This window comes from Lolium perenne, chromosome 3 (assembly GCF_019359855.2).
Source record: "Lolium perenne isolate Kyuss_39 chromosome 3, Kyuss_2.0, whole genome shotgun sequence".
NCBI classification, from domain to species: Eukaryota; Viridiplantae; Streptophyta; class Magnoliopsida; order Poales; family Poaceae; genus Lolium; species Lolium perenne.
The window spans coordinates 315,136,807-315,208,690 of record NC_067246.2 but is presented as its reverse complement, the minus strand read 5'-3'; the positions used below and the strand labels follow the sequence as shown (position 1 = coordinate 315,208,690).

Genomic DNA, 71,884 nt, shown 5'->3' with positions numbered 1-71,884 from the left:
GGACAGAGACGAGGGCAGTTGCTCTCATAGCGAGGACAAGGAGGGAGCCGTTCCACGCGATCGGTCCCGACGCTTCCAAAAAATCCTGGTTACGATCAAGATGAAGGCCGATTCCAGCAATCAGCCCGTATTATCTGTGCCACACGCTCTCCCTGCATTTGGCGTCGACCTCACGGGTGACGGGAAGTTAGGATATGGGTTTACATCGGCTGATGAGCTGGAGGAAGTCGACATCGGTCCTGGGGTAAGCCGCGACCAACTTTTATCAGCAAGAAGTTAGATCCACAGCTCAGGGGTCAGATGATAGCTCTGTTAAAAGAATATCTAGATTGCTTTGCATGGGATTACACAGAGATGCCTGGGTTAGACAGGAGCATCATTGAACATCGGCTCCCCCTTAAGAAAGGATTTCGGCCGTTCCAACAACGAGCACGTCAGATGAGGGCCGAAATTCTGGAAGAAGTCAAGAAAGAGATCGAGAAGATGTTGGCCGCCGGGTTCATCAGGCCATGCAGGTATGCTGAGTGGATCTCCAGTATCGTTCCTGTAGAGAAGAAGGACGGCCGATGGCGTGTGGCCATCGATTTCCGGGATCTCAACAGAGCCACTCCAAAAGATGAGTATCCGATGCCTGTGGCAGAAACATTGATTAATGCAGCTGCTGGCCACAAGGTGTTGAGCTTCATGGATGGCAACGCCGGCTATAACCAAATCTTCATGGCTCCAGAAGATATACACAAGACCGCATTCAGAGTACCAGGGGCAGTAGGCTTGTTTGAATATGTAGTCATGACCTTTGGGTTGAAGAATGCTGGTGCAACGTACCAACGAGCCATGAACTATATATTTCACGATCTGATCGGCAAGTTGGTGGAAATTTACATCGACGACGTGGTAGTCAAATCTGTCTCCATGGAGGGACACTTAGATGATTTACGGCGCGTCCTAGACCGAACTCGGAAGTTCGGACTGAGAATGAATCCGAAGAAGTGTGCTTTTGGTGTGACGGCTGGTCAGTTCCTAGGTTTTCTGGTTCATGAACGGGGAATTGAGATCGGCCTGAAAAGTCAAGAGGCGGTGCGTACCATGCAGCCGCCCACCACGAAGAAGGAACTCCAACGTCTCATCGGCAAGATCAATTTTGTCCGACGATTCATCTCTAATCTGTCAGGACGAATCGAGCCGTTCATGGCGCTGGTGAAAACTAAGTCTGACGACGAGTTTCACTGGGGGGCAGAACAGCAGCAGGCGTTTGATGAGATTAAGCGGTATCTGACGACGCCGCCTGTGCTAGTTCCGCCCCAACAAGATAGGCCGTTCTACATCTACTTGTCAGTAGCTGACACGTCCATCGCTTCGGTGGTGGTGCAACTCTACGAGGGTGTTGAAAAGGATGTTGGACGCAGAGACAAGGTATCCTGAGGTCGAGAAGCTTTGCCTCTGCCTGTTCTTCACCTGCACCAAGCTTCATCACATCCTTTTGACGGCAGAAATCATCGTCATATGCAAGTCAGACGTTGTCAAGCACATGCTGTCGGCCCCTGTTTTGAAAGGCCTACTTGGTAAGTGGATGTTTGCGTTGTCAGAGTTCGATCTTCGGTATCAGCCTGCGAAAGCTGTCAAGGGGCAAGCGTTGGCCGATCTTATAGCTGAACGGATCAGTACCAATATAGCAGCACTGTCTATACGTGCATGGGCTATGTTCTTCGATGGATCGGCTTGCGACGATGGTTGTGGCATCGGCATTCTGCTCGTGTCGCCTCGGGGGGCAGCGTACTCCTTTTCCATCAGACTATCTACCCCTTGCACCAACAATGTCGCGGAATACGAGGCAGTGCGTAAGGGAATGGAGTTGTTACTGGAAGCCGGAAGCGAGAAGCGGTAGAGCTTTTGGAGACTCCAAGTTGGTGATTAACCAGCTCACGGATGAATATAAGTGCGAGAGTGAATCGCTTTTCCCATATTGGATGGAATGCCGTGAGTTGATGACACAGTTTCGGTACATCAACTTTAATTGGGTCCCAAGATCCCAAAACACCGAGGCCAACAATCTCGCACAAATGGCGTCAGGCTATATAGACATATCTGACGGGTCAGAAGTTCAGGTGCAGTTCCTGGAACAGGATGATTGGAGAGCCGAAATCTTCAATTACTTAAAAGATTTGGCTCGGGGGGCACCTAAACGGATAAGATACAAAGCCATGAAGTATGTCCTCATAGGAGACGACATGTTCTACAGGACGTTGGAAGGGTTACTACTCAAGTGCACAGGACCAACCGAGTCTAATCGGCTCTTACATGAGGTGCATGAAGGCGCCTGTGGAACTCATCAGTCGGCTCATAAGATGAAGTGGCTAATTAGGCGATCAGGGTTTTATTGGCCCACCATGCTTGAAGATTGCTTCAAGTACTACAAGGGGTGCCAAGCGTGCCAGATGTTCGGGAAGATTCAGATGGTACCCACGTCAGCAATGAACCCTATCATCAAGCCTTGGCCGTTTCGAGGGTGGGGCATGGATATGATCGGCAAAATCCATCCGGCGTCGAGTAAAAAACATGAATGGATTTTGGTTATCACAGATTACTTTACCAAGTGGGTGGAGGCCGTCCCTATGAAGAAGGTGAAATCAGAAGATGTGATCAAGTTTGTGAAAGAACACGTCATTCATAGGTTTGGGATTCCCCAAACTATCACGACCGATGGAGGTTCGGTCTTTATTTCTAAAGAATTCAGAAAGTTCTGCGATGACATGGGGATTAAGCTGATCCGATCATCTCCATACTATGCTCAAGCCAATGGGCAAGGCAGCGTCCAATCGAGCCTGATCAAGCTGATCAAGAGAAAAATTGACGAGAACCCTAGGGATTGGCATGAAAAGTTATCAGAAGCTTTGTGGGCCTACCGCATGTCGTGCCATGGAGCTATAAAAACTTCGCCGTACCAGCTCGTCTATGGACAGGAAGCCGTTTTACCTTGGGAAATTACGGCTGGATCAAGACGTGTCACGTTTCAGAATGATCTAACAGCTGAAGAATATGCAGCTTTGATGAGTGACACTATTGAGGACGCAACAGAACTTAGGCTTTGGTCGTTGGAGAAGATTAAAGAGAACAAAGCCAGGGTAGCTCGTGCCTACAATAAGAAGGTTAGACCAAAGGAGTTTCAAGTTGGTGATCTAGTATGGGAAGCTGTGTTGCCGTTAGGAACTAGGGACAAGGCATATGGCAAATGGTCTCCTAATTGGCACGGTCCGTACAAAGTCGTCCAGGCCTCGAAGGGTAATGCATACATGCTGGAGCAGTTGGACGGCGTTAAGTTCCCAGTAGCCGTCAATGGTCAACACCTCAAGAAGTATTTCCCAAGCATGTGGGATGATGGGCAGTAAGGTATGGAGGCCGATTTTGAATCGGCCAGTAAAAAAAAATCATCACAGCCGATGCGCAGACATCGACTTGAGAAAACATACGGAGACAACAGTATGCGAGTACAGCCGATGCACGGGCATTGACTTCAGAATAATAAAGCCGATACATTGCTATCGACTCTAGAGGAATGAGCTCAATTAAGCAGGTTAACGGAATCGGTTCAGACCAGAAATCATGATATTTGGGATGAATCTCCTAGTGGGTTGCTGAGGAGTTCAATCTGCGCGTTTAAGGTTGGAGGATGGTTTGGACGTGAGTTAGACCTGTTGGACCACGTGATTAGGCAACGGCTTGGCCTCAAATCGCGTTTATAATGCAAGCCGATGCCCTTCCATCGGCTCTCTGTACAGCGACTTCGTTCGACGATCGGCAAAGTTGACAAGGAAGCAAAATTAATTGAGGAATATTTTCTTCATTAATAGAGGGATTTCTTACAAAAGAAAGAGCCGATTGCTCAGAGGAGAGAAAACAAAAGCCGACTACTACTACTAGTCCCTAATCTAAGGGCCGTTGCTGCCCTCATCATCGTCGCTGCCGCCGGCGCAGCTGCTGGGAGGCTCCTCATCGGAGCTCCCGTAGCCTTCTACGGGAGCCTCATCCTCCTCATCGTCGTCATCGCTGTCGTCGTCCCACCAGGTGCGGAGGCGCTTCACCGGTGGGTAACCTTCGAGGGAGTCGTCGTCGTCCTCCTCCGCCTCTTCTTCGGAGGAGGTGAAATCGTCCCAGGAGAAGCGGTCGTCCTCGCTCGCCGCCTCCTCTTCCCCTTCGACGAGGAATCGAAGGTCGCCCTCTCCGTCGGTCAAGTATTTGTCATCCTCGGACCAGATGGAGGAATCATGTTCCTCCTTGTCCCACGTCGTTGGGGCGAGAATGTCGTGCGCCGCCAACGAGCCCCACTCCGGCGTCGGCTCGCGAGATGAGGAAGAGTCGGAGAAGACCGACGAGGCGGAGGAGGAAGAAGAAGAGGACATGGCTACGGGAGATTGGGGATTTTTGGGTGCCGATGGCCAGAACAGAGCAAGGGGATGAAGTGGCAAACTGCTCAGAGCGGTTAAATAAAGGGGATATAGTAGAGATTCAATGCCACAGCAGTTTCCGAGGAGGCGGTGCCCAAAAAACAACGGTCAAATCACGCGGAAAAGTTGAGGAGGCAGGGCGTCATGATGAAGGATGTTGCGATGGTTTTGCTCTGCCGCGACATGACCCGACGAAGAGAAGCAGAGTGATTTTGGAATTATCAATTCCAAAACCAGGGGGGCATGTGTTATCACCAGAATTTGACCGAGTCAGAGGTGGGTCGCGATCAAGATGGGCTTGAAGATTATATACGGAAGAATATATGTGAATCGGCCTTATATGCAAAGTTTGGGCTAGTTGGCCCGTGTATCTGTAATATAGTAGGATACGTATCGATTAGTTAGAGTTTGTCTCGTGCACGGTTGGGATTATTCCCACGTTAGAAAGTCTACGGACTATAAATATGTATCTAGGGTTTATGGAATAAACAACAATCACGTTCACCACAAATCAATCTAGGCGCATCGCCAACTCCCTTGTCTCGAGGGTTTCTTCCGGTGACAAGGTATTAACTTGTCAATGCCTATGGATTGTAGGCTAGGGTTTAGTTGGAAGTAGAGGGCAAGTAGATCTCGAAGGTTTCAGCCGAAAAGTACTCGACGATTATGAAAATTAGGGTTTGTAGACAATGATTCGATGATCTCTGTGTCCCTCGACTCCCCCTTATATAGGAGGCGGAGCCGAGGGATTCGTGTAGTACAAGTTACATAGTCCGGGAAGGTTTCTAACTCATCCCGCAAGATTACAAATAACACTTCCTATTACAATTCTATCTTTCCTTAAATACATCTTGGGCTCCCGAATCTTCTTATTCTTCGGGTAGTGGGCCTTCAGTAAACCCCGGGTACTATCTTCGGCAGGCCCATTTGGGATGCCTATGTCATCCGGGTAAGCATCATGCTGCCTAGATCGCATCTTGCGATCTAGGCAGCGCAAGTTTATTCGTTGTTCATGCGTTGCTCGTACTGAAGCCTTTTTTATGGCGAGCAACGTAGTTATCTTAGATGTGTTAGGGTTAGCATTGTTCTTCGTATCATATGATGTCGTAGTGCAACCCTTAGACATCTAGCCGCCCTTACACCTATCTTAGGTGTAGGGCAGCACCCCGCTTGATCATTATTTAGTAGATCCGATCCGTTATGGTTGCTCCTTGTTCTTCAAGGATTAGTTTAATATCTGCATAGTTAGGCCTTACAAAGGGTTGGAGGATCCAGCGACGCGTAGGGTGTAGTTTGCTAGCCCTAGACAGGATGTTCCGGGGATCAACCTCGTGTTGGTTTTTAGGCCTTGTCTAGGATCGGCTTACGATCACCGTGCGTGACAGCGAGGCCCAATCACGAGTAGGATGATCCGATTATGCGGTGAAAACCCTAAATCGTCGTAGATCGTTTTAGCTTTATCTTGATCAAGCAGGACCACCATATATTCGTACACCTCGTGCGAATCATGGGTGGATCGGCTCCTTGAGCCGATTCACAGGACAACCTGAGAGCCGATCGAGGCTCGTATTTAATGTTTACGTGTATGCCATGCAGGAAACTAAGCGAGGCATCTCCATCACCTTTCTGACCAGGTATAGGTCAGGTGGCACGCCCTTGCACCAGCATCGGACGTGTGTGCCGGAGTCTTTGCGGGCCGTCGCTCGGAGGGACCAGGGCCAGCCGCAGCCCTAAGTTGCTCCCGGCTCTCCTGTGTTGCCCGTCGCTGCTCGCCGGTGGGTTTCTGACCGCAACAATTCCATCATCATGGTTCGAGCGGCTTCGATCAAGGTTCGATTCTTCCTTTCGGCGACCCCATTTTGTTGGGGAGTATATGGCGTGGAGTATTGGTGTTCGATTCCTTCCTCGCCGAGAAAGTCATCCAACGTGTAGTTCTTGAACTCTGTTCCATTGTCGCTCCTTATTGCGAGAATCTTGTTGTCGTACTTGCGTTGAACTTGGTTGGCAAACTCCATCATGGTCCGTTGAGTCTCACTCTTGTACTTGAAGAAGAATACCCAACAATAGCGTGAATAGTCATCAACGATGACGAGGCAATACTTCTTTCCTCCAAGACTTTCATGAGAAGGTGGACCAAAGAGATCAACATGTAGGAGCTCCAAGCATCTTGTAGTAGAGATGATGGTCTTGGCCTTGTGAGGAGCTCCATGCATTTTTCCTTGTACGCAAGCCCTACAAACACGATCCTTGCAAAAAGAGACATCTTCTTTTAGTCCGAGAATGTGGCCACCCTTGTGGAGACTTTGCAAAGTCCTCATGTTGACATGGGCTAGTCGGCGATGCCATAACCAACCCTTGTCACCTTTGGCGAATAAGCAAAGAGCGGAAGATGTTGTCTTTCCGGAGAAATCGACAACATACAAACCGTTCTCTACATATCCAACAAAAGCTACATTGAGTGTCTTGCTCCACAAGAGGACCACCATATGTTCATCAAAGAATGTGCATAATCCCATACGAGCAATTTGATGAACGGAGAGTAAGTTGTAACCAAGGGTCTCGACAAGGAGGACATTCACAAGTGAGATGTCGGGTGTTACCACCACCTTGCCAAGACCCAATACCTTAGAGCACGTGTTGTCGCCATATGAAACGGTAGAGAGAGAAAGCACGAGGTAGACAACAATATCCTTGCTTCCGGTCATATAACTTGTGGCTCCACTACTACAAGAAATCTGCCATAAGTTGACGAAATAAAGGTGTCACTGAAACGTCACTAATGGCTACTTGTGACGTTATTGTGACAACTTTCAAAACATCGAAAGCTGGGAGTCAGTAGTGAGTGCTTAAGACGTTCCACTTGAAAACGTCGTAGAGCTTTGTGACGTTTTAAAATGTCACTGACTGCATGACGTTCCCAAAACGTCATGGGCACCTGCCCCCGAGTCCAGCGTGGCAATCCGACGTGGCAAAATTGTGACGAATTAGAAACGTCGTTATTTGAATTCAGCCCGGTCCATTCAGCTCCTTATGTGGGCTGAGCCCATTAGTTCTGATTATTTTTTTCGGCTTTGTTGGGCCTTGGCCCGTAACTGGCCCAATTACCTCGGCCTTTTTAGCTTATTTTTTTTTCAACGGCCTTTTTAGCTGCTGTACTTACTGGGCCTGGGCCAATTTCCATTGGGCCGTGGCCTTTTTAGGACCCATTACAGTTTTGGGCCGTGGCCTTTTTAGGACCCATTACAGTTTTGGGCCGTGGCCTTTTTAAGACCCATTACAGTTTTGGGCCTTGGCCTTTTTAGGGTCCAATATGGTTTTGGGCCTTGGCCTTTTAGGGTCCATTAAGATTTTGGGCCTAGGCCTTTATAGGGTCCACAAAGGTTTTGGGCCACAGCCTTTTTGGGGTCCATAAAGATATTGGGCCTTGGCCTTTTTGGGTCCATAAAAGTTATGGGCTTTGGCCTTTTTACGGTCCTGCAAGTTTTTTGGGCTTCGGCCTTTTTTGGCCTTTTCAACTCCCATTTTTCGAAAATGCAATTAATTATTTGTTGGGCTCTAGCCTTTTAAGAGCCCATATATTTCTAGGCTACTTTGGGCCTTGGCCTTTTAAGAGCCCACAATAGCCCAACAAAGGCATATATTAAATTAGGAAATTCAACAAAGAAATATAAAAGACAACATTTCAAATCTGCAAATTTCACAGAGAGTGACAAAGACAAAATGACCAGGTTCACAGATTCACCAACATGTCAAGAAAGTTCACGAGATTCACGGTAAGAAGTTCACAGATATGACCAAGTTATTGTCACGCTGCCGGGATATGACCAAGTTCCATGGCGGGACACAAAAAAGGGATACGACCAGCAGCGAGAGCTAATTCGCGGATGCTCGAAGATGGACATCATGTGAGCAAGCCTCCTATCACTTTCCTCGATCCGCTTGAGGAGCTCCATGTAGTCCTTGTCACGCCGAGCTTGTGCGGCTTCATTTGCCGCTTGCTTCTCCTTCGGGCAGCAGCTTCTTCCATGATGGCAGCAAGCTGCTGCTTCATCTGTTCAGCTTCCTCCTGGGACCTCTTCAGTGTGCTTCCGTGTCATGAACATGCGCCGATACAGCTGCGGTGGGCTTGTTGAGCTTGACGGTGGGCCGGGCTGAAGTCCAAAGCATTCTTCGTGAAAGTGCTGTGCTTGGCTTCCTTGCTAAGAACCTTTGCAACAACAGCGATCGCAGACCTTGGCGGTGCACCTTCTGGCACAGAATAGCCATCTCAGCTTCCATATCAGCCTGGAGATCCATTTCCAAAAGATTCATCAATTCAGAAACGCGCAGTCCAAGAATGGTTCACAAAAGTGAAATGAACAAGTCACTTACTATTGCAGCTAGAGCTTCCTCGGAGAAACCATCCTTCTTGCTGTGATGGGTCGCCTTAAAGATGTCGATCGCATCTAGCTCTTCACCTCTGCGCTCCTCCCTCTGGAAATGATGTTCACCAAGAATCGTAACATAAGCTTGTGGAGACAAGAGTAAGATGCAAAGGAAATTCTGTAAGAGTGTTCTTACGATTGCATACGAATGAGCAGCATAGCTACGAGAGCCGATCTTTTGGCCAAATTTGACCGCAGACGACCGTCCTTGTTCTTGGTACATGTGTTCTGCAGAAGGGCACAATCATGATATTCAGCAATGTGCACACTATAACGATGAGCATCATGTCTACCATGCAAGCACTAATGACTGCAATCGAAGCAAAGAACATACCCCGTGTCTTGGGGTTACCCACAGAGCGATTAGAGCTTCCCATTCTTCATCCGAGACATCCTTAACAGGGGACTTGATGCTGACTTCATTTGCTGGTACTTTGTCGAAGTAGTCCCTTTTCGGGATGTAGCGCCTGTTCTTCGACACTTTCCGCAAGACATCATAGCAAGCCTTACGGATGTCTTCCGACTCTGTGTCCATGTTGAAATTTGCCTACAAAGCAAACAAGGGCAAGGACGAGGTTAGTTATCATGAACTATGAACAATCAAGCAAGCACTCCTATCATCTAACAAATGAACTGGTGATGAAGAAGATTACCCCCATCTTTCCAACGAAGTCGGCCAACAAATTCTCATCCCTCTTGTACAACTTGAAATGCGGAAGGAGCGGCATCGGCCTCTTGCAAGCATTCCACCCTCCGATGCAAACTTGGCAGCAGGCAAAGGCTTCTCAGACGTTTCAGCCCTGGAGGAATCTCTATGGTAAGCTTGACTCCCATCCCCTTGCAAATCCGCTCCAGCCCGGTGCCCTTCCTTTTACGGCCACCTGCAGCAGTGGTTCCACCTGAATAGCATACATACAAAGATCATGTCAGAAAGCAGCACCCACAACCAAAAGAGTTTATAAAGATAAACAAAAAAGGCAGTAGATAGTGTGGACAGCTGTCCAACAAAAACTTGCCTTCATCATCCTCGGATCAAGAAAACCATCGTAATCAAAGTGCCGATGGACCATGACATCGATGCGGTAGGACCTGTGTCCCCTGCGAACGATGCTTGCTTCATCGATCCTTTCATCAATCTGCGGTGAGCTACTGCGATTGTTGCGGGGCGGAGTATCTTCATTGTTGGTTGCGTACGCTTCACTTGATGTCCTCCTGGTGACTCTTTTGGAAGGAACTTCAGCAACAGGTTCCAGATGCCTCTTTCTCCCTCCTGGAGCATCAGCAAACACTCTAACAGGAGGCATTGAACTTTGTTCCTTTTGCAACCTCTTACTCCTCCTCCCTGGGCTTGTCTTTCTAACAGAAGCCTTTTTCTTTCTACTCTTGGGATCCTTCAATGCCTCGCAAAAATAGCAAAACAAAATGGCATTTACATCACAGGTTATAGCAAAACAGAAAAAAGAAAACAGATACAAATAATGCCAGCGCTCCAAAGATGATAAGCAGAATGCACCTTCTCAATGTGTTCCCCTATACTCCCTTCAACCTCCCCATCCTCCTGGTCAACCAATTGGTCATTGCTCGGATGATAATCTGAGCTCTCGCCTTGTGTTATGGCAGATGACTCATCATTTGAAAGTGTGGAACGACCTCCACCTCGACCACCATGTGACTTCCTAAAAATTGACACTACAGCGGGGATACCCAGGGATTGTAAGACACGGTTGTTCCGCATCATTGTCCTAGCCCTGTCCTTCTCTATCTCGGTGAGGGGCGCTTCTTTACATGTATGTGAAAAATATGTAACCATTAGATTGATGGTTGAAATGCATAGAAGCAAGCCAACTCGAACAACTAAGGTAAATTGTTTAATCATAGCAATTTTCAACTTTTAGTTTCATTTAATCCTAGGGTACAGAAATATTCAGACAGAGCCAAAAAACCCCAGCACCCGATTAAAAGCATCAATTAGACACAATGATGTTAGGATGAAGCCGCATACCAGCCAGCTGCTTCTTCCCAGTCTTTGCCATGCCTGATGTTGATGGGTTGGATATGTTCTTGCACGAAAAGAATAACTATTAGTGACAACAGATACAACATATGGATGCAATTAAAGAACCAAGCAACATAGGTTCATGTGGATCAACAATCACCTGGTTCACCTTGCTCCTTGAAGTAGGTCAGACCTTGATAGTATTACCTAAGAAGATAACAGGTTATAATCATTACACATATCCCTTCATACAACAATAGACATGTACACAGAAAAGCTGTAGGCATGTACAGATAAACAGGGCTCCCAAACTTTGTTTGGGAGAAGTTTCATCAACACAGGATAAAAGGGCAATATAAATGTTCATCGACGAAATATAAAAGGGCATGCCTTGGTAAAGATCTGTACCAAGCAAGATCCGCAGCAGGTAATCATATTATGTACTAGTTGCAGCAAGAAAGATCTGTAGCAGCTAATCATATATGGACTGCAGTAAACTAGATGTACAATCTACAGAGCCCAAGCCAAGTAAAATCCCCCAACAATCATGGACTGGTTGCAGCGAGACCCACGCGAGGCAAGATCCGCATCACTAATTGATTGGTTGGATACAGCAAGCAAGATCGGCAGGTAATTATATAGGGACTGCAGAAACCAGATCTAAATTCTACGAGCCTGAGCCAAGCAAGATCCGCAGCAATCATCGATCAGGTTGCAGCAAGACACATGCCAATCAAGATCCGAAGCAAACATGGACTGCTTGCATATAGCAAGCAAGATCGGCAGCAGTAATCATATAGGTACTTGCAGAAAACCAAATCTAAAATCTACAGAGCCTGAGCCGTGCAAGATCCACAAGAATCATCGGTAGGTTGCCGCAAGAACATGCCAAGCAAGATCCGAAGCAACCATGGACTGGTTGCGGCAAGAACCATGACAAAGCCGAGCAACCCTAACCCTGGACAAGCCAAGGAAAGAAGCCATGCCACAAAATCCCTAACCCTAACCATGCCATGCCAAGCAAACCGTAACCCTAGCCATGGCCGACGAAACCCTAAGCAGGCCAAGAAAAGGCCATAGAAGTGGGGGCGAGGGGTCGGGTTGAGGAGGGAACTCGCCTGAAGATCTTGTGGCGAGCGTCTACGCACGCGCGGCCGTCGTCGGCGGGTAGCTCTCCGCTCGTCCGCTCGTCGGAGCGCCGCTCGTCGGTGGCCGTCGGCGGGTGGGGATGAGCGGAGTGGGAGGGGAATTGGGGTTCGTATCGCACCGGAGTGGGAGGGGAATTGGGGAATTGAGGGAGCTCGTACGGGATTTGATCGAAATGTCCCCCTTTCCAGCTTAGGTTAGTGGCGTTTCGGACATTTGCCCTCCTTTCCGGCTTAGGTTAGTGGCGGGCGGATTCAAAACATTTCGCCGGAGAGCGGTGGGAGAAGCTGGGCGGGAGAGTTTTGGGGTTTTGGAGGGTTTTGGGGTTTTGGGGTTTTGGAGGGAATTTTTGGGGCTTTTTTGTGCAAAACAATAATAATTAAATGCGCAATAATGCATATAATTTGGTGTAGGTTAAAATATTTTTAAAAACAGAATATCATGTAATTAAACGTGTGTCACCTTCATTCCTTTAATGATAATAATATAGGGATATATGAAACTCCTAGAATCCTTAATAATTAAATTATATAAAAAAAATCAGAAAATGTTTGGTTAATTAGGTCAAATAATATATGTCTCTTGCACACACTAATTATATGCTTATCATAAGGCATATGCAAGCTTTATCCCATTCTATATACATCAAGATTCCGAACGTGGCAGTTCGATCGTGAAGGATTCTCCTAGCTAGAATGTCGTCTCCGCTCGATTTTTTGGCTCCGTTTAATTTGCCAACTGCGCAAAACGGGGCCGCCGGGACATGCGGTATGGCCGTACCGGGCGCGCGCATGCACCCGTCCGCCAACGCGCGAAACAGAAAACATTTAGCACATAAAATGACGCGTCCTAGACCTAAAAACATGTTTCCCTCCATTTATTGAGCCAAGGAAAGTGTGGCCCCAGTTCAAATCCTCCCGGTCAGTTTCCAGCCGATTCGGCGGGACACCGCAGGAAGCGGGAGGGATTCCCAGATGGCTACCGCGCGCATACGGCATGTGATAGGTGGTGCGTAGGAGGTATCCTACCGCTGCGCGGAGGTCTCGCGCAATACTAAAATGCGCACCATGTAGCCCCTTCACAAAAAAAAGCCCTTCCGGCACCCCGAAAATGGAAAAACCATCGCCCGTGGTTCGGATTGGAAATCCGCGACACGGGACTTGCTTCCCATCCTAAGGTCCACGCACGTGCCAAATATGGCCTCGTTCCGACAAACTATGTGGTGAAACGGGCCGTTTCCTACTCATTTCCCCTAAAAGCCATAGAACTCCGGACGTGATAGCCCTATTCGTGAAGGGTTTTTCAAGATAATTGCCGTATCCCAATTCCGTCTTTTGAAGTGGTTACCAGGACACATAAAATGACGCCACGCGGCTCCGCTCGATTTTTTGGCTCCGTTTAATTTGCCAACTAGCAAAACGGGGCCGTCGGGACATGCGGTATGGCCGTACCGGGAGCGCGCGTGCACCCGTCCGCCAACGCGCGAAACGGAAAACATTTAGCACATAAAATGACACGTCCTAGACCTAAAAACATTTTTCCCTCCATTTATTGAGCAAAGGAAAGTGTGGCCCCAGTTCAGATCCGGTCAGTTTCAATGGATTCGGCGGGACACCGCAGAAGCGGAGAGGATTCCCAGATGGCTACCGCGCGCATACGGCATGTGATAGGTGGTGTGTAGGAGGTATCCTACCGCTGCGCGGAGGTCTCACGCAATACTAAAATGCGCACCATGTAGCCCCTTCACAAAAAAAGCCCTTAGGCACCCGAAAATGGAAAAACCGTCGCCCGTGGTTCGGATTGGAAATCCGCGACACGGGCCTTGCTTCCCATCCTAAGGTCCACGCACGTGCCAAATATGGCCTCGTTCCGACAAACTATGTGGTGAAACGGGCCGTTTCCTACTCATTTCCCCTAAAAGCCATAGAACTCCGGACGTGATAGCCCTATTCGTGAAGGGTTTTTCAAGATAATTGCCGTATCCCAATTCCGTCTTTTGAAGTGGTTACCAGGACACATAAAATGACGCCACGCGGCTCCGCTCGATTTTTGGCTCCGTTTAATTTGCCAACTGCGCAAAACGGGGCCGTCGGGACATGCGGTATGGCGTGCAGGGAGCGCGTGCACCCGTCCGCCAACGCGCGAAACGGAAAACATTTAGCACATAAAATGATGCGTCCTAGACCTAAAAACATTTTTCCCTCCATTTATTGAGCAAAGGAAAGTGTGGCCCCGATTCAGATCCGGTCGGTTTCAGCGGATTCGCGGGACACCGCAGAAGCGGGAGGGATTCCCGGATGGCTACCGCGCGCATACGGCATGTGATAGGTGGTGCGTAGGAGGTATCCTACCGCTGCGCGGAGGTCTTGCGCAATACTAAAATGCGCACCATGTAGCCCCTTCACAAAAAAAGCCCTTCCGCACCCCCGAAAATGGAAAAACCGTCGCCCGTGGTTCGGATTGGAAATCCACGACACGGGCCTTGCTTCCCATCCTAAGGTCCACGCACGTGCCAAATATGGCCTCGTTCCGACAAACTATGTGGTGAAACGGGCCGTTTCCTACTCATTTCCCCTAAAAGCCATAGAACTCCGGACGTGATAGCCCTATTCGTGAAGGGTTTTTCAAGATAATTGCCGTATCCCAATTCCGTCTTTTGAAGTGGTTACCAGGACACATAAAATGACGCCACGCGGCTCCGCTCGATTTTTTGGCTCCGTTTAATATGCCAACTGCGCAAAACGGGGCCGTCGGGACATGCGGTATGGCCGTACCGGGAGCGCGCGTGCACCCGTCCGCCAACGCGCGAAACGGAAAACATTTAGCACATAAAATGACACGTCCTAGACCTAAAAACATTTTTCCCTCCATTTATTGAGCAAAGGAAAGTGTGGCCCCAGTTCAGATCCGGTCAGTTTCCAGCGGATTCGGCGGGACACCGCAGGAAGCGGGAGGGATTCCCAGATGGCTACCGCGCGCATACGGCATATGATAGGTGGTGCGTAGGAGGTATCCTACCGCTGCGCGGAGGTCTCGCACAATACTAAAATGCGCACCATGTAGCCCCTTCACAAAAAAAAGCCCTTCCGGCACCCCGAAAATGGAAAAACCGTCGCCCGTGGTTCGGATTGGAAATCCGCGACACGGGCCTTGCTTCCCATCCTAAGGTCCACGCACGTGCCAAATATGGCCTCGTTCCGACAAACTATGTGGTGAAACGGGCCGTTTCCTACTCATTTCCCCTAAAAGCCATAGAACTCCGGACGTGATAGCCCTATTCGTGAAGGGTTTTTCAAGATAATTGCCGTATCCCAATTCCGTCTTTTGAAGTGGTTACCAGGACACATAAAATGACGCCACGCGGCTCCGCTCGATTTTTTGGCTCCGTTTAATATGCCAACTGCGCAAAACGGGGCCGTCGGGACATGCGGTATTGCCATACTGGGAAGATCTAAAGCTGAGGCATAATCTCGATGTAATGCACATCGAGAAAAACATCTGTGACAATTTGCTTGGTACTTTCATGAACATACAAGGCAAGACCAAAGACACTGTGAATTCAAGGCTTGATTTGGAAGACATGGGCATAAGACGTGACTTGCATTTGCAGCCTGTTTCAGCTGACTCTTTTGAGATGCCACAGGCGTGGTATACAATGAGTAAACAAGAAAAAATTGCTTTTTGTGAATTCATAAAAGCTGTGAGGTTTCCAGATGGGTACCCGTCTAACATATCCAAGTGTGTTGCTGCTGATAAGTGCAAGCTTCAAGGGCTGAAGACCCATGACTGTCATATATTGCTTCAAAGGATCTTACCGGCTGGCCTTCGAGGAACAATCCATGAAGACATATATGAAGCGGTTGCTGAACTTGGAAATTTCTTCAGAGAGCTGTCTTTGCAAAACACTGAAGAGAGACGTTCTGGACAGACTTGAAAAGGAAATCGTAGTTATTCTTTGCAAACTTGAGAAGATCTTCCCCCCATCTTTCTTCGACGTGATGGTGCATTTGGCCATCCATTTACCAAAAGAGGCAAGGCTTAGAGGCCCAGTGCATTACGGTTGGATGTACCCAGTCGAAAGAAGGTTGCTAACATTGAAGCGTTATGTCCGGAACAATGCCAGGCCGGAGGGATCGATTGCCGAAGCATATATTGTTGATGAGTGCCTGACATTTTGCTTGAGATACTTCGACGATGTTGAAACAAGATTCAACCGTCCAAGCAGAAATCCGGAGCGGGATGATTCACATATTGGTGATGTGTCTGTTTTCAAACACGGTGTGAAATTTATTGGAGCCTCTCAATATGTGTTTGCTGGTGAGGACTATGACAACATGGTGTGGTATGTGCTCCGAAGTTGCCCTGAGGTTGATCCATACATCGAGTACATTTCTCTTCATCCCCTTATATAGATAGGTTATTGCAGCCTCTCCAAATAATAATTAGGATCTATTTTCTGTTGCCATTCCAGCCTGTGCAAACAAGAGTTGAACCAACAAGGTGGTCAGATCAATGTTGATAGATGGCTTGCCAAGAACTTTGCTAGATGGTTTCAGACTCATGTGAGATCTTTAGCTGGTTTATTTCTGAAGATTGGAAAAGTTCATGATATAATTTTGCTGTGTGTGTTACTCACCCCCGGTTGATTTTTTGCAGATTGGAAAAATGCGAAATGATGTATGTCCTGATCTCTATGCTTTGGCGTGCAAACCAGATTTTAGAGTGAGACTATATTCGGCATGTGTTGTTGACAGTGTTCGGTACCATACTGTTGACCGCGAGAAGAACAGGAAGACACAAAATAGTGGAATCGTTTCTGAGGGAGATCATGATGGCAACAGCATTGACTTCTTTGGTCAGCTCAAATCCATCATCAGATTGCAATACAACTCCAGCGGTGGCGTCCATCGGTCAGGTGTCCTCTTCCTGTGACTGGTTTGACCTTGGTGGTAGGAAACCCGGGCTCGACGATGATGGACACTTCAAGAGTGTTAACACGTAAAAGTTTTGGTACAAGACTGATCCTTTCCTTCTGACATCACAAGCAACCAAGGTCTTTTATGTGCCAGACACCAAGTTGAAAGGAAAATGGCAAGTTGTGCAGAAATTTCACCATAGACATCTATGTAGTGTAAAAGAAAATGAACAGGGACCCGGTGTTGCTGTACTATCATATCAAGATGAAGATTCCAGTCAAGTTCCTGTGCAAGAAAAAGAAGGCACTGCACGGAGTAGGACGAGAAGTGACCAGGAACGTGTGCTACTTGAAAAAGTCATTGTGGACAAACTGAAGAAACATAGCAAAGAGGTTGTGCCCGAAGAAATCGAGGAGGTTGATCAGACAATGTACCAATATTGCAGCGATGAGGATGATGATGATGATGATGGAGGAAATAGGACTAGGAAGCGTCAAGTTTTCAAGAAGATGAGTAGCAGTTTGTGTTGAATATGTCAGCTATTTGTTCCCAGAATTTGTCACTATTTGTTCCCAGAATTTGTGTTGAATATGTCAGCTATTTGTTCCCAGAATTTATGTTGAATATGTCAGCTATTTGTTCCCAGAATATGTCAGCTATTTGTTCCCAGAATTTGTGCCCAATTTTTATGTTCAATATTCCCAGAATTTATGTTGAATATGTCAGCTATTTGTTCCCAGAATTTGTGCCCAATTTTTTGGGGACTCCATGCCCAATTTTTAGGGGAATCCATGCCCAATTTTTTCAATACATGGCTGACGCCTGGCGACCATATATGGGCGGCGCCGCCGTGCATGGTGGCCGCCGCGACCATATATGGGCGGCGCCGCCGTGCAAAAGTAGCTGCTACACATTTTCAACAGAACACATTTTCAACTGAACAGAATTGCACACATACATAGACATGGTTCAAATTCAGGAACTAAACATTGTGGCACGAATAGACAAATGGTTGGAATTACAACACAATAACTCTAGCATATACTCTAGCTTCTTCTCCTCGACCAACAGATCACCGAATTCACCCTAATTTCAGTTCCTACACATCACCAGTACAACAGATGACAAAAGCTACAGATAGCACCCAAACCATGAAGCCTCCCATTTTCTTTGGTTCGGGGTTGCTCGATTCCTTGCAGCAAGCAGAAACTTTTCTTCCTGGAGCCTCTCAATTTCTACACGGAGCCTCTCAATTTCTTCATCTCGATCCCAAACAAGATCACGCAGATCACGAACTAACTCTTTGTGACGTGCATCCAGCGGATCATCAATCCACTTAAACACTTTACACCCTATTCCACCAGCAATCGGACAGATGAAGAACAAAAGAGGATAAGTAAGCCATACTAGAAAAGAAACTTCCGAAGACGGCGGGCACCCGGAAATTCAGAATGGGGGCGGGGGGGCCTGCTCGAAGACTAACCGAGCGACTTTTGCAGTACCGGTATCTTCTCCCGTGATTCGGATCACTCCAAGAAATCCATTGCGGCATCTTCTCGCCACGATCACATACGTCGGCGGGCTCATAATCGAATGGCCGCTGCCGATACGGGATGGGCGTGCCCGGCCGCGGCGATGCGACGACGCTCCCGACCTAGAAGAACTGCCCGAGCAGGCTGGGAACTGCGCCGCCATGCAACAGATGCACCTGGTCGGAGGGATTTTGGTCGGAGGAGGAACCCTAGCTAGATGCACCTGGTCGGAGGGATTTTGGTCGAGGTGGAGGGATTTTTAAGACAACTGATTAGTCTATCATGTCTATATACATGGACAACCATACTTGTGTCAACAACACTATTGTAGCAAAGCGGTAGGGAGTGGTAGTGCGGCAGCGCCAGGTCGAGGGTTCGAGTCCCCGCAAGCGCAATTTTTGCCAGTTATTTCCATCGGGAGCCACTCCAACCCCGGATGGGCCGTCGGGCCAGCAATTCAACCCCCGGATGGGCCGTCGGGCCAGCAATTCAACCCCCGGATGGGCCGCCGTGGGGTAGGCCAGCAGCCAGCAGCCTAGTAGAGGACAGCCCAAAAGAGGAGGATATCACCAGCAGCCCATTAAAATGGTGGACGGCACAGAGAAAAAAAATAACAAGACGCCTTTGTCCCACAAGTATCAGTTGGTCCTACATGTCGATTAGTTCAAGCCGATTGCTTCCAAAGTGACACGTGTGAGGCGCGTGGGACCCGAAAAGGGACACATAGGCAAAATGGATGACATGGCAGCCAAACACATACCATTGTATTGAGCCAAATGCCAATGACGCTATTGATTTGTCGCAATCGGCATTGGAAAAACGTCGTAGGCCACTTAATTTTGCTAATGACGTTTTGACCTAAATTGCCAATGACGTTTTTGCCCAATAACGTCACGATTTTCTAGGGTTTTGCCCCCCCGGAGTGGCCAAGGACGGTCAAAGCTAGGAACGTCATAAAGCTATGACATTTTGATTTCCAGTCATAAAAAAAACGTCATATTATGGCACATTTCTTGTAGTATCAACCACCCATTTAGCGCCACCGGAAGCATAGTCCTACAAGGAATCAAGTCTTGGATTTTGGTACCCATTTTTCAGTGGGTCCTAGCATGTTAGTAACAAGGGTTTTGGGAACCCAAATAGTCCAATCAACATTGTCCTTTGGAGGACCAATAAAGCGAGCACGAATATGTCCATAGTAATCAACAAAAAGAACATGAGAAGGGTTGTTAGAGCCGGCGAAACCCGTCGAGGCGGAGTTGGACACTCCATCCCTTCTTGAGCTAGCATTGCTCCCTTCACGGTTGGTCTCCATGTTCTTCTTGTCCATCTTCTTCTTGGTCCTCCTCTTCCTCCTTCTCTTTGGCTTGGTAGCCACTCCTCCTTCATTGCAAGAGCCCTCTTTGGCTCCATCTTTGGCTTCAATGATTCCTTCCAAGTACTTGGCTTGAACTTGGAGTCTCTCCACCTTGGCCTTCAAGCGATTGACTTCATCTTCATGTTCCGGGTGTGGATGGCAAATATCGAACACTTGGACCTCCTTTGCCTTGTTCACCCGGAAGTGTTCCATCAATGCTTCTTCTTGGAGAGCGTTCAACTTCATGAGCAAGCGCTTGTCATTTTCCATCTTGGCAATGTCGCTCTCATGAGTGCAACATGCACGGTCCTTGCTCAAGGGAAAGTACTCCTTCAATGTTTCTTCTTGCATGGAGTTGATCTCCATGAGCTTGGCTTCCCTTCTCTTCAAGGCGGCAATTTGCTCCTCATGATCACAACATGTATCCTTCTCCTTGCTCATGCGGAGACACTCCACCAACGACTCTTCTTGCTTGCTACTCAAACTCAATAGCTTGGCCTTCTCTTTGAAACATGAGGTCTTCTATTTGAACAAGCGGTAGTACTCATCCAAGGCTTCTTCTTGAAGAGCATTGACTTCCAAGAGGAGAGCATTGTGCCTCCTCAAGGAAGTAACTTGATCCACAAGCTCATCATGGGAAGAATCGGGGTCTTCATCGTGTTTTGCTTTGTTGACTTCCTCGAGCGAGAGCATCTTCTTCTTGAGGTCACCAACCAACTCTAGAGCATGATCTCGATCCTTGGTGAGACGTGAAACAATGGCTTCATTCTTATCTTCAAGCACAATGACACTAGCTCCAAGAGACATGCGAAGATTCCTTTCATCATCAAGCTCCTCCTTGAGATTGGCGAGCTCAAAGGCCGTTTCCCTTTCCAACTTCTCCCTCTTCTCAATAAGATCTTGTGCCGCACCAAGTTGGGCTAAGAGAGCCCCAACATGGATCTTGGTGCCCCCCTTCATGTTAGTGAGAAAAGAATCCAAGGAATCCAAACCCATAATCTCACGTTTAATGGTGAGACTAGTGGCATCATCAATATATGAGGCATTAGTCGAAGAGGATGGTTTGGAAGGGGATTTTACCTCCGTAGATACCTTTGCCATGAGGCACCGTGCATTGTTGGTGACGAGGTTCTCATTTGGAGAGTCGAAGAGGGAGGTAGAGGGAGTGGAAATGGCGATGGCGGCCACTCCCTCTCCTTCCTTGTTGGAGCGCTTGTCCTCATGCTCACCATCTTCATCGGAGGTGTACTCTTCACGGATGATGAAGGCTCTAGGCTTCTTGTTGGAGGAGACTTTGTCGTCATCGGACCTTGGGGAGAACTTGGAGAATCCCTTGGAGAGAGGCTTGTACCTATCCTTTGGGATAAGCTTTCCACCATGATCTTCTCTTCTCTCAAACATACAATCCGCGACAAAATGATTCTTGTCACCGCAATTGTAGCATGTTCTTCCCCTTGTCCTTTCTCTTGGGCTCTTGGAGGGTCTTCTTGGAGAATCACGTGATCTTCTTGGTCTTGTGTTTTGGGACATGTTTCCATCCCAAACCTTCTTGGCGGCGAGAGCCATGTGCTCATGGTAGTTGAGCTTGAGATCATCCGAACCCCACTCAACGGGATCCTCATCACTTTCACTAGCTTCATGCACCTTCATCTTCAATGCAAGATTGGGCTTGCGGGAGTTGTGGGCGCGAGCAACAAGATCCTCCGCATTCTTCTTGGAGATGTCCATAGAAATGACTTCGCTAAGGACTTCGTCGGATGTCATAGTACGGAAGGAGGCGTTTTGGCGGATGGCCGTCAACTTCACTTCCTCATAAGGGAGGAGAGCGTTGTAGAACTTGCGCTTGATCCAATAGTCATCCACGAACGTTGCTCCAAGATCTTGCTTTTGCACGGCAAGAGCGATGAGGCGTCGGTACATTTCTTCGGGGGTCTCTCCTTCAATCATGACGAAGTTGTCGGCCATGTTGTTCACTTCATCAAAGAGAGAGCTTTGGATGCTTGCATTGCCGAGGAAGAGCTTCTCAAGTTTGTCCCATGCTTCCTTGGCGGTCTTGAGCGAGCGGATATGAGCGCGGTCCTTGGGGGAGATGGCCATATGAATCATGTTGATGGCGGTGGCGTTGAGTTGGTCATCCACCACATCTCTCCTTGTCATCTTCTTGGGATCTCGTGGTGAATAGCCCTCCTCAATGATACGCCAAAGCTCGGTAGAAGCGCTGCGCACATGTGAACGCATTAAGAATTGCCAATTCTCAAAGTTGTTTGACTCGAGTAACGGTGGTGAACCATGTGACAAGATATGCGGCATCGGTATCGGAACGTTGATGGTGTAATCATTTGGTGGTGGCACCGCATGATAACTCCATTGACGTTCCTCAACCGGTGTGTCATCATCCTTCCCTTTTGTTGAAGTGCCGGTATCCCCAAGCCCTTCCTTTTGTGTATCTTTTGTCGCTTCCGCGACAAAATCAACAAGAGGAAGGGTGTTGGCTTTTGGTGGTGGATCCTCAGCACTTGCTTTTGGAGGAGGGTTTGGTTTTTGAACCACCAACTCCATCATCATCGTCTTCATTTGGGCAACGATGGATGACTCCAATTTCTTGAGGTCATCCAACGTAGCCGTCGTGGAATCGATGGGCGATGATGGAGCGGGTGGCTCAAGAGAAGGTGACCCATTCACAACCGTCTCTTGTTCGGCCATTTCTTAGGCGGTAAAGCCCGAGCAAGAAAACCTTGCTCTGATACCACTTGAACGGATCGTAGCGAACAAGAGGGGGGGGGGTGAATGGCGCTACGGCAAATTTTAGTCTTTTTCAAGTTTTATGCAACGGAAGGTAAAGGTGTGACTTTTAGCAATGGGGGTGATCCTACAATAAAGCTAGAACATGTGCAACATGTAAAGGAATCAACAAGATAACAAAAGTGAGGAGCGAGACAACCGGGGGGGCGCGAGGCGAGTCGAGGTTTGTTTCCCGCAGTTCCCTCCACTAAAGGAGGTACGTCTGCGTTGAGGAGGTGCTAGTCTCACACAAGAGACTAGGCGGCCACACCACGAAGGAAGGCCTCACCCTCTTCCTCGAGAGAGCTCCACGGAGGTGCTCTCCCTCTTCCACTAAGGCACCGGTCGAGGCGGTGATTCCTTCACAAGGTTGGGGCGAGCTCCACACATACAAGGATGCTCCCAACACCCTATGGAGCTAGTACATCACCAAGCTAGACTCCATAGCTGCACATCTCCAATGCTCCACCATAGGAACCCATCACCAATGATCCACCATAGGAACTCTTCCAATGCTCCACCAAGAAACTCTCCAAGGCTCCACCAAGAAACTCTCCAAGGCTCCACCAAAGGAACTCCCCAAAGATCCACCAAAGGAACTCTTCTCCAAGATCCACCAAAGGAACCCTACCACCAAGATCCACTAAGGAATAGCTAGTATTTGTGAAATCTCTCTTGGTAAAACTATAGATCGGGGTCTCCTCCACCTATCCTCAAAATTAGGGCAAGATTGGTTGGAGGGGGAAGGAGATCCACAAGGATTAAGCTCAGCAACAATGGAGGAGAGAGAAGGGGAAGAGATAAAATCGGGTGGGGAAGAAGGGGCCCTTAAATAGGCTCCTCCAAATCCAACCGTTACACCCAGGTTTGGCCTAAGCGGTACTACCGCTTTGGTGCAAGCGGTACTACCGCCCTGAGTTCGAAATCACCCCAGATCTGGTCAAAGGACGCAGAGCGGTACTACCGCCCGCGGTACCGCTCGTGGTACCGCAATAGGGTCCAGACCTTACTGGATCCAGAGCGGTACCGAAGCGGTACGACCGTAACTCGTTACGGTACCTCAAGCGGTACCTTGAGCGGTACTACCGCTCGTGAGCGGTACTACCGCCCCAGGTACTGCAGGGGTACCGCAACTTGTTCTGGGGGACGAATTCAGCGCAGAACTCAGAGCGGTACCGAGGGCGGTACCTATAGGGGTAGCGGTACTACCGCTTCAGGTACCGGTAGTACCGGCCTGGCTAAAACTGGTTTTCTTCCCTTTTTCTCTCCAACTTTGTTACCTCGCTAAACGCACACAAAACCGGAAAACCTATCAACTACGCTTCAGTCTTCTGATCTTGACGCGTCCGGCGAGGTCACCGTGTACTTGCAAATCTAACAATGATACTCAAGGCACACGGTGAGATTACTCAAGTGTTGTCATCAAACACACAAAACTTGGTGTATGAATTTTGCTCTTACAACCATGACAACAAAGAAGTCGGCCAAGTCCTTGTCGAGGCTGGCCAGGTACACCTTGGGGCGGCAGCTCTGCAAGTCAAGATTATGCTAATTAATTGGGACATTTCCTGGTGAAGATGGCTATGACAGTGGAGCCGATCGGAAGCAGTGATAGATAATTCTGAAAGAGATAAACTTTGAAACCCACCAAAATTTTCAAAATTAAAAGTTTTAGGCTTTTCGTAAAATATTTCGGATTTTTTCTCTATCAAATTTTGTTGAATTTAAACAAAAAATGGATAAATTTAAAAATAATTTGATCTGGACCTAAATATAGTACGACAAATTAGGTAAAATTATACTTATTTCGATAACCACTGAAATTACCAAATTTTCAGAAATTTCATTGAAATTTCATTGAAGTTTTGAACCCGAAAAGACTGTGTTTGCAATCTCCGCGGAGGGTAGGTACCTACTTAAGATCGATCGAGAAACGACTTCCGTTAATGCGCGCGCCGTGTGCTGTAGCGAGGATGTTGAGCTGGTGTGTGCAACTGATGGCCACCATCCCGTGCATTGGCGATCAAGCTACAGCACCACCATGCTGCCAAAATGCAGAAACAAACAGCTCCTTTTTAAAAAATCGAGTCGTGCAGGTAGTACTGTTGATCTTCATCCACAGGAAAAATGGTACAGCTCCGCGCGGGATATCTAACATCGAAGACGTTCACCTACATGATCTATCATTACACCAACGTGACTACCAAATCACTTGTTAAAGCTCAAAATATTTGCAAGAGCAAGTTATGTTCAACCAGAGAAGGGGAGCAGTGACATGCAACCATTTGATTTGTTGGTCGACCACGGAGACGTCGAGACGGAATTGAGACTGCGGATCTGCACTTGGGCAAGACGGGAGGGCAGGGGGCCGCGGTACTTGGAGCTTGACGTAAGGACTCTTGCACCAGTGTACAAGCAAAATAGGGAAAAATCCAAGGAGAAGCATGCCTGTACTTTCAGCACAAGTTCAGAAACAACCTCAATCAGATTCAGTAGAAGCAACAGCGAAGCAAGAACTGTAAGGCCCAATCACTTCACTCCTAGTCTAGATATTCCAACCGTGAACTTCCAATGGCAAAGCTAGCTTACCACACAGAGAAATCAAAGTAGGAGGTAAAACTTGATGGAGCAATTGAACTTGGCTCAAAACTTTATTTAGATCCCTTGAGGGCATGCCTAGCTTTTCCTCCATAAATATTGTCTGTGTATGGTGCAGCTAACAGCAAGCAATCAACCTTCATTATTCTCGTCATCATCCCAGAAAATACATGTATCTTTCTTTGAAGCCTGGAGTTTTGCATCCCTTGTTTCGATTACAGATAAACTAAAATGTACAGCAAATCACATTCAACAGGATGAAAATTGTAGCATATTCATATAGCGAAACGCATGGCTGTAAAACCAATATATATCAGATTTAACTGAAAATTGAAAAATCCAGAAACACACTGCAAGATGGACCTTAAATTATCTTGAAGCTGGACCGTTTTGTGCAGTTTTTAAACAACGGAGGAAGTAGATCCTGAGACCCCTGCTCTGTATCTTGATCTTCTACTTTCCCCATCTTCCTCGTTAATTCACCAACGCAATAACCAGGAAGAACGTGAACAGCTGCTCCTATCGATCATCCAGGCATCAACAATGCGGACGCATACAAAATTACAAAGGCGTGCATCTGCTTCTGATTTGTTTGATTCCCAGGGTGGGCCTAGAGTTCAGCTGCTTTTCGATTGTGTCGTCCTTAGCTCACAGCACCCGCCATGGCCACGCCAATGAGATCCCGCTGGCTGGAGTTTGGGTGCCATGTCGTTGACCCCGAGCCACCCCAAGCCATGGCCTTTCTTCTGGAGCTTATGGTGTCCGTCATGGCCGCAATCCATCCCGCCGCTAGCCATGGCAGCCGACTACCATGGTCCTGTTGTTCCTCCGGGATCACGTGGCACCTTGCGTTTTATTTATTAGAGACAGAACTCTCCTCCAACCAGATCGAGACCCGGCGGGTGGATGAGCTCGAATCCGGCGGTTTCCGGTGCAGGCGGCCGACCTCCACGTTCGTAGCAAAATCCGACGAGGATGGTGCGCTCAGAACGGTGCTCTAAGGAGTAAGGACAGACGTCGGCAACGTCATAATCTCAGACGCGCTCCTGCGGCGGTGGTGAGACAAAAATAGCCTAGGGGAGGAACCCCAACCGAGTTTGTGCACCACACAGAGACAAACACTGCAAACCGATCGGGATTGGGAGTGTTTCTATAGGCTCGAATTGGCTGGGCCGGGCCAAAGGTTCTCGAGCATAGGAATAGATGCCGAACTTCAAACGACGAGGAACGGAAGGAACACAATGAACCGTTTTTTTATGATGACTTAAGCGGTGGCAGTTTGTGTAATTTAGATGAAAAATAGGGGTAACAAAAAACGGACGAACAAGAAGCCTTATTTTCTTTATTATTAGGTATAGATGGCATGTGAGTATTTGTTTATCTCCTTGCAAACAGTACAGTTATCTGTACCCAATTTTTCTTTCTATTTAGATAAGGTGTGAAGTTTTGGAAGTTGGAACTGGATTTGTCACTTATAGATAGAAATTATCCTAGTTAGTATACTATTCTGTTATTCAGTGACCTTCAACGTTTGATGTGAATGATTGGATTCCACCTGAAGTAGGAATCTTTTGCTAGTAGATACCTTCCTACTTCCTGCTAGTTTGAGAAACTGAAACACAGCGATCACAACCGTAGAAGCATTAAACAACTAGTCTTCTTCTTACACCAATTAGCATTCCTTGATTGGGTAATCATATTGTATTTTTCTGAAGCCTAGCTTAGCTTTGCTGGAAGTGACGCTTAAGGACTTGAAAAAGATATCTCACTTTAATTTTACTAGTAAGCAGTGGCACCTCGTCTTGTGTTCTTTGTCTTTGCAAGAATTTCGCCTGTGACTAACCTGCTGTGTTCAACGAGGTCAGTGCACCTGTACATCCAAAATTACTTGCTGGAAATGACACTTACGCTCTCATGTCTGTTGTGATTAAGTTTTGGAAGTGAATCATCAGATGTCCCTGCAAAAGATGCCTACCTTGTGTTTCTATCTCAAGTTGCTTCTGCTTTTACACAGGCAAGTATTGCGCTGTGTAACATCCTGTATTCCTATCTCAGGCAAATGAGCTTCATCTTGCTTCTGCCCTCTTAAAATTATCAGCGCTCCTAACAAGCACATGCGTGCAAAAATATTTTGTGACACAAAGTTGCAACCGATTTGACCCCACTGTCCAGAAATCAAGACTCGAGAGTTTAGAGCATCTCCACCGACGGCCCTAAAATAGGAGCCAGGCAGGTGCGCCGGCACGAGTGTATGGAGGACGTCGGTACGTCCTTCCGAACTTTAGGGACAGCCGTCCCACACCGGCGTCCCCCATTTTTCCCCTATTTACACGATCTATACAATATTTTCAGTTTAAACAGTTTTCGAACACATAAATTTATTCATACAATAATTTAACATAGTTTAACACAAATACAAATGGAATTATTAATACAATATTTAAATTTTAAATCATGTGTTCGTGGCTCCTCTCGTCGTCCACAAATGCACATCCAGATCTTCCTGAAGTTGAGCATTGACATCGACATCTTGGATTTCTTCATGCATGTGAACAAAAGCTACGAACTCTTGGGGTACATGCTCAACTTTAGCAAGAGTCTCTTAGTAATCAAGTGGTTGATCATCATCTACAGTGCATGATACACAAGCTCTCATCACCTCCCACATCTGAGACTCCGGCCAAGTGAGAGCAGGGTACTTGGCAACGGCGAAACGCTGCTGGAGCACACCAAAAAGACCGCTCAACATCCTTGCGAGTTGCTTCCTGACCATTTCTGAAGCTAGAGCAGGGATTGTCTTCACAAATATAGCATACGTTGGACAGATATCATCGGCTAGATAGTACCCCTTGTTGTATGCGTAGTTGTTGACCTCAAAGTTCACGGCATGAGATTGTCCCTTAACTAGACTGGCAAACACATCACGTTGATATCATTGTGGGTTCCTGCCATGCCAAATCCAGAGGTCAAGTACAATGGCAATTCTTGCAACCCTAATGCAGGCAGTCGATGCTTCTGAGCATTCTAGGAAACCCTCAGTCGGCATTTTGTGCTAGGATCCAAGATGTATCATCTGCCCTCGGTGCTCTCAAATAATCTCCACCAAACACCGTTATGACGGCTCGGCAAAAATTGTAGACAGTCTTGGAGCATGTCGACTCCACCTTGCGTAGGGAGCCAGGAATTAAACTGAGGGGGTCAAAACTAAACTCTAAATTTTTTTTTTGACTGAAAAGAGCAAATGTATTCAACAAAAGAGGTCCAAATAGATTCAATTTACATATTTCATCAAGTACAACAAATTATAACCATCTAAACGAGTACGGCCTCTCGACAAATATGCCCATCTCATTTTGTTTGCTAGATCAAAAAATTTAGGAACATTTGCCTACAACATTGAAAAGGGAAACTAGAAATTACCCCTAATTTCTACCTTGTAATGATGCAAGCAAGTATCAAAACTCAAGAAAAGAGGGAAATCAACCTGTATGCGTGCCCTCTTGCGTGATTCCTCATCGTCGTCGGCATCCATCGAAGAAGCCAGCAGCGGAAGTGGTAACACGACGGGGCGGGGCGGGCGGGGAAATGCGGCAGCAGGCTGGGGAAACACGGTGGGCTGCGGGGAAAAGCGGCGGGGCGGCGGGGAAAAGCGGCGAGGCGGCGGGCGAGCCGCCAGAGCGGGGTGGGGAAAGGCGGCGGGGAAAAGCGGCGGGCAGCCGGGCGAGCCGTCGGAGCGGGGCGGGGAAAGGCGACGGTGGGCCGGGGAAACACGATGGGGCGGAATGGGAAAAGCGGCGGGACGGCGGGGCGGCGGGTGAGCCGTCGGAGCGGGGCGTGGCGGCGGCAGGGCTAGGTCTTGCTGTGTGGGTCGGCAGGGGTGTGCTCGCTCAGTCGCTCCGTCCGTCGCTCGATATTCGATACCGGTTGGGTTTGACTGGGCCTGGGAGTCTTTTTTTCGTCAAAAACTGAGGGGGGGTCGAATGACCATGCTCGACCCGGTGGTGACTCCGCCCATGTGTGCGGCATCTCTTCGCCGGCAACCCGCTCGGTGTAAAGCATCTTCTACGTGAGGGGACTGGTATGGGGTTGCGGACGATTCTATTGTGGTTGAAACCGCGCCGGCGACGCTGGTGTGAGCCCAATTCTATCGGTGGAGATGCTCTTATTTGAAGTTTCATTTTCAACACTTGGTTTTTGGATGGATGGATGACGACAGCTTCCGTTGCCCGTCGGGCGTGTTTTTGCTGCACGCACGCACGCACTGGGTCAGCGAGCCACCCAAACGGAGCCACGGAGCCAAACTCCGGCCGGCCGTCCGCGCCACACCACACTAGTCCGTCCAATACCGCATCCTCTGTTCCTCCTCCCACCCCGACCTCAAAGATGCCGCCACCACTCTAACCTCCCGCGCCCCGCTCCCACCACCACCACCACCGCCACTGCCCCCCAAGCTCCCCACCGCCCCGCTCTCCATGGCCTCCCACCTCCGCCTCCACGTCGCCGCCCCACCACCGCCCCTCCTCCACCACCACCGCCTCCGTCTCCCGCGCCCACCAAAACTAACGCTCCTCAGTTCCCCAGCCCCGGCGTACTCCCCTCTGCGCCCTTTGCGCCACCGCGCCCTTTCCCCAGCCCCGCTCCGGGCCTCCGTCGACCGCGCCGAGGAGGGCTCGGACGGTGAGGGCGAGGGGCTCGTGGGCGAGGACTCGGCGGTGTTCCGCCTCGGCGACCAGCGGGTGCTCTCCTGGGCATACTTCAGCGGGATCCTCGCCGTCGTGCTCTATGCCCTCAACGTCCTCTGGATTGACCCGAACACCGGCTTCGGGACCAGCTTCCTCGACGCCGTCGGCTCCATCTCCGACAGCCACGAGGTGCGTCCCTCCACACCATTCTCTTCCACTACTGGCTGCCTATGCCGAGCAATTCGTTCATTCATTCAGCTGTGGTTCCCAAATTACAACTACAGGTTAGATAACTGCGCTGCTATATAATCCAGTAGGATATATAGCTCCTAAATGTGCTTCCTGGAATCTAGCTATCTCCAATGTCATTCAAATGTTACTATGTGTTGGCAATTAATGGAATCTAACAACTAGGGAGCACATAACACTAGGCTTCATGCATCCCTCACGAATCACGATCCTGAAAGAACCATTCAATTCAATTGCGTCGGGAACTCCACTAGTGTTTGCTATGCTAAATATGCAAGGCCGTACGCAAGAACCTGGGAAAACTTAGTCCGTCGACACTATGATGGTACTGCTAGAATTTGTGTGGGTTGCACTCAGGTGCCTGAAGAACTACTAAAAAAATAAGTAAGATATGCACCCTGTTATATGCTCCTGAACGCGATCCTTAGAGTCGTTTACTCTGCAATGGCATCCGGATGCTGTTCTGTTTCAGCAAAGAAAACAGACAAGAGTAACCCAGCTTTATGCACATTAAGTTTAATGGATCCCTAACAATCTTGAAAGAACGTCTAGATAGGTTATTGTGAACTCCAATAGTGCTTGACATCTGAAATATGTGAGGCCATAGGCATGAATCTTACCGAAATCTGCCCTTCTTCGACATAAGTGGACATATTGGTTTCAGGCTTACTGTACAGCTTTTTCAGTTATCAAAGCGCGCCGGTTGATGACTAATATACTAAATCTTATTGCATTGCAACCATTTATATGATCCATTTAATTATTCAGTCCCTACGAATTTCCTTTATATTTATATTTTACTGATTGTGCTGCTTTTGTTTGTGCTTTGATGGCATCATGATCGACCAAAATAATAACATCTTGTATGGTACTACCTCTGTTCCTAAATATAAGATGTTTTTGCAAGCCAAATTGACTTGCCAAAGCTGTCTTATATTTAGGAATACAGGAAGTAATATACTCTACCTACTGCTTGTTAGCTAGGTAATTGTAACGGTGTAGATACATATATCCTTAACCTCTGTCCTTCCATTGCAGGTCGTTTTGCTGCTCCTTACCATCATCTTTGCTGTAGCCCATAGTGGTCTGGCAAGCTTTCGTGAAACTGGTGAAAAAATAATAGGGGAGCGAGCCTACCGTGTGCTGTTTGCTGGATTGTCACTGCCGCTAGCAGTTAGTACTATTGTGAGTGCTTGGTACAGGGTTTCTTCTTTTCATAGATGGTATCTAAGTTGCTAAGCCTTCGAGTATCTTAGAAAAATTGTCCTATCTTGCAGGTCTACTTCATAAATCATCGCTATGATGGTATTCAGCTGTGGCAAGTTCAAGGCGTCCCAGGCGTCCACGAGCTTGTTTGGCTCTCGTCTTTCATCTCATTCTTATTTTTGTACCCATCTACTTTCAATCTGTTAGAAGTGGCAGCTGTGGACAAGCCAAAATTACACATGTGGGAAACCGGGATAATGCGCATCACAAGACATCCACAGGTAGTTTCTCAAAGGCCATGCCTATAGATATATATGGGTCATTAATTATTTTTGTGCTAAACAAGTTTAAGATTTAGTTTTCCTTTTACTTTTGCATCATGCTAATACATGCCTTATCCCGTAGCATTCTAACAATCAATTATCTTTCAGTTTGTTGGGCAGGTAATTTGGTGCTTAGCTCACACGCTATGGATGGGCAACTCAGTTGCTGTTGCGGCCTCCGTTGGGTTGATTGGTCACCATGCATTTGGTGTCTGGAATGGCGACAGGAGGCTGGCGTCACGCTACGGTGAAGCCTTTGAGGTTTTGAAGAAGAGGACTAGTGTCATGCCGTTTGCTGCGATTGTTGATGGACGGCAGAAACTACCTGCGGATTATTACAAGGAGTTCATCCGGTTACCGTACATCACGATCACAGCCTTAACTGTGGGAGCATACTTTGCACATCCGTTGATGCAAGCGTCCAGCTACAAACTTCCCTGGTAACAATGCAGACTGATGTACATATGTCAGTTTATTACCTGAACATGTCAGCGAACAGAAACAAAAGAAAATAGACACGGTGCTTTTGCTTGTTAGAGAGGACTACCAAAAGAAGTAGCCAGCTGATGTTGTAACGTCACTAGGCTTCAGAAAGGGATATGAAAATTGTCAAAACAATATTCAGAAGTTGCCCTACTGAAGCTGTGAGGGATGGGCAAAGCCATGGTAACACTGCCAAAACAATTTTACTTGAGATATGAAAAAAAGGGATGGCAATACATGTGAAACAAACATCTCCTCTAAATGTATAATATGAGTATTGTTAGAATCATTGTAAAATGCATTTTTAAATTATATGAATTTTGTTTTTTTGGATGTAATATGTTTTGCTACAATTTTGGTCGAACTTGATAAAGGTTGATTTTGACTAAACATAGAACACAGGTAAATAAAAACAGAGGGAGTACTATTTAATTTTACTGAACAAGCAATATATTTTCTATATTTACTGATGTCGGAAAAAGAGTTTCTGACTTCTTATCAATGAAAAAAAGGAAGGGGAGCGCTCGCTGGGTGGTTGTACTGGAAATAGGGGTGTAAATGGTACGGATAATTTCCGCTCCGAATCCGCATGTTTTTGAGGATATGATATGCATTTTTCGAAATCCATCAGATATGGATTTGGATGCGGATAGTGCTTAAGCTGATATCCGGTGGATACAGTATACGTATTATCCAATTATCCGCCATTTTTTGCGGATTATTCGAGGTCCTCAATGAGGATAATCCGAAAAATTTAGCCCAATCCTAAATATTTAAACAATATAGTTAGTTCATCGGCTAAAATATTTATGCTATTAGCATGCAATTTGCTGTTGTACGAACACGTGTGTACATTTAGCTATAAACTATAAGTACAAACATATTTTACATAAAAAAAGTATACTTCTATTTTTTATGTGTATATTTGCTTAATAATCCGTTTCCGATCCGAGTCCGGTCCAAATCCGCTCCATATCCGTAATCCGATATAATCTGCATTATCCGCTCTGATTCAAATTCATCATAAAAATATGGTAAAAGATATCGTAATAAAAATATCCAATCCGATCCGATTTGAAATAGCAACCTGTTTTCATACAAGGAAATAATAACAGATATGTATCTCCGCGCGGCCCATTCAGTACAAAATCGTTTGGACTCAAACGGCCCACATAGCGTCCAGATACGTGCACTGCGCCGGCCCGTCTTCTCTCACTTCCACTTCCACTTCTCGCCGCCGTCACCCCAAACCCTCGCTCGCTGTCGCCGCCGATCGGCCGATGGCACCACCTGATACGGCAGCTCCTAGCTTCGCGGTTCGCGCAGCAACCACCTGGTAAATCCTCTCTTCCCTCACGCTCCCTTCACTGCCGGGATGGAGCTCTAACCCCTCGTCCCCTCCTCCTCCGTTTCCCTTATGCGCAGATCGGCCGTTTCTTGCATCGGCGGTTATGGCGCCGCGCTCCATGGAGATGAACGACGACCCGATGTCCAAGCTAACCGACGACATCCTCGCCGAAATCATCTCGCGCGTGCCCTACAGGTCCACCTGCTGCTGCAAGTGCGTCTCCACGCGCTGGCGTGACCTCATCTCCCACCCCGACCATCGTGAGAAGATGCCCCAGTCCCTTGCCGGCTTCTTTTCTAAAGACTACAGCAGTGACCCCTTACCCAGGATTGCTCGCCGTTTCACCAACGTCTCTGGAAAAGGAGAACCTCTCGTCGACCCCTCGCTGCCATTCCTGCCCAAATATGAGAATGTTGAGGTCTTGGACTGCTGTAATGGTCTCCTCCTCTGCCGCTGCTGGAAGCCGACTGATCCCAAGACATTACATTACGTAGTGTGCAATCCTGCCACCGAGAAATGGCTGGTCGTGCCTGCCACTGAGTGGTCCAGCAAGGTGAATGTCGCCCGCTTGGGGTTCGAGCCGGCCGTCTCCTCTCACTTCCATGTGTTTGAGTTTGTACCTGCCGATGTCTTCTGGAAAAGGCATGAACCTTCTGCTTATGCAGTCCCATGCTTCATAAAGGTGGGGATCTACTCGTCCAAAGCTGGAGTTTGGAGCGAGAAGAAAGTTCGGGCGTCGACCTGTGGACTTGAAGTTCCCGTGGATTCAAGAACCGTTTTCTTAAGAGGCACGTTGTATCTGTCTGCCTTTTATGGTCTGGTTGTTGCTGTTGACTTCGAGGGAAACAACTGGAGGTTCATCCCTACTCCTGTGACACCATACAGAGAGGATACCCCTGATAGTATTTATCTATCGCAAGGACAGTTGCATTTTACACGTAAAGGTGATTCTAAACTATCAATCTGGGTTCTTGAAGGTGAAAATTGGACCTTGAAGCACAGTGTTAGCTGCCTACAATTGTTTGGAGAATTGTATTCATCAGTTGGGAAGTATTACAAGGTCATCTCAATCCATCCAGAACACGATGCGGTTTTCATGGTCAGTGGGCCTGAGAAGGCGCTAATATCCTACGACATGGATTCCAGGGAGCTGTATTTTATATGTCAACTTGGATGGGATTGCACAATAACTTCTTATATTCCATATGTTCCCTTGTTCTCGAAGTCACTGGCAGATGGGCACTAGAAGTCCCTAATTGTTTAGCTTCACAATTGTCTTATCTTTATGTTGATGATATTGGACTGGAGCTAGGTCTTGGATCCGAGCAACACTGACTTGGGAAGAAGACCTTTATGATGTTGTGGTAGTTTTTGCTGGTGTTTTGACTGAACTATGTACCTGACTTCATGCAGATAGCTGTTGTAGTTCAGTTAACTTAGTAACTCTGCCTCTATATTTGTACTAATATATATTATCACCCTAGTAGTTTACCATGGATACTATGATTAGTCTGTCATTCTCTAATGTCTGAAACTGTGAATCCCATTATCTGAATTCTCCCATCAATGATGAGATGGTCTTTCTGCGATATATTACTTCTCTAATTATATAATCTCGTTTAGTTTCGGAAGTTCAAACAAGGTTTATGCCATCTCTAGATACTTATGATATATTCATGATTCATTTGCTCCAGCAACCAACATCAGATCATCATATTTGTAGCGGCTGATATGATTTATTGCTTCCATCTGGAGTAAATCTTGGTATCAGATGTTGTTTTACTGCCCACTTGCGGATTTAATACTGAAAGGTAGCTACTGTAGAATATGTGGATGCTATATATTGATTTAAATTTGTAACTTAGCTTCGCTTTAAGTGACACCTGAGGATTATTTGACTTCAGGTCTGACTACGCAGTGACAGTGAAGTTCTTATGACTATTATGCTGGGCTGGGGTTGGTTACCTACCCATGAACAATGTCTTTTATGCTCCTGTCATGATGTGGAGGTTATTAACCACTCAAAAACTGCATTTTGCTGCCATAAAGTAAATTTTTGCCCAATGTCGATCATTCTTTTCTGCTGCAGCTGTGTAAGACTAATGCACTGGTGGCTCGATGGAATTGTCAAGCTGGATGTTGCATTGGTTGCAAACTACTAGAATTTGTTGTCTTTCTAATTCTATGCAATAGAATTGGACTTTCTAATTCTATGCAATGTGCCTGATAGAGATATCTGTCAGTGGCTCACAAAAGATCATGTTATATTTTCTTTTATGGGAGATGCATGCTGTGGACGAGCATTGCTTTAACTGATTGCTGAATACAACCCTCCAACACGATGTTGCACTATGTGTTGTAGAGCGTTACTAGTGCACAAGTCAATTCTCTGCAGGTTTGTAGGATACCTATGTTGGTTACATTTTTTTGTTGATATTTCCCTGTTTTTGCCTTGGCTGGCTCTGGATATTAAATGAGCCAGTTCAGCGGAAGAAGATTATGAGGCTTAAGCCTAACCCGAGCCTTAATTTGAACAGAACAGAAAACTGTTCTTACAAAAAGGTGCCGTGTGCCAAGCTCCATGGTGGCGTTGGAAAACTAGATTGTTAAGAAGAAAAGTCTAAGTGCCTCCTGAATTTGAACATGCTTCGTCGGTACACTCTTTTGCAACAGAGATGATACATGTAATACTCTGGCAATTTCAATTACGACAAGCACTCCATGCGATATGCATCATCACATGCACCTGAATGGTCCCATCGATTAGAGCATGACTAAAGCATGATTTCAAGACATCAAGTATTTACAACATACTATCTTACATGTGTTCCAAACGAAGTAGTAACCTGATTCATAAAACTAAATGGGTCATGGGGTTTGTTATTTGTGCCATGATTGTCGGCTGTGGTAGCAATAGTTGATGGAGCACCCGATAGAGTTGGTTCAGGATTTTAAATTACAGTATCACATTTATTTCTTGCATTGCATATCCAAAATTATGGGAATTTAGAAATTTGTTTCGTTAAATTCTATTGGATCTAGATGAATCTTGAATGAAACTAAATTTCATTTGAATATAGTTTGAATCTAGACCAATATTTTAAGGGAACAAATATAATGGTACCTGTCAAAATTACAAAAAAAAAACTTAAAATTTCATTGAAACTTTGAACCCTGGTTGATCTACCCGTGTTAAGTACAAACTATTGCCGCACCTGCACTGCTGCACATGCCCGCACGACCTATAGACACGACACCCTCCTCTAACTGATACCGCTCCAGGCGTGAGTGAGGCCGAAGCACTTTCACACACGAAGCGTCGTCGGGCGAGCAATATCACACGAGGGATGTGGAAATCATAACACCTATTGTGGATGAAGAAGTTTGAGTGATAGTTTGTCTTGAGATTTGGCACGTATGAAGTACGCATTATTTACTACATCTAGTTTTTTTTATAAAAAATTGAAACTTACAATATAATTTTCAAGATTTTGAAAATAAAGGGCTGCATTTAGATTGGCCTCCATTTGAAAACAATACCTCCATGTGGTTGCTTCTGGTGTCAGGAAGCTACCAGCAAGTGATCTCCGTGCTCGTCATTTGTGGTAAAAGGAACTAAATGGGGCCGACACATACACTCGGAATGGTGGTGAGTTGTTCTATTTCTCTCTTTTTTTTTTTCTCTAGATTTGATTTCTCAAATGGAAGCCTTTCGTCGCGTCGCGACCACGGAGCAAATCTGACGAGCTGCCCTTCCGAAAGGGAAATCTTTTTCCAGTCGATCTTTTTTTAGTAGAGGGAGAAATCTTTTTCTAGTCGTGACACATTTTATTTCTGAAATGCTGCGCGTCAGACTCAAGCGGCCCAGTCCAGCAAATTGAAATTTGCCTGACACGGCCCAAACAGGCAAACAATAGTCCCCCCGTCGTCTTTACTTCCGCGTCCGCCGCATCTCGCTGCTGTGCACGCCCAAATCCAAACCCTCGCTCGCTGGCGGCGATGGCTGCTGCTGACACTCTCGCCGCCGCTCCCCCAATCGCGGTTCGCGTACCACGCATTTGGTAAATCCTCTCTTCCCTCACGCTCCGGGATGGATCTCTAACCTCTCCAACCCCTGGCGTGCGCAGATTGGCCGCTCCTCGTCTCCACGGACGGCGATGGCGCCGGGCTCCAAGGAGAAGAAGAAGGGCGTGGAGGGTAGCCAGGTGGACAAGCTCACCGACGACATCCTCGCCGACATCATCTCGCGCGTGCCCTACAAGTCCACCTGCTGCTGCAAGTGCGTCTCCACGCGCTGGCGCGACCTCTTCTCCCACCCCGACCACCGCAAGAAGCTGCCTCAGCCGCTCGCCGGCTTCTTCTACGAATCCTACAACAGAGACCGCTTCCCCAAGATAGCTCGCTATTTCACCAACGTCTCTGGGGAAGGTGAACCTCTCGTCGACCCTTCACTATCCTTCCTTCCCAAATACAGTAGCATCGACATCTTGGACTGCTGCAATGGCCTCCTCCTCTGCCGCTGTTGGAAGTTTACTGACCCCAAGATGTTGGATTATGTGGTGTGCAATCCCGCCACCGAGAAATGGGTGGTTGTGCCAGCCACCGATTGGTCCAGCAATGTGGACGTGGCTCGCCTTGGGTTCGAACCCGCCGTCTCCTCACACTTTCATGTGTTCGAGTTCATTGGTGAGGAGATATGGGGTATGGATGAGTCCGAGCAAAGCGATTGGGATGGCCGTATCGCAGCGGTGGCGACCTACTCGTCCAAAACTCGAGTTTGGACGCATCAAATTCAAACGGTTGAGATCAATCATTTTGCAATACCCACACATTCGAAAGGCGTTTTTTTCAATTGTGTCATGCATTTGGCTGCATTTGATCGAATGGTAGTAACATTTGATGTTGAAGGAAATCTTTTGTATATCATTGGTACTCCTCATTCGCCACCATACTATGATGATTCTCCTGTCAATGATGTCTTCGTATCACAAGGACAATTGCATTTTGCAAGTAATACTCGTTCTGAATCTGATCTGTCCAACCTATCAGTATGGGTTCTTGAGGATTATAGTCTTGGAAAATGGACCTTGAAGCACACTGTCAGCCACTTGCAACTGTTTGGAACAGATTATTCAGCGCTTGATTACAATGTTATCTCATTCCACCCAGAATGCAATATGATTTTCATAGTTTATGGCCAGGAAAACACACTTGTGTCCTATGAGATAGATTGCATGAAGCGTCGTTTCCTACGTCAACTTGGACGAGATTGTCAACTTGAACATCTTAGTGTTGACGCGAAGACTCCTTTTATTCCATATGTTCCTTTGTACATGGAGTCATCAGCAGATGGGCCCTAAAAAGTCCTATTTGCGTAACGCAACTTTGCAATTGTCTACCTTTCCGATTAAACCTTTATGAACTTGTAACAGTTGCTCATGGTGCTTTAGTGCAGTAATGTATCTGACTCTATGGAGCTAGCTATTGGCTGTGGCACTTAATTAGTAACTGAACTTATGTTTGTGTCCTTGTATAAGTCGCCTATGCAGTTTCATCAGCCCAGTACTTGACCATGGATATATGATCACTTTGTTGTAATTTATTGTCATATGTTGAGTCTGGTTTCTGCTTATTTCTCTCGTGAAAAATTTATTTGTGTTGCAACTTGTTGGTTAATGTTGCCTTTTGGGCATTTGGAGAACTATAGTCCTGCCACATACGTGGGTCTCCGTTTGCTTTGTGATGCTTGAATTCCATTTTTTTGTGTGGAGAGCTATAGTTGTTGCTTTGAAAGTTTTGTTTTCCGCTCTCTATGGAGCTAGCTATTTGCTATTGCACATTATTTGGTAACTTATCTTATGTTTTTGTACTTGTATATATAAGTATCTCATTCTCACGCAGTTTTATCAGCCTAGTCATTAACCATGGATACTATGATTGCTTTGTTGTACTTATCATTGTCTTTGCTATCATGACTTTGGTTTCTGCTTACTTCTCTGTTTGTGAATAATTTATTTGTATTGCAACTTGTTGGTTAATCTTGGCCGTTGTTGGTATTTGGAGAACTATAATCCTGGCATGTATGCGGATCTCCATTTGCTTTGTGATGCTAACAATATGCCTTGGAATATTTTGTTTTCCCCTCTCAATGATGAAGTGATGTGTATGCAAGGTGTTTTCTTATGATCAATATGCTGTTAAGGATATATACAGTTTTGATAGTTCAAACTGGATTTATTTCATTTTGTAGATAGGTTTCTATTGGAATATCAGATGTTGAAATTGTTGGGCCTCTCCCTGAAGTAGGGGACTTTTTTTATAGTGTAAGTTGGTTCTAAATACAGTTAGATAGCTCCATTATCTATTGTAATCTGTTGTGGCACTTCCAAAATATTTAGCTTCAGATTTTGGGTAAACACTAGCAGCGTCTACCGACTACCTTGTATTGTAAATCTCAAGTTGCTTACTGATTCATATTGGACTAGTGCTGGCTAAACCTAGGCATGCCTTATGAAATGCTTGATAATTTCCTTCTCTTTAGATGTTCGCTTTCTTTCGATGTCAATTATTGTTTTTTGCTGCTGCATACTTCGGTCAAGTCTGCTGAAGTAAACATCTGTATGTTCTACAGATGTTAACACTGCTGTGATGATGGTTTCCACCTGAAGTAGGTGACATTTGTAGTGTAACCTGGTTCTGAATACTGTAAGATAGCTATCACAACTGTAGAACAAGCTGGGATTATATTAATCTGTTAATCATCAACCAGAGTTTTCTTTTGTTTCACCTTTGTCACCTGATTATCCTAGTATTATAATCTGAAGTGACGCTCCAAAAACATTTGGCTTCAAGGTTTGAGTAGATTAATCATAGATTGTGGTCTCCCTCGAAATACTTCTATCCCGTGTATGGTAAATCCCAAGCGGCTTACCTGATTTCATATTGGGGTAGTGATGGCTAAACTAGCTATGCATCGAGAAAATGCTTCTAACTTGTTAGCTGTTGCTTTCGTTGGCTGTCGACTATACACTTCTGCTGCTCCATACGATCAATGTGCGCAGTTGCCATTACTTTGCCTTATGGAATAGCATAGCCTGCTCATTGCTGTATTGGATAGTTGTATTCTCTGTCCCATAAATAAGATTTGTTAAAAATTGGATATATCTACTTCGTGTGATGGTGGGAATACATTCCTTGAACTAACTTCTGCACTCCGATATTTGATGTATACTTGAAGCATCTCCACTAAATAGGCCTTTGGGGAGTGCCGACGCCAAAATCGCGCCTAGCCGCGGTCCCCAAATTAGTTTTTCAGTCGGCGCGGCCAAACTCTTCATCCGGCGTCCCCAGGCCGCGTGTTGGCGGGAATGAAGCGAGAAGAAGACGCAGAAAATGTCTCCTGGCTGTGGACCTGGCTCGTCAGTGTTAGTGGAGTCGTCTTCCTCCTCGCCTTCCGCGCCCGTTAAAGACTGCTCGTCTTCAGCGATTGCTCGCCTTCATCGGCGCCTGCTCGTCTTTAGCGTCGGCGTTAATTTAAACCCCCGCACCGCTTCCTCGACGCACATTCTAGCCATAGCCCTCCTCCATCCTCTCCAGCATTGACGTCCTCGCCATGGACCACCACGAAGAAGAAGAAGGTGAGCGCTGCCAACGGCTTCGGCCACCATTGGCTTCTCGTCGCTGAGGCGCGCGCACTGTGGACGGCGGGGTACCCATCCCGCCAGACATGTGTTGTCCGTCGCTGAGGCTAGGGGAGGTGGACAGCGCGGTGTCAGACGCTGTCGCCTTCCTTGGCGAGGTACTCGCCGTAGCACACGCCATCGCCACGTTTCTTGGCAACTGTGAAGGACGAGTAGGAGGAGGCGGCTCCTCACAGGCGCCGCCATGGCGGCGGCGGCGTCGTTATCTGCGAACGGCGCAACCCTTCTTCGCCGCGCCAGCTCCAACACGTCGAGCAGGAGTGGACGCCGCAGCCGAAGTACATGGCGGCGGCGTCCATTGTCAAGGCGGAGGACGACCCATATGGGCCTAAACCCGGAGTCCATACGGGGGACAGTGGACTGCTCTTAAACCCAGGATTGTACTAGTTAGGATGTGCGGGAGGTGCTACCCACCGAGCTGGTCGGTGCCGATCGGGTTACCGCACACCCTGCGCGCCCCGCGTTACCAACTGGGCTGCAGCCCAACAACAGGTAAGCCGTTTTTTTTTCGTTTCTTTTTGTTTTCTGCTGTTTGTTTTCTTTTTTAAAAGACATCTTTTTCATAATCTGAACATTTTTCAAATTTTACTATTTTTCAAATTAAGAAGAAATCACTTTTTAAAAATCTGAACATTTTTCAGATTTGAAATTTTTTAATTTTAAAAAAAAATTCTATGTACAATTTCAAAATTTGAACAATTTTCGAATTTGAACGATTTTCATATTAGAACAATTTTCGAATTTGAACAAATTTCGAATATGAACGATTTTCATATTTGAACAATTTTTGAATTTGAACAATTTTTATATTTGAACAATTTTCGAATTTTTTTAATTTTCAAATTTGAACGTTTTTCAAATTTAAACATTTTTCGTATATAGACTTTTTCAATTTAAACAAAGAAAATAAAACAGAAAGAAAAGAAAATAAAACAGAAAACAGAAAAGAAAAAAAGAGAAAACAAAAGCGAAATCGAAAAAACGCTAACTGGGCCAGGCCCAATACCCGACCAGGGTGTGCGGCAACCGCATCGGCACCGACCTGGTCGGTGTATAGGACTGGCCGGATGTGCTGCTAGCTATGTTGGCACGCTACTTTTTGTTCAGGGAACACCACTTATTTTTCGTTCACTGACACTGTTAACTTACCGTGGAGTCGTAGGTCTGGACGTCTGGTTCTACATTTCCACTGCTATGTAACGCATTTTTAGTCTGACGGCCCATTCCCGCGAAATACTGACCAGATACCTGCCTTCCCCCATCGTTCGTCTTCCACCTCCCACCTGTGCAGTGAGTTCCCTAAAAAAATCCCCACTTCCGCAATTCGCACACGAACCCAAACCGTCGCTCTCGCCATTCCTCGCTTCCCAGCTCGCGCAATAAGCACTTGGTCTCTCCCCACACGCTCTACCCACGACGAATTTCTAATCCTCTTCTCCGTTCTGCAGATTCGGCGCCCCTCGTCTCTACCAACAGACGGCGATGGCGCAGGACCCCATGGAGGGGGAATTGATGGGCGGCGACCCGATGTCCAAGCTCAACGACGACATCCTCGTGGATATCATCTCGCGCTTGCCCTACAAGTCCACCTGCTGCTGCAAGTGCGTCTCCACGCGCTGGCGCGACCTCTTCTCCCACCCCGACCACCGCAAGAAGCTGCCCCAGCCCCTCGCCGGCTTCTTCCACGATGGCTGCAACAACAACCAGTTCCCCAACACAGCTCGATATTTCACCAAGGTCTCTGGGGAAGGCGGCCCTCTCGTCGACCCGTCACTATCATTCCTGCCCCGGTACGACAGCCTTGACATCTTGGACTGCTGTAATGGACTTCTCCTCTGCCGCTGTTGGAAGACAGCTGATCGCAAGACATTGGACTACGTGGTGTGCAACCCGGCCACGCAGAAATGGGTCCTTGTGTCTGCCACCGATTGGTCCAGCAAGGTAAACGTCGCTCGCCTCGGATTCGACCCAACGGTCTCCTCTCACTTCCATGTGTTTGAGTTCATTGATGAGAAGGCATGGGGTATAGATGAATCTGAGCTAACCCCCTGTGACGGACGCATTGAAACACTGGCGATATACTCGTCTGCAGTTGGAGTTTGGAAGCATCAAAGCCTGGACAGCTTTGCATTTGCAATACCCAAGGATTCAAAAGGCGTTTTTTTAAACGGGATCCTGCATTCGGCTACCTCTTATAAGTTTATAGCAGCTGTTAACGTGGAAGGAAATGAATGGCGGTTCATTGATATTCGTGTGCCGCCGTACTATGATGATGCCCGAGACGATGCTATTTTTGTATCACAGGGACAGTTGTATCTCGCAAATATTTATGCTGGTTCTGAACTATTAGTCTGGGCTCTTGAGGACTACAATGTTGAAGAGTGGACTTTGAAGCACAATGTCAGCCTCCTGGAGCTGTTTGGAGCACGGTATTCGTCATTTGCAGATCATTTCAGTTTCATCTCATTCCACCCAGAACGCAATGTGATTTTCATAGTTTGTGGGCACGAGAACACACTAATGTCGTATGAACTGGATCGCAGAAAGCTGTGTTTTATATGCCAACTTGGACGGGATTGTCAAAATCAGTGGGGCAAGACTCCTTATCTTCCATATGTTCCCTTGTTCTCGGAGGCATTGGCAGATGGGTAATAAATCTCTTACTTGCATAGTGTAGCTTCGCATTTGTCCATCTTTCTAATGATATTATACTATTGGAGTTACGTCTTGAGTAGGACCAAAAGTGAGTTGGGTAGATCTTTCTTAAGTTGTGATGGTTAAAGACGGTGCTTGAGTGCAGTCATGCCTGGACCTGGCTTCATCTGGTTAGCTGTTCAGTCAACTTAGAAATTCTGCTTGTGTCCGTTTACTTGTATATATTCATGGCTGTTAGCAGTCCGCGCAGTCGTGTAACACCCTAGTACTTCAATCATGTATATTACAATTGTTTTGTTCATTAAAATTTAACTTCTGAATTATGTTGATGCATATTTTCTCAATTTTGTATATGTTGCAAGTTTTGCATTTGGATCTCCTTTTGCTTTGTCATGATACTGAATGTCACCATCCTATTTTTGATCTCCAGTTAATAATGAAATGATCTTTGTGTAAGGTGCTTTTCCTGGAGTTCCATAGCAGATGGTCAGGATACACTTTTTTGGAGTTGGAATTGGATTTATGTCATTTCTTCCTAGCTATTTTTATTTAATTGGACAATTCGTTTGTTGCAATACATATGTAGTGAATGATGGGTTTGGTTCCACCTGAATTATGAAATTTTGATTGCAGATGCTTTCTCTTTCTGTTGGTTTTACATATACTAGTTCTTTGTATGGTGCCTGCTCTATTTTCATGAATTTCATACCATGACTAGCCTGTCGTTTGGGATCGGTATAATGATTGTAATAAGTTGATTTTAAGTTGTCCCTATAAATATTTCCAACTTGTACCTGCTCTTTTATTGGAACAGTGCTGACTACTGACTAGGCAAGGAGGAAAGTAATGTTTGATCATTTCACCATTCAGCTGTTAGCTTTTTGACTGCTGTTGATTTATTCTTGTGTCTGTTGCGTGATACCAATCAACAATTCTATCATCAGATTATCCAATCATATTTCTTTAATCTGATTTGAGCAAGCTGCGACAGTTTATTTCTTAGCAATTTTCTACTCTGCATATGATGATCTTTGCATGGTGCCTGCCTTATTTCCAAGAATTTCCTTCTAAGACTGGTCTTTTGTGCTCGAGGGGTGGGTCACCTGGACCTCCGAAACAACTGAAATTGATATTTATGCAGTGAATAATACAAGGTAGAATTAACTGCCGGGTGTCCCTAAGGAAAATATCGACATTGTATTGCTTTTGTTTTTACGAAAGGACATTGTATTGCTTAACTGCTCTTTTTATCTGAATATTGCTGACCAACTAATAATACAAGGTAGAAGTTAACTCCCGGATAGGAATGTAATGTCTGATCATTTCACCATTCGACTGTTTGGCTTTTTTTCCGCAGTTTTTTTTTATCTACTGTTGGGTACTACCAGTGTGTGCAGTGATGCAGACTGCTAGGCCATAACTTCATCTAAGAAAGATATTTTTCTCCAATATCATGGGTGGTCGTTCTTAATCTCTAGCCAGGAAATCTAGATCCTCATGGAATAGCTATATTGCATTGAAGCTAGAACTCAGTGGCATGAAGTTAACTGTGCTTTTTTTCCCCAATGGAATGTGCCTGTCACAACACATCAGTGAGTGTCTTATATACAAGATCCAGATATACTTTCTGCTGTCCCGGTCTTGTTGGATACACTCCTTGAGCTCACTACTGCCTTGTCTTCTGTTGATGTATATTGATAGACACTACCCCCTCCAATGCTGGGCACAGTTCCTGTTCTGCCTCACCTGGCTCTGGCTTTAGGGTGAGGAGCACAGGGACGTGGATCAGCAATGCAGAGTTTCATCCGCACGATGGCAGGCCATCATTAAAGTAAAACGAAGTCAGCTGTTACAAGTGTCAATCTTCGTTGTGCCATCTCAAAATTATATCAGTACGAAGACGATTCCCACAATTTTTGGACTAGTATCACTCTCACCGTGACAATGGACCGATGAGAGAATGGAAAATGGGAGAATGATCCGTGGGGTTCACAAGTTTGCGCTCGGACAAGTCAAACAGTCTACTTGCATTTTGTAGAAATCGAGTTATTTTTATTTTAGGGGAGCGTTGATAATCCTTCGGAGGATAACTCCTCCCGAACCTCTGGCTTTAACAATCGACACCGTCCCTCTTGACTACCACCTGTGTGCACCTCTCCTCCTCACACAGAACGAGAACAAAATCCCCCACGCTACCACACCGTTGCTTGAACAAGTCAGGCAAAATGCACCGTCGTCCGAAAAAGTTCGGTGAGCGACCTTCCCGGCAACACCACTGACGTCTGGACTCCCAGTTGGCACCTCCAACACCCCCTCCTTGCAGCACCGTATCGCACCAATGGAAGCAGCAACGCCCACCTATGGCAGCATCACTGACACACGAAGAAAAAGTCTAGTGAGGGACCGCCCTCCTTGCAGCACCGCCTCCAACCGATGGAAGCACCATCGTCCGCCTATGGCAGCACCACCGTCCTGGTTGGCCGCACCACCACCTTTGCAACTCCGGTGGCCAGCCTTTGCAGCTCTGGCAGCCAGCTTTTGCAGTAGCGGTGGTGAGGATTTGCAGCTCTAGCTCCCATCCTTTGCTCCGGTGACGGGGGATTGCAGATCCACCACACAACATATGCAACTCTACTGACAACCTCTCGCAGCACCTCCACACAGCATATGCAGCTTCACCGCCACTGCCCAGGCTCGTGGTTCCCAGCTCTTCTGCCTCTTCTTATAGTAGCTATGATCGCCACTCGAAGCAGCGCACCTCTTGTAGTAGCACTGGCGGCCTGACCTTGTAGCACCGTCGTGCGCGCCTCCTCCCCTTGATGTACACCTGGGCAAAGTTCGGGCCGGTCCGGGCTTCGGGCCGGGCTTTAAAAAGCCCGCGGGTAAAAAGTCAGGCCCGAGCCCGGCCCGGCCTGACCGTCGGGACTGTAATTTAAGCCCGAACCCAGCCCGAATGAGCAAAAAGCCCGGCCCGGCCAGGCTAAAATGCGCGAAAATGAACGCCCAAGCCCGGCCCGGCCTGACGTTCGGGCTCAGATTTCAGGCCCGAGCCCAGCCCGAAGTGCAAGCCCGACCCGGCCTGGTCCGGGATTTTCGAGCCGGGTCAGGACGGGCCGGCCTACCCATGCCCAGATGTTCCTTGATGTAGCAACGACGGCCGCCATGGAGCTGTAGGGATACGTTGCATAGAAAACAAAAAATTTCCTACCGCGAGAACGCAATCCAAGCCAAGATGCAATCTAGAAGATGGGAGCAACGAGGGGATGAACGAGACTAACCCTTGAAGATTTCCAAAGCCTATAAGAGTAGGCTCTTATTGCTGCGGTAGACGATCACTTGCCGCTTGCAAAAGCGCGTAGAAGATCTTGATCATGGTGCCACGATCGGGCAGCACCTCCGTACTCGGTCACACGTTCGGTGTTGATGACGACGTCCTTCTCCCCGTTCCAGCGGGCAGCGGAAGTAGTAGATCCTCCTCGGAATCCCGGCAGCACGACGGCGTGGTGGCGGTGTCGATGGAGATCTCAGGCGGAGCTTCGCTAAGCATATGCGGGAGAAGTAGTGGAGGAGGGGTGCTAGGGTTTGGGGAGAGAGGGGGGGTGCCATGGGCGCCGGCCTCAAGGGGGGCAGGGGTGGTGCGGCCAAGCCATGGGCTGCCCCCTCCCTCTCCTCCTCATTATATAGGTGGAACCCCAAGGGTTTGCCCAAAGTCTTCGAATAAGACCCCAACAGAAAAACTGCCTTATGGACGAAACCTAGAGGGACAGGGACTCTCTCACTTCCCCCTTTTCTTGGCCGGCCAAGGAGGTGGAGTCCACCATGGACTCCACCCTCCCACTTGGTTGGCTGGTTAGGGTTTGTGGAGTCCCTCCGGGACTCCTCCTTCCATAGTGATTTATTTCCGGATAATTCTAGAAACCACCTTCCATAAATTCACCGGATCATTTCCAAACTTGGAAAGTGACTTCCTATATATGAATCTTATTCTCCGGACCATTCCGGAACTCCTCGTGATGTCCTGGATCCCATCCGAGACTCCGAACAAAACTTCGAACTCCATTCCATATTCCATATCTACTTAAACGACATTAAACCTTAAGTGTGTCACCCTACGGTTCGCGAACTATGTAGACATGGTTGAGACTTCTCTCCGACCAATAACCAATAGCGGGATCTGGAGATCCATAATGGCTCCCACATATTCAACGATGACTTTAGTGATCGAATGAACCATTCACATACGATACCAATTCCCTTTGTCACGCGATATTTTACTTGTCCGAGGTTTGATCATCGGTATCACTCTATACCTTGTTCAACCTCGTCTCCTGACAAGTACTCTTTACTCGTACCGTGGTATGTGGTCTCTTATGAACTTATTCATATGCTTGCAAGACATTAGACGACATTCCACCGAGAGGGCCCAGAGTATATCTATCCGTCATCGGGATGGACAAATCCCACTGTTGGTCCATATGCCTCAACTCATACTTTCTGGATACTTAATCCCACCTTTATAACCACCCATTTACGCAGTGGCGTTTGATGTAATCAAAGTACCTTTCCGGTATAAGTGATTTATATGATCTCATGGTCATAAGGACTAGGTAACTATGTATCGAAAGCTTATAGCAAATAACTTAATGACGTGATCTTATGCTATGCTTAATTGGGTGTGTCCATTATATCATTCACATAATGACATAACCTTGTTATTAATAACATCCAATGTTCATGATCATGAAACGATGATTATCTATTAATCAACAAGCTAGTTATACAAGAGGCTTACTAGGGACTCCTTGTTGTTCACATAACACACATGTATCAATGTTTCGGTTAATACAATTATAGCATGGTATGTAAACATTATCATAAACTCAAAGATATTATAATAACCATTTTATTATTGCCTCTTGGGCATATCTCCAACAGTCTCCCACTTGCACTAGAGTCAATAATCTAGTTTACATTTGTAAAGATATAACACCTTGGCCTTCCGGTGCTTTATCATGTATTGCTCACGGGAGAGGTTTTAGTCAACGGATCTGACACGCTCAGAAACGTATGTATTTTGTAATTCATTTGCGTCTCAACGCATCACTCATTTCCAAATGAGTCGGCATTAAATATGTTTGATCTTCTGGTGGAACCTTAATTCCGCGGTCTGAAATGTGTCACTAATATTGTCACACACAATATAGCTTCAAAATTCTGACTCTGTCGGAACTACACCAAGTTCTAAAAGAACCTCTTGACTTAACATCCTTTGTCATTGTCAAAACAATCACATACTCTGCCTTCTTTTGTAGAATCCGTCACAATATTTAGAACTCTTCTAAATCTAGCATAGACAACTTCTAGCTCATTGTGCTACCTTTTAAACAACACTTAGTCTAATTTGAAATTGAAATTTTATTTTCATATGTGACAAAATAAATATCGGTGCAACACTTTACAGCGATTTGTTTGTCATTTCTTCATACAAAAACTATATATATATATTCTTGGTTCTTCTTAAGTACTCAAGAATATTCTTACTGTTTTTCAATGATCATCACATGAATCATTCTGGTATATGCTCCTAACCTTTTAGAGCACAAGATATCTGATTATGTACATATTATTCATGATCTAAAATCACTCATGTGTTTTTACTCATCGAGTGTCAGATACACTCAAGTCTTGTTAAACCTTCACATGACAAGAACATTTTCTTAATATTTCTATATTGAACTACTTCAATATCCATTCTATGTACTTTGACTTAAACTTATTATGTGTTTCAATCTATCTTCATAGATCTTGACACTAACTTTGTTTCAGTCCATATCCTTTCATTGAAGTTAATTTCTCAATGAAACCTTTTTAATCAAGTATATAATTACATCATTTATAACCAACTATATGTCATCTACATAAAGTATTATAAATATGTCTCATCGCTCCCACTTAATTTCTTGGAAATGCAAGCCTCTTCATCGTTTCTGATGAAATCAAAAACTCTTTGACTATTTCATCTGGTGAAGATTCCAACTCCGTGATACTCACTTCATCCAATTGAAGTTTGTATACCTATTCTAGTATTCCACGGACTAGCAAAACAATTGGTTGTATCTTGTATACACCTTTAATACACACGTCTGATAAGTAATGTATTTTGCCATCCTACTAGCATATCTCATAAAAGAAATATGTAGTGATTACTAGAATAATCCACATAGACTATAAGCATTGCTACGGAAGATCTAATCTTATCGTAGTCAACTCTTTGAACTTTGTCGTAAACAACTTTTCGACAAGTCGAGCTTCTTCAAGGATATTTCATCCAAGTCCATCAATTTTATAGATCTATTTACTTTCAAAAAGTATTTATCTATCTTGGATTTCATGGCGTATAGCCATTTTAACGGAGTCGGGGCCCATCATAACTTCTTTGTTTGTAGTTGGTTTATCATTGTTCAAAATCAATCCTTTGTCCACAAATCATTTATTTGATCACAAAGTAAACCATACCTACAAGGTTCAATATGTACTTCGATCTCCATGGCTAAAACACTTTGTAGTCATGGGAGCCATGATCGTCGTGGCCGCTTCTGGAACCAATTCCGATGTTGCGCTACTCTGATCATTATGCTCAGGTTCATAAACTTTATCAAGTTCTATTGTCCTCCCACTCAAAAATTTCGCTAGAAACAATTTCTTGGAAATAAGAAACATTGACAAACACTTTTGTCTTTGTCTCCATAGTGGGAAGAATTCCCAATCAATTCTCTGGGATAACCAACAAAGACATTCATCCGATTTTGGTTGTAAACTTATTTACTTATGCTATGCATACCAAAATTTAAGAAAGGACTATTAGGGTTCATACCCATGCCATAACTCATATGGTGTCATTTCTACGGATCATGATGATGCTCTATTCAGTGTAAAAGCGGTAGTCACTAAAGCATAATCCACAAAAATATAATGGCGTCATAATATTTTATCTCATCATTAATCCAACAAGGTTTGGATACATCTCTCGGATACTATATCATCATTATGATAGTCCAAGAAATGTGAGTTGTAGAACAATTTCATGACTCTCTTAGATGTTCGCTAAAACTCGTAATTCAAATATTTTCACCATGATCCAATCATAGATATTTGACTTTTCTATTACGATGATTTCCACTTCATGCTGAAATTTATTTGAATCCATTCAAATGTTTCAAACTTCTTCCTTATTGAATATATCCACATATATACTCAATTCATTGTTGAAAGTTTTCATGAAGTAGAAGAATCTCCCGCACACAACTATGCCCAGTGAACCACATATATCATTATGTATGTTTTCACTAAGTTAGTTGCCCGTTCAACTCTTGGCCTATGAACGGTATTTTAGTCATTCTCTTTTAGAAAAGATTTGCAAGCGCCAAATGATTCGAAAAATCAAATGACTCCAAAAATCCATTTGCATGGAGTTCCTTCATGCGTTCCTTTCTAACATGACCTAAATGGCGGTTCCGCAAATAAGTGGAATTCAAATCATTTGCCTTATGGCATTTTAGCGTCAGTATTATGTGTGTGTGTTTCACCATTAAGATTTATAATAACTTATCCATCGTACATGGAGTAATGTCATAATTTGAACAACTCATTGTTTTCATTTGACCAGAGCAAAATAACAATTATTAAGTTCTTTATTATAAATCCTAAAGGCTAGATAGAATGCCAACGACGAACATAATAACACTTTATTTTGTTCCAGACGTGTATTCCTATCATATTCATTGTCAGTCACTTAGGCGATTGTATTCTTGTATTGCGTTGTTTTGTATGACACTTCATACCAACCAATATGGTACAAATACCCAAGAATTTCATTGTGAGACCTAACTAGGAATACAACCATAACATGTATATCATTTATATACACCTGAGCTAGACATTCTAGTTTTTTCTTTCTTTCTGCCAATAATCTTTTGTAGTTTCTCTTTTAGCTTTCCTCATTATTCAGAAAAACACATCAACTTCAATAACTTCTTGGTTTGTTGGTCAAATACCAATAACCTTGAGGTTCTTACTTTGAAGTTGATCATCATATGTAAAGTGTTCCGGATTTCACTATTAGTAACCTTGTAATATGATGAACAATTTTACTCATAATTTTATCCATTGTATCATGATGACTTTCTGAGACCATGTCTGTACATGCTAGGCTCGTAAAGTTTTAACCTTAGTATTCGCATATGCAAATCTGGCTTGCACCCGTTGTACGCACACATAGAATCTATAACACCCGATCATCACGTGATGCTTCGATACGACGAGTCTTAGCAACGGTGCATACTAAGGATGATAACTTCATGGATATGCGAATATTGTTAGTGCCCCAATAGTTGGAGGATTGGGACGCCTTGCGTCTTCAACCTTCGTACATTCCCATAAAACTTATGAGTTTATGTAGTCTCACCAAATTATATTCTATCATCTTGCAATAAGGTCTTAGATATCATATATATCTCATACCTTGATTATTTCTGAAAACTAAATTTTTAGCTCCTTACTTTTCAGACAGATTTGAACTTCGAGTTTCACGGAGACAAGATAACTTTATGTACTAATTGAAACCATAGCTCTTTGAATCAACAATGTGAGGTTTACTAAAAGTTTGCTATAGGACTTAATCACTTCTTGATTCTTTAACAATACGGTACCAGTCCGTAAAGTTTCTTGTCAGATTTTAACAGTATTTCTATCTCAATTACAAGACTAGCGCATGGTAGAAAAACGGATGCCAATACTACAAAATTAATTCAAAATACTACTCAGACTATGTTTATGATAATTAGTTCATGTTTTAATCTAATTACTAATGAACTCCCACTTAATACAACATCCCTCATAGTTGTTAAGTGGTACACGATCCAAATCCACTACACCAAAACCGATCATCACGTGAGATGATGTAGCTTCAATGGTGAACATCAACATGTTGATCATATCATCCATATGACTCGTGTTCAACCTTTCGGTTTCTGTTGTCCCGAGGCCATGTCTGTACATGCTAGGCTCGTCAAGCAAACCCAAGTATTCCGCGTGTGAAACATGGCTTACACCCGTTGTATATGAACGTTGAATCTATCACATCCGATCATCACAAGATGCTTTGAAACGACGAACTTTGGCAACGGTGCATACGAGGGGAGAACACTTTATTATCTTGATATTAATGTGAGGGATCATCTTATAATGCTACCATCGCGTTCTAAGCAAAATAAGATGCATAAAGGATTAACATCACATGCAATTCATATGTGATATGATATGGCCCTTTTGTCTTTGCGCCTTTGATCTTCATCTCCAAAGCACGGACATGATCTCCATCATCAACGGGCATGATCTCCATCATCGTCGGCGTAGCGTCAAGGTCCATGGCGCCGTCTTCATGGTTGTTCACCTCATGTAGCAACTATTACAACTACTTTGAAATACTACTCAACATGAAAATTAAAGACAACCATAAGGCTCCTGCCGGTTGCCACAATACAATAATGATCATCTCATACATATTCATCATCACATTATGGCCATATCACATCACCAAACCCTGCAAAAACAAGTTAGACGTCTCTAATTTGGTTTGCATATTTTACGTGGTTTAGGGTTTTCGAGAGAGATCTAATCTACCTACGAACATGAACCACAACGGTGATACTAATGTTGTCAATAGAAGAGTAAATTGAATCTTCACTATAGTAGGAGAGACAGACACCCGCAAAGCCTCTTATGCAATACAAGTTGCATGTCGAACGAGAAACAAGTCTCATGAACGCGGTCATGTAAAGTTAGTCCGGGCCGCTTCATCCCACTATGCCACAAAGATGGAAAGTACTCAAACTAAAGACAACAAGAGCATCAACGCCCACAAAACCATTGTGTTCTACTCGTGCAACCATCTATGCATAGACCTGGCTCTGATACCACTGTAGGGATACGTTGCATAGAAAACAAAAATTTTCCTACCTCGAGAACGCAATCCAAGCCAAGATGCAATCTAGAAGATGGGAGCAACGAGGGGATGAACGAGACTAACCCTTGAAGATTTCCAAAGCCTATAAGAGTAGGCTCTTATTGTTGCGGTAGACGATCACTTGCCGCTTGCAAAAGCGCGTAGAAGATCTTGATCACGGTGCCACGATCGGGCAGCACCTCCGTACTCGGTCACACGTTCGGTGTTGATGACGACGTCCTTCTCCCCGTTCCAGCGGGCAGCAGAAGTAGTAGATCCTCCTCGGAATCCCGGCAGCACGACGGCGTGGTGGCGGTGTCGATGGAGATCTCCGGCGGAGCTTCGCTAAGCATATGCGGGAGAAGTAGTGGAGGAGGGGTGCTAGGGTTTGGGGAGAGAGGGGGGGTGCCATGGGCGCCGACCTCAAGGGGGGCAGGGGTGGTGCGGCCAAGCCATGGGCTGCCCCCTCCCTCTACTCCTCATTATATAGGTGGAACCCCAAGGGTTTGCCCAAAGTCTTCGAATAAGACCCCAACAGAAAAACTGCCTTATGGACGAAACCTAGAGGGACAGGGACTCTCTCCCTTCCCCCTTTTCTTGGCCGGCCAAGGAGGTGGAGTCCACCATGGACTCCACCCTCCCACTTGGTTGGCTGGTTAGGGTTTGTGGAGTCCCTCCGGGACTCCTCCTTCCATAGTGATTTATTTCCGGATAATTCTAGAAACCACCTTCCATAAATTCACCGGATCATTTCCAAACTTGGAAAGTGACTTCCTATATATGAATCTTATTCTCCGGACCATTCCGGAACTCCTCGTGATGTCCTGGATCCCATCCGAGACTCCGAACAAAACTTCGAACTCCATTCCATATTCCATATCTACTTAAACGACATCAAACCTTAAGTGTGTCACCCTACGGTTCGCGAACTATGTAGACATGGTTGAGACTTCTGTCCGACCAATAACCAATAGCGGGATCTGGAGATCCATAATGGCTCCCACATATTCAACGATGACTTTAGTAATCGAATGAACCATTCACATACGATACCAATTCCCTTTGTCACGCGATATTTTACTTGTCCGAGGTTTGATCATCGGTATCACTCTATACCTTGTTCAACCTCGTCTCCTGACAAGTACTCTTTACTCGTACCGTGGTATGTGGTCTCTTATGAACTTATTCATATGCTTGCAAGACATTAGACGACATTCCACCGAGAGGGCCCAGAGTATATCTATCCGTCATCGGGATGGACAAATCCCACTGTTGATCCATATGCCTCAACTCATACTTTCTGGATACTTAATCCCACCTTTATAACCACCCATTTACACAGTGGCATTTGATGTAATCAAAGTACCTTTCCGGTATAAGTGATTTATATGATCGCATGGTCATAAGGACTAGGTAACTATGTATAGAAAGCTTATAGCAAATAACTTAATGACGTGATCTTATGCTATGCTTAATTGGGTGTGTCCATTATATCATTCACATAATGACATAACCTTGTTATTAATAACATCCAATGTTCATGATCATGAAACGATGATCATCTATTAATCAACAAGCTAGTTATACAAGAGGCTTACTAGGGACTCCTTGTTGTTCACATAACACACATGTATCAATGTTTCGGTTAATACTGAAGGAGATATGCCCTAGAGGCAATAATAAAGTGGTTATTATTTATATCTTTATGTTTATGATAAATGTTTATATATCATGCTATAATTGTATTAACGGAAACATTAGTACATGTGTGATATGTAGACAACAAGAAGTCCCTAGTATGCCTCTTAAACTAGCTTGTTGATTAATGGATGATTAGTTTCATAATCATGAACATTGGATGTTATTAATAACAAGGTTATATCATTATATGAATGATGTAATGGACACACCCAATTAAGCGTAGCATAAGATCTCGTCATTAAGTTATTTGCTATAAGCTTTCGATACATAGTTACCTAGTCCTTATGACCATGAGATCATGTAAATCACTTATACCGGAAAGGTACTTTGATTACACCAAACACCACTGCGTAAATGGGTGGCTATAAAGGTGGGATTAAGTATCCGGAAAGTATGAGTTGAGGCATATGGATCAACAGTGGGATTTGTCCATCCCGATGACGGATAGATATACTCTGGGCCCTCTCGGTGGAATGTCGTCTAATGTCTTGCAAGCATATGAATGAGTTCATAAGAGACCACATACCACTTGCGAGTAAAGAGTACTTGTCAGGAGATGAGGTTGAACAAGGTATAGAGTGATACCGAAGATCAAACCTCGGACAAGTAAAATATCGCGTGACAAAGGGAATTGGTATTGTATGTGAATGGTTCATTCGATCACTAAAGTCATCGTTGAATATGTGGGAGCCATTATGGATCTCCAGATCCCGCTATTGGTTATTGGTCGGAGTGAGTACTCAACCATGTCCGCATAGTTCACGAACCGTAGGGTGACACACTTAAAGTTGGATGTTGAAATGGTAGAACTTGAATATGGAATGGAGTTCGAATATTTGTTCTAGAGTCTCGGATGAGATCCCGACATCACGAGGAGTTCCGGAATGGTCCGGAGAATAAGATTCATATATAGGAAGTCATATTCCAAGTTTGGAAATGATCCGGTGCATTTATGGCAGGTTCTAGAAGGTTCTAGAAAAGTCCGGAAGAAATCACCATGGAAAGTAGAGTCCCGGAGGGACTCCACTATGCATGACCAGCCAACCCTAAAGGGGAGGAGTCCAAGGTGGACTCACCTAGGGTGGCCGGCCAACCCACCTCAAGGAAAGGTGGGAGTCCCACCTTGGGTAGGACTCCCTCCTTGAGTAGGTTTCCCACATATGGGAGGTTTTAGTGTTGGGGTCTTATTCGAAGACTTGGACTAGAACTCTTGGTGCTTCCACCTATATAATGAGGAGGAGAGGGAGGGGGGCAGCCACTCTTTGGCTCAGCCTTGGCCGCACCCCTTAGAGGGCCGGCGCCCAACCCCCTCTCTCCCCAAACCCTAGCGGTCTCTCTCCTCCACCACATCCCGCAAGCTTAAGCGAAGCTCCGCCGGATTTCTCCACCACCACCGACACCACGCCGTCGTGCTGTCGGATTCAAGAGGAACTACTACTTCCGCTGCCCGCTGGAACGGGGAGGTGGACGTCGTCTTCATCAACAACCGAACGTGTGACCGAGTACGGAGGTGCTGCCCGTTCGTGGCGCCGGAAGCGATCGTGATCAAGATCTTCTACGCGCTTTTGCAAGCGGCAAGTGAACGTCTACCGCAGCAACAAGAGCCTCCTCTTGTAGGCTTTGGAATCTCTTCAAGGGTGAGACTCGATAAACCTCTCGTTGCTACCGTCTTCTAGATTGCATCTTGGCTTGGATTGCGTGTTCGCGGTAGGAAATTTTTTGTTTTCTATGCAACGTTATCCTACAGTGGTATCAGAGCCGTGTCTATGCATAGATGGTTGCATGAGTAGAACACAATGGTTTTGTGGGCGTTGATGCTCTTGTTATCTTTAGTTTGAGTACTTTGCATCTTTGTGGCATAGTGGGATGAAGCGGCCCGGACTAACTTTACATGACCGCGTTCATGAGACTTGTTCCTCGTTCGACATGCAACTTGTATTGCATAAGAGGCTTTGCGGGTGTCTGTCTCTCCTACTATAGTGAAGATTCAACTTACTCTTCTATTGAAAACATTAGTATCACCGTTGTGGTTCATGTTCGTAGGTAGATTAGATCTCTCTCGAAAACCCTAAACCACGTAAAATATGCAAACCAAATTAGAGACGTCTAACTTGTTTTTGCAGGGTTTGGTGATGTGATATGGCCATGATATGATGATGAATATGTATGAGATGATCATTATTGTATTGTGGCAACCGGCAGGAGCCTTATGGTTGTCTTTAATTTTCATGTTGAGTAGTATTTCAAAGTAGTTGTAATAGTTGCTACATGAGGTGAACAACCATGAAGACGGCGCCATGGACCTTGACGCTACGCCGATGATGATGGAGATCATGCCCGAAGATGATGGAGATCATGTCCGTACTTTGGAGATAAAGATCAAAGGCGCAAAGACAAAAGGGCCATATCATATCACATATGAACTGCATGTGATGTTAATCCTTTATGCATCTTATTTTGCTTATATCGCGACGGTAGCATTATAAGATGATCCCTCACATTAATATCAAGATAATAAAGTGTTCTCCCCTCGTATGCACCGTTGTAACAGTTCATCGTTTCGAAGCATCTCGTGATGATCGAATGTGATAGATTCAACGATTCACATACAACGGGTGTAAGCCATGTTGCACACGCGGAATACTTGGGTTTGCTTGTCGAGCCTAGCATGTACAGACATGGCCTCGGGACAACGGAAACCGAAAGGTTGAACACGAGTCATATGGATGATATGATCAACATGTTGATGTTCACCATTGAAGCTACATCATCTCACGTGATGATCGGTTTTTGATGTAGTGAATTTGGATCGTGTACCATTTAACAACTATGATGGATGTTGTATTAAGTGGGAGTTCATTAGTAATTAGATTAAAACATGAACTAATTATCATAAACATAGTCTGAGTAGTATTTTGAATTAATTTTGTAGTATTGGCATCCGTTTTTTACCATGCGCTAGTCTTGTAATTGAGATAGAAATACTGTTAAAATCTGACAAGAAACTTTACGGATTGGTACCGTATTGTTAAAGAATCAAGAATTGATTAAGTCCTATTGCAAACTTTTAGTAAACCTCACATTGTTGATTCAAAGAGCTATGGTTTCAATTAGTACCTAAAGTTATCTTGTCTCCATGAAACTTGAAGTTCAAATCTGTTTGAAAAGTAAGGAGCTGAAAATTTAGTTTTCAGAAATAATCAAGGTATGAGATATATGTGATATCTAAGACCTTATTGCAAGATGATAGAATAAAGTTTGGTGAGACTACATAAACTCATAAGTTTTATGGGAATGTACGAAGGTTGAAGACGCAAGGCGTCACAATCCTCCAACTATTGGGGCACTAACGATATTCGCATATCCATGAAGTGACCATCCTTAAATATGCACCGTTACTAAGACTCGTCGTTTCGAAGCATCACGTGATGATCGGGTGTGATAGATTCTACGTGTGCATAAAACGGGTGCAAGCTAGATTTGCACATGCAAATACCAAGGTTAAAACTTTACGAGCCTAGCATGTACAGACATGGTCTCGGAAAGTTGTCATGATATGATGGATAAAATTATGAGTGAAATTGTTCATCATATTACAAAGTTACTAATAGTGAAATCTGGAACACTTGTCATATGATAATCAACTTCAAAGTAAGAACCTCAAGGTTATTGGTATTTGACCAACAAACCTAGAAGTTAATGATGTTGAAGTGTTTTTCTGAATAATGAGGAAAGCTAAAAGAGAAACTGCAAACGATATTTTGGCAAAAAGAAAAGAGAAGACTAGAAAGTCTAGCTCAGGTGTATATAAATGATATACATGTTATGGTTGTATTCCTAGTTAACTCACACTATGAAATTCTTGGGTATTAGTACTATATTGGTTGGTATGAAGTGTCATACAAAACAACGCAATACAAGAATACAATGGCCTAAGTGACTGACAAGGAATATGATAGGAATGCACGTCAGGAACAAAAATAAAGTGTTATTATGTTCGTCATTGGCATTCTATCTAGCCCTTAGAATTTATAATAAAGAGCTTAATAAATTGTTATTTTGCTCTGGTCAAATAAAAACAATGAGTTGTTTAAATTATGACATTACTCCATGTACGATGGATAAGTTATTATAAATCTTAATGGTGAAACACACATACATAACACTGACGCTAAAATGCCATAAGGTAAATGATTTGAATTCCACTTATTTGTGGAACCACCATTTAGGTCATGTTAGAAAGGAACACATGAAGGAACTCCATGCAAATGGATTTCTGGAGTCATTTGATTTTTTGAATCATTTGGCGCTTGCAAATCTTTTCTAAAGAGAATGATTAAAATACCGTTCATAGGCCAAGAGTTGAACGGGCAACTAACTTAGTGAAAAATACATGATGATGTATATGGTTCACTGGGCATAGTTGTGTGCGGGAGATTCTTCTACTTCATGAAAACTTCCAACAATGAATTGAGTATATATATGTGGATATATTCAATAAGGAAGAAGTTTGAAACATTTGAATGGATTCAAATAAATTTCAGCATGAAGTAGAAATCATCGTAATAGAAAAGTCAAATATCTATGATTGGATCATGGTGGAAATATTTGAATTACGAGTTTTAGCGAACATCTAAGAGAGTTATGAAGTTGTTCTACAACTCACGTTTCTTGGAGTATCATAGTGATGATGAAGTATCCAAAAGACGTATCCAAACCTTGTTGGATCAATGATGAGATAAAATATTGATGCCATTATATTTTGTGGATTATGCTTTAGTGACTACCGCTTTTACACTTAATAGAGCATCATCATGATCCGTTGAAATGACACCATACGAGTTATGGTATGGGTATGAATCCTAATAGTCTTTTCTTAAAATTTTGGTATGCATAGCATAAGTAAATAAGTTTACAACCAAAATCGGATGAATGTCTTTGTTGGTTATCCCAGAGAATTGATTGGGAATTCTTCCCACTATGTAGACAAAGACAAAAGTGTTTGTCAATGTTTCTTATTTCCAAGAAATTATTTCTAGCGAAGTATTTGAGTGGGAGGACAATAGAACTTGATAAGGTTTATGAACCTGAGCATAATGATCAGAGTAGCACAGCATCGGAATTGATTTCGGAAGTGGCCACGACGATCATGGCTCCCATGACTACAAAGTGTTTTAGCCATGGAGATCGAAGTACATATTGGACCTTGTAGGTATGGTTTACTTTGTGATCAAATAAATGATTTGTGGACAAAGGATTGATTTTGAATAATGATAAACCAACTACAAACAAAGAAGTTATGATGGGCCCTGACTCCGTTAAAATGGCCATACGCCATGAAATCCATAATAGATGAATACTTTTTGAAAGTAAATGGATCTATAGACTTGGATGAAATATCCTTGAAGAAGCTCGACTTGTCGAAAAAATTGTTTACGACAAAGTTCAAAGAGTTGATTACGATAAGATTAAATCTTCCGTAGCAATGCTTATAGTCTATGTGGATTATTCTAGTAATCACTACATATTTCTTTTATGAGATATGTTAGTAGGATGGCAAAATACACTACTTAACAGAAGTATGTATACAAGATACAACCAATTGTTTTGCTAGTCCGTAGAATACTAGATAGGTATACGAACTTCAATTGGATGAAGTGAGTATTACGGAGATGGAATCTTCACCAGATGAAATAGTCAAAGAGTTTTTGATTTCATCAGAAATGATGAAGAGGCTTGCATTTGCAAGAAATTAAGTGGGAGCGCTGAGACATATTTATAATACTTTATGTAGATGACATATAGTTGGTTATAAATAATATAATTATATACTTGATTAAAATGTTTCATTGAAAAGTAACTTCAATGAAAGGATATGGACTAAAACATATTTAGTGTCAAGATCTATGAAGATAGATTGAAACACATAATAAGTTTAAGTCAAAGTACATAGAATGGATATTGAAATAGTTCAATATAGAAATATTAAGAAAATGTTCTTGTCATGTGAAGGTTTAACAAGACTTGAGTGTATCTGACACTCGATGAGTAAAAACACATGAGTGATTTTAGATCACGAATAATATGTACAAAATCAGATATCTTGTGCTCTAAAATGTTATGAGCATATACCAGAATGATTCATATGATGATCATGGGACGACAGTAAGAATATCCTTGAGTACTTTAGAAGAACTAAGGATATATATATATATATATATTTGTATGAAGAAATGACCAACAAATCGCTGTAAGGTGTTACACCGATATTGGTTTTGTCACATATAAAATATAATTTCAATCTCAAATTAGACTAAGTGTTGTTTAAAAGGTAGCACAATAAGCTAGAAGTTGTCTATGCTAGATTTAGAAGAGTTCTAAATATTGTGACGGATTCTACAAAAGAAGGCAGAGTATGTCATTGTTTTGACAATGACAAAGGATGTTAAGTCAAGAGGTTTTTTGAGAACATGGTGTAGTTCCGACGGAATCAGAACTTTGAAGCTATATTGTGTATGACAATATTAGTAACATATTTCAGACCGCGGAATTAAGGTTCCACCAGAAGATTAAACATATTTAATGCCGACTCATTTGGAAATGAGTGATGCGTTGAGACGCAAAATGAATTACAAAATACATACGTTTCTGAGCATGTCAGATCCGTTGACTAAAACCTCTCCCGTGAGCAAAACATGATAAAGCACCAGAAGGCCAAGGTGTTATATCTTTACAAATGTAAACTAGATTATTGACTCTAGTGCAAGTGGGAGACTGAAGGAGATATGCCCTAGAGGCAATAATAAAGTGGTTATTATTTATATCTTTATGTTTATGATAAATGTTTATATATCATGCTATAATTGTATTAACCGAAACATTAGTACATGTGTGATATGTAGACAACAAGAAGTCCCTAGTATGCCTCTTAAACTAGCTTGTTGATTAATGGATGATTAGTTTCATAATCATGAACATTGGATGTTATTAATAACAAGATATATCATTAGTTCAAACCTCGGACAAGTAAAATATCGCGTGACAAAGGGAATTGGTATTGTATGTGAATGGTTCATTCGATCACTAAAGTCATCGTTGAATATGTGGGAGCCATTATGGATCTCCAGATCCCGCTATTGGTTATTGGTCGGAGTGAGTACTCAACCATGTCCGCATAGTTCACGAACCGTAGGGTGACATATTTAAAGTTGGATGTTGAAATGGTAGAACTTGAATATGGAATGGAGTTCGAATATTTGTTCGGAGTCCCGGATGAGATCCCGGACATCACGAGGAGTTCCGAAATGGTCCGGAGAATAAGATTCATATATAGGAAGTCATATTCCAAGTTTGGAAATGATCCGGTGCATTTATGGCAGGTTCTAGAAGGTTCTAGAAAAGTCCGGAAGAAATCACCATGGAAAGTAGAGTCCCGGAGGGACTCCACTATGCATGACCAGCCAACCCTAAAGGGGAGGAGTCCAAGGTGGACTCCCCTAGGGTGGCCGGCCAACCCACCTCAAGGAAAGGTGGGAGTCCCACCTTGGGTAGGACTCCCTCCTTGAGTAGGTTTCCCACATATGGGAGGTTTTAGTGTTGGGGTCTTATTCGAAGACTTGGACTAGAACTCTTGGTGCTTCCACCTATATAATGGGGAGGAGAGGGAGGGGGGCAGCCACTCTTTGGCTCAGCCTTGGCCGCACCCCTTAGAGGGCCGGCGCCCAACCCCCTCTCTCCCCAAACCCTAGCGGTCTCTCTCCTCCACCACATCCCGCACGCTTAAGCGAAGCTCCGCCGGATTTCTCCACCACCACCGACACCACGCCGTCGTGCTGTCGGATTCAAGAGGAACTACTACTTCTGCTGCCCGCTAGAACGGGGAGGTGGACGTCGTCTTCATCAACAACCGAACGTGTGACCGAGTACGGAGGTGCTGCCCGTTCGTGGCACCGGAAGCGATCGTGATCAAGATCTTCTACGCGCTTTTGCAAGCGGCAAGTGAACGTCTACCGCAGCAACAAGAGCCTCCTCTTGTAGGCTTTGGAATCTCTTCAAGGGTGAGACTCGATAAACCTCTCGTTGCTACCGTCTTCTAGATTGCATCTTGGCTTGGATTGCGTGTTCGCGGTAGGAAATTTTTTGTTTTCTATGCAACATTATCCTACAAATACAATTATAGCATGGTATGTAAACATTATCATAAACTCAAAGATATTATAATAACCATTTTATTATTGCCTCTTGGGCATATCTCCAACAGGAGCCACCTCCCAAGGGAGGGAGAGAGAGATGTGGACAGAAGTGTTGGCGGCGAAAGGGAAGGTGTCATTCATGTTGGCTGGAAATGGAGGCGGCGTTAAATCGCGTGGAGACGGAGACGTGGAGCGCTAGGACATGGCGTTTGTTGAGATCTCGTCGCAGAAAAATTAGGGAAAACTATGGAGAAGGAAGATAGGTGAGAGAGAGAGAGTGTGGTGATGTGGGGCCCATGAAACGCGTGGCGAGCGGAGGATCATGTGGTATGGGGCATCGTACGACTCCGCACTGGGAGGTTGCGAAAGACACACCCTCCGGAGAAATTGGAGCCTTTTCCTTTATTTTACATAGCAATGTTACTTCTATATTTGCTTTTTTTAAGGGCAACTTCTATATTTGCTTTTCAGCACAAGCAAAGACTGAGAGAGGAATTCAGTTGTGGGTTTTAACTCTTTTTTTAACAACGTGGGTTTTAACTCAGACGGCCCATTCCGACAAAAAAAAAAGGTAATACTGGCACGACCGGCCCAGTCCTCTTCACTTCCGCTTCCGCCGCATCTCGCAGCTGCCTCCTCCAAACCCTGGCTCGCTTGCTGGCAGCCGCCGCTCCCATCTTCGCCGTTCGCCCACCACGCACCTGGTAGATCCTCTCTTCCATCACGCTCCCCTCACTACCGGGATGGATCTCTAACCTCTCAGTCCCTGATGTGCGCAGATTGGCCGCTCCTCGACGTTATCGTCTCCACGGACGGCGATGGCGCCGGGCTCCAAGAAGAAGAAGAAGAAGAAGGGCGTGAAGGGGAGCCCAGTGGACAAGCTCACGGACGACATCCTCGCCGACATATTCTCGCGCGTGCCCTACAAGTCCTCACGCTGCTGCAAGTGCGTCTCCACGCGCTGGCGCGACCTCTTCTCCCACCCCGACCACCGCAAGAAGATGCCCCAGTCCATCGCCGGCTTCTTTTATGAAGACTACAACGCGGACCGCTTTCCAAAGACGGCTCGCTATTTCATCAACATCCCAGGGAAATGTTACCATCTTATTGATCCCTCACTATCATTCCTGCCAAAATGCGAGAGGCTTGATATCATGGACTGCTGCAACGGCCTCCTCCTCTGCCGCTGTTGGAAGGAGACAGATCCCGAGACAGTAGATTATGTGGTGTGCAATCCGGCCACCAAGAAATGGGTGGTTGTGCCTTCCACAGAATGGTCCAGCAAGGTGGACGTCACTCGCCTCGGGTTCGACTCCGCTGTCTCCGCACATTTCCATGTGTTCGAGTTCATTCGTGAGGAGGTATGGGGTATAGATGAGTCTGAGCTAAGCAATTACGGTGGACGTATTGAAGCGGTGGCGACTTACTCGTCCAAAGCTGGAGTTTGGACACATAAAATGGTTAAGAAGTATGATGACTTTGCGATACCCGCTCATTCAAAAGGTGTTTTTTTTTTTATGGGATCATGCATTTGGCTGCATACGATGATATGGTAGTCACCTTTGATGTCAAAGGTAAACTTTTGCGGTTCACTGGGACTCCTTCGCCACCATACAGCTATGAGTTTCCTGTCAACGATGTCTTTCTATCACAGGGACAGCTACATTTTACATGCAGTACTGATTCTGAATCTGATGATATCATTTGCCAAGAAAGTTCTGATTCTGATAGTTCCAACTTATTAGTATGGGTTCTTGAGGATTACAGTACTGAAAAATGGACCTTGAAGCACACTGTTAGCCATTTGCGATTGTTCAGAAATATTCGTTCAGGGTACCCTATTTACAATGTTATCTCAATCCACCCGGAGCACAATATGATTTTCATAGTTTGTGGGCACAAGAACACACTTATGTCATATGAGATGGATTGCATGAAGCGACGCATTCTACGTCGACTTGGACGGGATGGCCATGAATTTGATGGCGGTAAAAATAAAAATCCCTTTATTCCATATGTTCCCTTGTTCACGGAGTTGTTGGCAGATGGTCCGAGGAAACCTATATGAACTTGTAACCGTTGCTCATGGTGCTTGAGTGCACTAATGTACCTGACTCTGTGGAGCTAGCTATTGGCTATTGCACTTTATTTAGTAATGGGTCTTATGTTTGTGTCCTTGTGTATATAAGTATCTCCTGCAGTTTCATCTGCCTAGTGATTAACTATGGATACTATGATCGCTGTGTTGTACCATCATTGTCTTTGATAGCTAGAGTCTGGTTTCTGCTTATTTCTCTGTATGTGAATAATTGTTGTTTTACAACTTGCTGTTTAATCTTGCCTATTTTTTGGCATTTGGATAACTATATAGTACTGGTATGTACGTGGATCTCCATTTGCTGATGCTTCTGTTCCATTCTCAACAATATTGCTTGGAAACTTTTGTTTTCCCCTCTCAATGATGAAGTGATGTGTATGCAAGGTATTTTCTCATGATAAGACATGCATATCATGGATATGCTGCTTGGATAGTTCAATCCCGATTTATTTCATTCTGTAGACAGAATTCTTTTGGAATATCATCAGATGTTGACATTGTTGGGCTTCCACCTGAATTAGGAGACCTTTTTTAGTGTTGTAAGTTAGTCCTAAATACCGTAAGATAGCCACCATAATTGTAGAACAAGCTGAGACTATAAACTATTAAACAGGTAGTTTTCTTTTGCTACATCTTGCTCACTGGATTGTCCTATTATAATCTGAAGAGACACCAAAAACATTTCGTTTCAGGTTTTGAGTAAACTGTGGCAGTGAAGTTTCTCATGATAATCTATCTTATAACATGTCTACCTTATAATCTCAAGTTGCTTACCTGATTTAGTATTGGAGTAGTACTGGCTAAACCTAGCCATGGGTGGCGAAATACTAATCATTTCACCTTTTTTAGCTGTTTGCTTTTGTCCACTGTTGATTATTCTTTTCTGCTGCTGCAAACGATCAAATTCATTGCTGCCAGGAGATGCATTGCTGCCTTGGATGGTTGTTATATACAATCCTTGAACACACAGGCTCGTAACTAGGATGTGCCGCTAGCTATTTTGGTTCCAGTTTCCTTTGATGCGTTCTCTGTTTTGGCTCACAGGCCATTGAGCGGGGAGTAAGAAGTAGTATGCTTCAGAAACAGAGCCCGAACCTGCAGTTGTGTCTCGTTTAAAGATTAACGCGCCATTTGACAACCTCAGCTGCACGGATACGGGGCAGAGAGACCGTGTCCGTGTCGAATACCGTATCCGATACGGATACTGCTCGGATAACGTATCCCTACGGTTTTTGACGTATCGCTAAATTAACGAATTAAAAATAATTGATGATAAATCGGATACCTATTCCGATACGGTTTGAACACATGTTCGATACGGCCCAGCCCAGATTAAAATTCCTAACCCTCCCCTCACTAGTTCACACCTTCCACCGAGACCCCGACACAGCCGCCGCCTCCCTCTTGTGGCGGCACCACTAGATCAGGTGGCGACCTAGCCATCGGAGACCCGACAACTTTTCCACCTCAACACAGGAGCCAAGAAGTGGCAGCTCGCCACCTCGCTGGTGGCAAGCAGGAAGCAGCAGCTTGCCGCCCTACTAGCGGTAAGCAAACAAGCGGAAGCTTGACTGGCGACTACAGCAAGCAGCCGATGCCAGACAGCAACCAGCAAGCCAAGAGCAAGCTACAAATCCTAAGGTTCTATTGTGTAGTCATGTTACTATTTTAGAGAAATCAGGGGTTGTGGGGCAATACCAAATGCCAATGTATCAATGTATTGGTGTAAATTTATTTCTAATTTAGAAAGCTAGTAAAAACGTATCCTCGTATCCGCACTTTTTCAAAATGTCGTATTTCCGTATCCATATTGGCCCGATACGGATATACGTATCCGTATCGGTGCTGCGTAGTTGACAACTTGACCGTAAATAGGAGCATTATTAGTATTTGTTCTTATGCTATTTTACCTTATTTTACCTTATTTCTACACTCGTTGTGTTGCAAACATTATTGACTACCGTACTTGGGTATAATCATATAAGTATAACACAGATCCTACCTGGTCAGACACAGTTTAACACGAAAGATCAAACCAGTACGGCACTCGGTTTTGTGTTGTTCCAACGCCAGGTTCTTTTATCGAGCAAATGCCTTTTTTTTTTGGTTAAAATCACCAACTGACAAGCAGTAGGTTTGCTGGTTCTTCTTTCTACTTTTTTTTAGATACACATGTTCTTGTTTCCACTGCTACATAAAGGCGGCGCATTCTGGACGCTAAAACAGTCGCGTCCGTTTGCGTCGGCCTAAATGGTCGAAATCGATCGCGCGTTCGTTTGCATCGGGTGTCTCCGGTGGCACGAAGCATATTTTTTTCCCTTTGATAAAAGTCATAATTTACATTAATAAAAAAAGACTTAAAAAGGCCAAAAAAAGGCCTGCTAAAACCTAGCTACTGGTTATTGCTCATCGTCGGTGATGAGGTCGATGAACTCCGGCTTCGACCATGGAAGCTGGTACGCCGGTGGTGAAGGAGGAATGACAGGCTGCGACAACTACGGCCAGGCCGTCGGCGGCGCAAGAGGCTGTGGTGAAGGTGGCCACGGATCCTAGGCCGTTGAAGGAGCAGCAGCCGTCGCGCGGTCGTTGGAACGTGTCGGCGCGGCCGGAGGAGTCGCTGGCCTTGCCTACAAGAGCGCCGACTCGCGAAGCTGGATTGCGAGCCCGTCCCACATAGCGAGCTCGTTGAGCTCGTCGAGCTCGCTATTGGCCGGTGCCATGGTAATGACCTCGTCCTCGCTAATGTCTGGTGGCTAGGCCTCTGGATCCCACGTCGGACCGCCGTCGTCGTGGTCATTGTCTGCGCGCTCCGCCTCCTCGTCCTCGCCCGCGTCCTCTTCCTCATCGTCGTTCTCCTCTTCTTCCGCAGCGATCTCGCGGTCGAAGTAGTCGAGGTCGCCGAGGTATCCAGCTCGGCGACGCGCGTCGAACTCCCACGCCCCGAACGAGATCCAATTGTAGGAGTTCAACGAGTACCCCGGATCTTCTCGGAGATCTATCGGCAAGATCGCTCGGCGGCAGTGCACCTCGTCACGACGCTCTCGGCCCTCGCGTGGCACGGGGGACCGGCACGCGCCTGGAGTTGAGGTACCAGCCTGCTCTAGGCAGGTTTGCGTCTGGCCATGGCACCGACCGATTTTCCTCCGAGAGGCGGCGCGCGAACTCGATGCGGACGTACCGCCCGACCCGCGACTTCTTGCCGGATGGCGAGCCGCTAGCCTCGTGGTCGTTCTTCGTCTTGGGGAACGCCAATATTTCTTCCCCATTGCGTCGGTCGGGTGGATAGGGTGGACTCTGGCAATGATGTGGTCAGGAAAATAGACGCAGGCAGCGAACCTTTAAGAAGCTCGGACGCCATCTCACTTTTAATGTCCTGCCACTGTGAAGCTGTAACATCCCAAATTTCAATCAATGAGAAATGGTGGTTTCCAAAATCTAAATTTTTGCAACCAACAAAAACTTTTATTGTTGCATATAGTGCTATGCATAGTAGGTGTGCATTTGGGTGACATTGCCATGATGTGTGCTTGCAACCCTTACCAATATACTAAAACCCTACCCTTGATACCTTGTGATCACAAAGAAAAGCAAAAACAAAAAGAAAAGAATAAAAGTTAGAAAATCACAAAACCCTCACATATGGTTTATGCTATTTTTGCAAATCTTGAACCTAGACCATTTTGGCTTGCACCATTGGTTGGTTACTAAACAGTTATAAACACTTTTGGAATCAAAGAAATTCAAATCAAATCAAATTTGAAACCAAAATGAGCTCACATGCACTAATGGTCAAATCTGCCATTTTTAGCATGATGCCCTCTTTGAGCCTCTGTTTTGAGAGATTCTTAAACTAAACCATGCCAACTCTTTGCACCTCATCCAAGACAACATCATGGTGAATAATTTTGCTCAAAACCACCCCTGCAAATTCTTGCTCAAATTCAAATGAGGATCAAGCAAAGTATCAACAATGAAACAAAACTTAGATCATACCCATTTTGAGATTTTGCAAACCAACTCAAATTTGACCACCACCACCACCGGTAGACTTTAAATATTATATGATTACAACCCACCAAAATTCAATCAAAAATTCCAAAATTCTTTTCTTGCGGCCATTGTGTCGAACAAGTGGTGTGCACAAATCTGCCAACCCTGGACATGGCTTTGTCCAGTGGATCCTTGCATCCACCATCAACCCTAGGTCAGCACCTGTACTCCTCTGACCTCTCTCCACCCTGCCAAGCACCAGAGACAAGCTGTGGTACACCATATCATCACCAAATTGACAAAACCATGCCATGCCGTGGCATGACATGGACACCCTCATGCCATCCCTCTCTCTGGACCATTCCAACGTGCACAACCATGTCAAAGGTGTTCCTCTCACTTCCATGCACTTGCGAGACACGCTCCTCGACGAGATGGTGCACCACACGCGCCAGAACGCGCGCGCCCAGACATGCACGCGCATGCCAGAGCGTGCACCGACACGCTCCAGAACGCGCTCGGCCACGACGTCGCCCCATTCGCCTGCGTCACCCCGTACCCCTCTCTCTGTGCCAGCAGCTGCGCCACACCATCAGGAGACGCCAGGACATGCCCACTTGGCCGCGGGAACGCTGTAGACGACGACCACCTCGCCGACGTCCGCCGCGGTACTGCCCGCCTTCGTCACCCTCCTGCCCTCGTCCTCGCCTCGTTTTCACCGCAATCACGCCCTGCATCACCGCCGTGACGTCGCCGAGTCACGCGCGTCATCGCCAGTGCCTCAGCGCCCCTGTAGACGCGTCGCCATGGTCGCCACCTCCGCAGCACCCTAGCCTCGCCTCGCTGCTATAAAAGGAGGGCCTCCCTCTCCAAATCAAGCACACCGCAAGCTTCCCCTCCCCTCACAACCTCTCCTCATCCACTCTCTGGCCGACATTGCCCAGTAGCGCCGCCCAATTGCTTCATCACTGCCCGTGCTCCGCCGCAGAAGCTCACCGGAGATAAACACCGCCCCAGGAGACGCCGCTGGTGCCAGACGACTCGCCGTCGTCGACATCGTCCTCGCGCACACTGCCAACCCTTGCTGGAGCACCGGTGAGCTCGCCGGACCCCCACCCTCGCCGCGCCAGACCATCTCTCTCGCCGGAGATGACGACGACCGTGCGCCATTCGATCCGATTCTAATCCTGCAGCGCAGATAGAAGCATACCGCTTCGCGCGATAAGTTAGGCTAATAGTGGCCCCCACTGTCAGGCGGCCCGCTCACGTGAGACGTGCAGCTGGGCCGGCCCATGTTATTTTCGCTGTGCAACCCAACTGCGTTTCCCGCCTAGGCCCAGATATTCAAATTTGAATATTTTGAATTTGCTAAATTGCTCACAGATGTCATGTTCAAAATTAAATAGGGACAAATCTACTTGGCCAAATTTAATAAATTTTATATATTTGGAAAGCTGAGAAAATTATCTAAACAACTACACTGGCCTCAACCCTAAATTCGTTGTAGAATTAATGTGATAAAAATAACAAGGCAGGGCCTTTTGCAACTTCAAACATTTATTAAAAATCAACTAAAAATGCTTTTGAGTTGATTCCTACTCTCAAAAATCACATTTCATATTGTCTATCAGAATATATAAAAATATGACATAGTTGTTTGTATGATCATGGTCTAAATTACAAAATGGCCCTATGGCTATTTCTAGTCCATTTAAAGTGTGCAAAATTATTTATTAAATAATATGGGAGCTATTCTCTCATTTAAATCGTGTCTCAAATAACTCAACATGAGGTAGTGACTATGGTCTAATTGATCTCAAATTGAATTATGTGATGACATTAAATCATTACCATGTTAGGATTAAAATGCATGAGGTGTATCACCTCATTTAAATCATTTTCCCAAATAATGATTATGAAGAAGTTGACCTTGGTCAACCTAGGTCATATATTATTAATTGAGGAGACTAAATCTTAACCAGATTCAATGAGAGGAAATTATTTCTCCAAAGAATTAAATAGAAAATTTAATTAATATTTGTAATGAGAGGAAATTATTTTT

At 45.2% G+C, this 71,884-nt stretch overlaps 5 protein-coding genes across 5 annotated transcripts; all 5 read left to right on the top strand.

Annotated features, from left to right (window-relative positions):
* The first annotated feature begins 29,649 nt into the window (after positions 1-29,649).
* Positions 29,650-32,468, top strand: LOC127345546 (15-cis-zeta-carotene isomerase, chloroplastic). Its single transcript, XM_051372033.1, has 4 exons — positions 29,650-30,063; positions 31,162-31,308; positions 31,401-31,610; positions 31,761-32,468. The coding sequence occupies exons 1-4, from the start codon at positions 29,665-29,667 to the stop codon at positions 32,094-32,096; spliced, it is 1,092 nt and encodes a 363-aa protein (XP_051227993.1). The 5' UTR covers positions 29,650-29,664; the 3' UTR covers positions 32,097-32,468.
* Positions 32,469-33,356: 888 nt separating this feature from the next.
* On the top strand, positions 33,357-35,000 carry LOC127345545 (F-box protein At5g07610). Its single transcript, XM_051372032.2, has 2 exons — positions 33,357-33,471; positions 33,561-35,000. Exon 2 carries the CDS (start codon positions 33,587-33,589, stop codon positions 34,727-34,729), a length of 1,143 nt encoding a protein of 380 aa, XP_051227992.1. The 5' UTR covers positions 33,357-33,471; positions 33,561-33,586; the 3' UTR covers positions 34,730-35,000.
* A 2,415-nt stretch (positions 35,001-37,415) lies between these two features.
* LOC127345544 (F-box protein At5g07610) lies at positions 37,416-39,115 on the top strand. The gene is made up of 3 exons (XM_071828650.1): positions 37,416-37,524; positions 37,611-38,169; positions 38,461-39,115. The coding sequence occupies exons 1-3, from the start codon at positions 37,483-37,485 to the stop codon at positions 38,841-38,843; spliced, it is 984 nt and encodes a 327-aa protein (XP_071684751.1). The 5' UTR covers positions 37,416-37,482; the 3' UTR covers positions 38,844-39,115.
* A 3,550-nt stretch (positions 39,116-42,665) lies between these two features.
* Positions 42,666-43,835, top strand: LOC127345543 (F-box protein At5g07610-like). The gene has a single exon (XM_051372029.2). The coding sequence runs from the start codon at positions 42,666-42,668 to the stop codon at positions 43,833-43,835; it is 1,170 nt and encodes a 389-aa protein (XP_051227989.1).
* A 20,510-nt stretch (positions 43,836-64,345) lies between these two features.
* On the top strand, positions 64,346-65,440 carry LOC139829941 (F-box protein At5g07610-like). Its single transcript, XM_051372026.2, has 2 exons — positions 64,346-64,438; positions 64,514-65,440. The coding sequence occupies exon 2, from the start codon at positions 64,553-64,555 to the stop codon at positions 65,288-65,290; it is 738 nt and encodes a 245-aa protein (XP_051227986.2). The 5' UTR covers positions 64,346-64,438; positions 64,514-64,552; the 3' UTR covers positions 65,291-65,440.
* The last annotated feature ends 6,444 nt before the right edge of the window (positions 65,441-71,884 follow it).

Bases quoted from the DNA above. Each gene is read 5' to 3' on its own strand.
- LOC127345546 (XM_051372033.1), top strand. From the start codon at position 29,665: ATGGCCTCCCACCTCCGCCTCCACGTCGCCGCCCCACCACCGCCCCTC. The intron at 30,064-31,161 runs GTGCGTCCCTCC...CTTCCATTGCAG, and splicing joins CCATCTCCGACAGCCACGAG to GTCGTTTTGCTGCTCCTTAC. The intron at 31,309-31,400 runs GTGAGTGCTTGG...CCTATCTTGCAG, and splicing joins CGCTAGCAGTTAGTACTATT to GTCTACTTCATAAATCATCG.
- LOC127345545 (XM_051372032.2), top strand. From the start codon at position 33,587: ATGGCGCCGCGCTCCATGGAGATGAACGACGACCCGATGTCCAAGCTA.
- LOC127345544 (XM_071828650.1), top strand. From the start codon at position 37,483: ATGGCTGCTGCTGACACTCTCGCCGCCGCTCCCCCAATCGCG. The intron at 37,525-37,610 runs GTTCGCGTACCA...TGGCGTGCGCAG, and splicing joins CCGCCGCTCCCCCAATCGCG to ATTGGCCGCTCCTCGTCTCC. The intron at 38,170-38,460 runs GTGAGGAGATAT...CTGTCAATGATG, and splicing joins TCATGTGTTCGAGTTCATTG to TCTTCGTATCACAAGGACAA.
- LOC127345543 (XM_051372029.2), top strand. From the start codon at position 42,666: ATGGCGCAGGACCCCATGGAGGGGGAATTGATGGGCGGCGACCCGATG.
- LOC139829941 (XM_051372026.2), top strand. From the start codon at position 64,553: ATGGCGCCGGGCTCCAAGAAGAAGAAGAAGAAGAAGGGCGTGAAGGGG.